Genomic DNA, 72,089 nt, shown 5'->3' with positions numbered 1-72,089 from the left:
CAAATGGTGTAACTGCCCTTGGGAAGAAGAGATATTTTTATGTTTTCCAGTATACTCCTTCTATCCCACTGGGCAAGCAGGGCTTTAAAATATTAAATTTAGAGAAGGTGTTTCCCATTATAGGCACTGGTCTGAAAAGATGCTGAGAAATCACCTGGAACAGGCTCATCCTTCATCATCCAACAAAGGCAGAAAACACTCTTCTTTCTCATACACGCATTGGCTTTGTGGTTAGAACTTAGAGGAGCAAAAAGAGGCCAATCTTTGTTTGTGTCCTGGTAGGAGACAGCTGCTCTCGCTCTGTTCCTCATGCACAGACCTCAGCTCCGACCGGTGCTTCGCAAAGTGAGTCCCCGTCCAGCACCAACAACCCCCCGTCAGCTGAATCACAGTGAGGACAGTGATCTGTGTGGCCTTTTTACTTGGCCCATTTCTATCCTCTTCTGCCCAGCTCGGCAGTAGCCTTGAAAACCAAAAACCTGCTGTTGTGATGAAAGCCAGAAGCCTAGCAGCCGCCAGACAAGGTAGAAGGGGCTGGAGAGCCTCCAGAGTCCTGCTCTGAGAGAATCATAATTAGCCCCTGAAAGACACCACTCAAAAGCTGTCTTTGTTTTATTATATTTTTAGAGGTGGGGCGAGAGAGAGAGAGAGAGAGAGGGAATCTGAAGGGGGCTCCACGCTGGTCGATCTCACAACCCTAAGATCATGACTTGAGCTGAAATTGAGTCAAACAATTAACCAACTGAGCTACCAGATGTCCCCAAAGCGGTCTTTATTCAACCTGAGTTGGAGCTCACCCCTATAGGAACAGCCTGTCTGGCAGGAGTCCTGTCAGAAACAATCAGAAGCAATGGTTTAACGTTCTGGTCCCCTGAGGCAGTAGATAACAGTTGGGAAAAACAGTGGGCTGGCCAAGAAAGCTTAAAAGGAAAAGCTAGGGAATGCAAAGTCCATAGCGCACTTTAATTACTTTTTTTAAGATTTTATTTATTTGTTTGTCAGAGAGAGAGAGAGAGGGAGAGAGAGAACAAGAGAGAGCGCAGCAGACTCTCTCCCAAGCAGGAAGCCAGATGTGGGCCTGATCAGGACCCCAGGATCATGATGCTTCACCCACTGAGCCGCCCGGGCGCTGCCCCATAGGGCACTTTTAAAAGTTCTGTCATATTCCTGAGGATCCAAAAGGCCACAAACTTGCATAGGGCTCTGCGCGTGTCCAGAGCTGAGCAATAGCTCAGGAAAGACCCGAGAAGGCCCTAAACTCTCCACTCTGGCTAAAGAAGAGGCCGTCTCGGCCAGATGCTGCTCTCAGACCGAGCTACACGTGACTTCCCTCTCCAGTTTCCAAAACAGCTCCAGCTGTTCTCTTTCCCCACCAGTGACAAGGAGCAGGGGGAGGTAGGTGTAGCAGACAGGAAATCGAAGTTTAAAAAGCATTTTCCTTTTTAAAACGTATGACCCAAGAATTGCACACATCGTTTATGTTCATAACCCTTTGGCAGAAGTGAATCATGTTCCGGGCCCAGGGTGGGATGAAATTGTGTGACTCCTTATTCGAGCAGGGAAAAAAAGTGCAGTTAAGGGTAGTAAAATCTAAATTGTTTTCTTTTAGTTATCTTAGCATCTATAAAATAGTACAGGAGTGATAATGAATCATAGGCTTACAAATTGCAAAAAAAGTTATGTCACAATTTTATATAAGACAATAAATAAAAAGAGCCTCACTTGAGAAGATGTGCCTGATTCCCTAGGCGAGGGCATTGAAGCTTTCTTGGATGGTTCTCTTTCAGTGGGTGTTTCTGGAAGCTGAGCTGTCTAGGCAAGTTCTAACTAGCGAGAAAAGTCTAGTGCAGGAGCACGGTCCCAGAGGGCATGGGGACACTGGTGACCAGGGTGGGAAAAGAGAGAACTATGTTGAGAAGAGAAGCGGAAGGCCACAAACACAACCCTTCGTGACTGGCTTTGCCAGCCTTGCTTCCCACCTCTGCAGGATCCCTCTGTTCCATATTCAGACCAACTCCTGCACAGCACTGCTGTAAACATGTACCCTGACTTTCTATTTTGGGCTGGGGGGAGAATGTGGAAGATACTGAGGCTTAGTTGAAAGAAATCTATCTGGACCCCAGGGGGAAAGGAGCAGGTCAGGCCCAGCCCCAGTTCAGTGTCTCCTTCCTGTCCCCTCAAGACTTCTCCCCAGCCAAAGAGGAAGTGGCAGGTAGTGAAGGAGAACCCTGAGCCCTCTCTTGCTTGTTGCATTCCCAGCTCAGCTCCTAAGCAAATGCTAGAGCTGCTGTGTGCTGCTCCTTCCCCCACCACTCCCACCACTGAAAACAAAGTGACTTGGCCGGTTGACATGAGCCCACTCTCATCACCTGTTACACCAGACCTGGCATCATTTCATCAGGAAAATGCATATTAATCCCACAATGAGAAACCACTACATACTTACTGGAATGGCTAAAATGAAAAAGACTGACAATACCAAGTGTTGACTAGGATGTGGAGGAACTAGAACTCTCATATACTGCTGGCCAGGGTGCAAAATGGTACAGCCTGTTTGTTTATTTTTGTTTCTTTGTTTGTTTGTTTAAAGACTGTATTTATTCTAGAAAGAAAGAGAGCACACGTGAATGGGGGAGGGGCAGAGGGAGAAGGAGAGAGAATCCCAAGCCGACTCAATGCTGAGTTCAGAGCCCCCTGTGTGGAATTCAATCCCAGGATCCCAAGCTCATGACCTGAACTGAAATCAAGAGTTGGACACTTAACTGACTGAGCTCCCCAGGTGCCCCCCTGTTTATTTCTTAAAAGGTTAAATATACACTTGCTTAAAAAGTCAGCCATTCCACTCCGAGATATTTATCCAAGAGAAGCAAACATTTTATGTCCACACAGAAACTTGTACCTGACTGTTCATGGCAGCTCATTCACAACAGCCCCAACTGGAAACTGAGTAGGGCATGTCCGCATGGACATGGTCAGACATATAAGACTACATACTGCATGAATCCGTTTATATAAAATGCAAACAAATCTGGAGTGAAAGACAGAAAATACGTGGTTGCCATGGGGTGGGGTGGGGCAAAAAACAACTGTCTGTTTTTCTGGTGGTGGCTCTGTGAGCATGCACAATTTTCAGGAGCAATCAAGGTGGACACTTTACATGGATGCAGTTTGTCATGTGTGAAGTACTCATTGGTAAAGTTGGTGAGATAAACCAGCTGCCTTCCACAGGACCTTGGAAGGCAGACTGCATGCTGTCCAAGGCTGAAGTGTTGGGGGCAATGATGGAAAGAATTAAAGTGTGGGCGCCTGGGTGGCTCAGGCAGTGAAGCGTCTGCCTTCGGCTCAGGTCATGATCCTGGGATCCTGCGATCGAGCCCCACATCGGGCTCCCTCCTCAGCAGGGAACCTGCTTTTCCCTCTGCTTCTGCTGCTGGCCCCCAACTCGTGTTCACTCTCGCTCTCTCTCTCTCTCTGTCTCTCTGTCAAATAAATGAATAAAATTTTTAAAAAATTATTAAAAACATGAAGGAATTAAAGTGTGAGGGATGTGTCATGGCCTCTTGCTGCTCTCAGGGAAGCTCCACAAGGGGAAGATGGAGGAGCACTTGGAGGCGGAGCTGGGAAGGAGCACATTTCCCTGAAGAGTGGCGCTCTCTGCCCGAGCTCTGAAATCTTTGTTGACTACGAGCCCAGTAGTGTAGAACCTCTCAGGTAGCTTGGAATCAGCCAGATGGTTAAGACCAACTTAAGAGAGTTTTTGTCCCATCTGAGCACAGTTTTGGCTAGTTGGCCTCGAGATAGCTTATAGTCATGTCAGAACAGGGCACAGGCCAGCAGATACAGACCAGTAAATAAAAGTCTTCAGGCTTAAGAACCAAGTCTAGATTAGCCATTTGGCATGCTGAATTGGCTAGAAGCCCACCAGTCTTCTGAGGGAATTGTACTCCAAAGAAACTTCAAGATGGGCTTCCCAAAGCCAGCAATTGGGCAGACATCAAAGAGATCATCTGGGGGGGTCCCCAAACCTGTACCGACACCACGTAACCTCCAAGAAGGTCATACTCTCCATACTCTGCAGGGGCAGCCCCGGGGGGACAAATGGATAAGGAACGACACCCAGATAGAAAAGCCAGCGACGACACGGGACAACATGGGGTCAAGTAAGTCTTTTCCGGAGAAGAGATCCGAAGGCTGCCTGAAGGGTGGGGGGGCCGTGCTTGTACTGTTTCTGTCCAGAAGGCCTTCATCCTACTGCTGTGGACCCCTTCGGGATGACTTCAAATTACCTTCCGACATCTAGTCTCCCCTCTTCCTTTTGGAAATAAAACCCATTTGAGTCTTACTTGTACACATTACCATCCAGCTCGAGACTTAGGCCCTGTCTCCCTTGTTGCTAGGTGTCATTAGATGTGACCAAGGCTGGCTTCCTAGGTACGCGACCTTTGCGTGGGACCCTGCTGTCAAAGCACTGCCCGGATGCTTGGTGCACTGCTCCACTGTCGGTATCTGAAATTCTTCGTATCTCCTGTTGGCGCTCGTGTTATGTAAGTGGAGCCTTGCAGGACAATGCAGCGCGTGCGTGAGCATAGGAGATCACCTGGGACAAGCACCCAGAGAGAGGACTGGGCCTGGGAATGGACAAGGTGAGTCACTGCATTGTGTAGCAGCTGCTGAAACGGCCACAGAGGAGATGCCATCCAACACGTGGCAGGAAAGAAGGGAGCAGGGGGCGGAGCCTGGGAAAGAGCAGTTGGTTCCTGCCCAGGAGGAGGGGAGGGTGGCGAGGAGACCCCAGGAAGAGGGAATGAGGAAGGACAGCACGGTACGTGGAGGGGCAGGCCACTATGGCCCACGCAGCTCCCCCACAGAAGGAGGGCAGACCACAGCATCTGAGGAGTAGACTGCAGAGAACTTGGCTAAAACCCGGGAAAGAAGGAGGCCCTCGTAGGGCAGCACGGTGGGACCTTCTGCTGTGAAGTGGGCCAGGAGAACGGGGCTACCAGTGCACCTGGAGCACCTGTGTGAAAAATGTACCCGCAGTTTCTGGGCCAGGGTTGAGGGGAATGCCGTGTTCAACCCACAACAGACAGCGGAGTCGGGGAGGAGCCTCTGGCTGGGGCCAGGCCCCAACCCTCCCCCACAGAGACTGTAGGAAGACACTGGCCCAACCCTGCAACCTGAACCGCGACCGAACCCGGAATGACCCACGCACCAGCACTCGAGGGAAAGGTAGACACGTTTTCTAAAGGAAAACACAACGCACGAGGAGTTCTCCGACTTTGCCGCGTATCAGAATCCTTCAGAACCCGTGAAAACAAGGACACTCCCTACAAAGCAGTAGTTAAAAAGAAAATAAATGTGGTATCTCCAGATAAACTAGAATGAGATCTCTAGGACTTGTTGGCCAAGTGCACATGAGGGTCAAACAATGTATTTCTCTATGGAGAGAGATCAGTGAGAGAGGGAGATGGGAGTACACGCACAGAAGGCTCCAGAGCTAGACCGGCCAGGTCTCCTTCCCGCAGAAAGATTGATCCCCAGGTGGCTGCCTGCACCCCAGCACGTCACCACCCCCACCTTCCACACCCAGATGCCCTGGTCTTCCCCCGCCCCAGCCAGACGCTGCTCATCCCTAGCTGATGCGGAATGTCATTGCTTTCCCTCTGCAGCGCGGGCCACCAGCCCAGGGCACAGGGGAGACAGCTTGTTAGCGTACGCTCCTTCCCTGCCTCCTACCCCACATGCCGAAGCCCAGGGGCTAGACTGGAATGGGACCCTGGTGGGAAGGAGGTAGCCTCCCTCCTCCACCCTCCATGGGGGTGGGAAGGCAGCTCTAAGTCCTTTCCTGTTGTGGTGGATGGAGAATCGGCCCCTGATCGCCTGAAGAAGAAGAAGCGATCCAGTCCCCAAGCTCAGGAGAGAGGTGGGAAGGGCCTGGTATGGTCTCCCACGAGGCAGCACCATCCTCTGTGGGCGAGCTGCTCTGTCCGGCAGCTCTCCCTTCCCTCCCGCCTGCCTTCCCCAGAGCCCTGGCTTCGGGCAACCCTGTCTCCGCTGTTTCCTAGGAGAAAACTGTCTGGGCAGGCAGAAAGGTCATGGAACCGGGATGAGGTCCCGAAGTAACGTAGTGGGAAATTTCCCCTGTGCTTCCCCCTACCGATGAACCAAACCCTCCAGACTTACCAAGCTGGATGTCTCCCTAGGCCATGGCCAAAAGCCTTGAGTGTTCTAGAACTTGAGAAGTCTCGGTCTTGTGGTCCTCACTGTGGGATCCAACAGCTGAGATGGCCCTGGCCTGTTTGCTGGAAGCTGTTGAAAACACCTGTTTCTGGCTGATTAGGGGTGTGTGTGTGTGTGTGTGTGTGTGTGTGTGCACGCGCACGTGCGCACGGGCGTAGATATTTAGGGGCTGGAGTGAGGCAAGGAATAGATTAGAAGTAAAAACCTAACCTCTTGATTGGTTCAGGCTAATCCAGACCTAGTCTGCTCTCAGGCCAGCCTGGGAGACCGGGCTCTCTGAGAAAGCTTGGGCCCGCTTTGGGGAAGCAGCAGGAATCGGAAGCAGCCCAGCTTTGCAGGGGTCCGTCAGTGCAAAATGGTCCCAGGCCCCTCCTTCCCAGCCCCTCTTCCTTCCCAGCCCGGCTCTGGGGAAGCAGCGAGGCACAAGGCCCAGAACATAGGAAGTTTTGATTCTTTTAAAATGACCCCAACTGGGCATCCTACCGACAACCTCCAAGGACAGAAGGAGCGTATTGGAAGCCGTGTGTGCTGGGGGAATGGACGGAGAAGCTGAGGAGGAAGGTGGCCTGCTCACTTGGAGCTTTATCGGGTGGCCGGCTGCTCAGGCCAGCAGTTCAAACTCCCTTGTTCTTCCCACCACGCGTTTCTTCCCCGCACCATACTTGGGCTCTCTGGGCACTGAAGGGACCAAGGAATTTTCTCAGCTCTCCCAGAGACTGCCGGGAAGGTGGCCTGGGCTTTTCTCCGAAGGACAACCTTTGAGACACTGGCACTGCCGCTTCCTGAGGTGGAAAGAAAAAAGCCTCCTGAGCCACGATGTACGCTCACTGGCTCCAGGACAACTGTACAGACTTGCTGGGTTCCCACCAGCTGCCAGAGTTTACTGAGCCCTGAGCTAATTTAAAAGGGAAGGAATTAGAATGATCATCATCAATAATCAGGAGATACAAACTAAAACCACAAATCAGGGGTGCCTGAGTGGCTTAGTCGGTGAAATGTCTGCCTTCGGCTCAGGTCATGGTCTCAGGGTCCTGGGATCAAGTCCTGCATCGGGCTCCTTGCTCAGTGCAGAGACTGCTTCTCCCTCTCCCTCTGCCCCTCCTCCACACTCGTGCGCATGTGCTCACACAGTCTCTCTCTCTCTCTCAAAAAGTTAAAAAAAATAAAATCTTTTATTTATTTTTTTAAAAGATTTTATTTATTTATTTGACAGAGAGAGATCACAAGTAGGCAGAGAGGCAGGCAGAGAGAGGGGGAAGCAGGTTCCCCACTGAGCAGAGAGCCCGATGTGGGGCTCGATCCCAGGACCCTGAAACCATGACCTGAGCTGAAGGCAGAGGCTTTAACCCACTGAGCCACCCAGGCGCCCCCCCAAAATAAAATCTTTTCAAAAAAGATAAAACCCCAAATCATTTTTGTTTCATTATATTTGCAAAACTTTCCAAGGTCATGGGGAAACCATGCCAATTGGGATAGCTACCTGACAGGGTCATCTGGAAGAATCCATGACTAGCAAATGATTCCACACCCACTTGGACCCTTGGCACTCTTCTAAACACTGCAGATAAACAGTAACTAACCCGAACAACCTATGACTGAAGTATGCACTATTACTTCCAGCAACAGGTGAGCAAACAGGCACCGAGTGAGTCTGCCGCTTGCCACGGCCGGTCTGTGGGTCACAGTAGCTGCAGGAGTGACTCGGGAAGTCTGGCTCCAGAGCCTTCCCTGCAATGACAGTACTAGAACTCAAAATGCCCATTCCCCCCATGACCCAGCCACTCACTGCCCAGTGTATGGCCCCTGGGGTAACATCGGCTCCTAATGTGTATCATGACACATGCTCAATGAAACATGACAGGAAGAACCGGTCTAAATCGTCGTCAGTAAGGAAGGAGATAAGCACAAAGGAGCAGATCCACGCAGTGGATTAAAATGCGGCGGTGAAAAGAATGAATCAGACTGTGTCAACTAGATCTGGAAAGCATTCTGACGACTCCAGATATTATGTAGGCATAAAAAGAATGAACCACGTATATTATGGGATAATTTCAAGAGGACTTGATGACAGATTTCATAGTGGTCGCCATCCTGATGCTGCTATAAAACTGGTTGTTGAAAACAGGAAGCTGTAAGAACCCGTTTTACGGAAACCATAAAACGTTAAATCTCCGTCGCTTAAGGTGAAATGTTTTAAGAAAAGAAGCAACTTCAAAACACACCCATTATGAAAAAAGAAAAAAGAATGAACCAGAACTATAAAAACTGATTTGGAGAGATGTATATTAGTTACAAAGTGAGGAGAAAAAAAGATATGTACAGTGTGAGCCCGATTTTGTGAAACACAAATGACAAAAATACCTACATTTTTATATAAGTGTATATAGACGCATGTGTGTATTTGGTTACATTGAAGGACGTGAACTAGGTTGCTAACATGGGTTTCCCGGGGCTAGGGTTGGAGGGTGATGTGAGGCAAGGAGGAGCCCAAGCGAAAGAGAAACTGGAAACTGACCTGTACGCCCAGGGTACTCAGTAGGACCCTTCTACTTTTTGTACGCAAATGAAAAATCCCATCACAAGAAAGAATGCAAATCATAGTGCATTTAACCCATCTCTACCAGAAACAGGAAGATCATGACCAAAATATTGGGAACGACGGAGAAAATGCAAACAGCTACCTGAAAAACACACAGAAACCCTGCACTCACTGCGTAGAGAATATGGGGCTCCCAATGATAAAAACTGACCACATACTAGATCACAGAAGTAGTTTCGGCAAATCTCAAAAATCAGCATCCTCTGCACATTTTCTGACCACTATACAGTTATACTTGGAACAATGTTAAAACGATCAAATCAAACACGTATGTTTGGAACCTTAAAATGCACTCCGGAATTATTCGTTGGTAAAAGAGCTGATAATTGTAGACATTGGGAGATATTTAAAACTGAATGGCAGTAAAAGTACTACACATCAAACTCACAGGAGGCAGTGATTATCAGAGAGAAAGTCAAACCTTAAGTACATGTATTTAAGATCATGAAAGAGTGGAAGGGGAATAAGAAAATCACCGATGAAACACGAGAATAATAATGGCTGCCAGCAAGGTCCACCAATGAATGCTAAAATTAGTGACTGGAACTTTAAGGAGGAACCAGATAATTGCATATCCTCAAATATCTCCCCAGACATGTTTATTAATAACTGTGCTGGTTTTTAAAATATGTCCACAAATTCTTCAATACCCCTCACTCCTGGAAATTGAGCTTAGCTTTCCTCCCTTTGAGGGTGGGCTGGACTTAGTTGCTCCCTTCTAAGGATTTGTTGAAAGGGAAAATAGCAACTTGACAGCAAGGAAACCTGGAAGGCACCACCTAAACCAAGTGATCTAAGTGAACTTCACCATTGGCAAGGCATGTTGACCTCATGTTCCCCTGGTGAGATGAGAAGGGCACTTCTCTTCTGTGTTGTTCTTCCCAAAATTCCATAACTCCATCTAACCATGAAAAGAACATCAGGAAAACCCAAATAGAGGGAAATTCTACAAAATGTCTGACTGATGCTCTTCAAAAAATGTCAAGGTCAGTGCACCTGGATGGCTTATTTGGTTAAGCATCTGCCTTCGGCTCAGGTCCTGATCCTGGAGTCCTGGGATTGAGCCCTACATTGGGCTCCCTGCTCAGTGGGGAGTCTGCTTCTCCCTCTCACTTGGTCCCTCTCTTCCTCCTGCCTCCCCACCTCTGTTCATGCTCTCTCTCAAATAAATGAAATCTTTTAAAAATGTCAAGGTCAACAAAACAAGGAAAGATGGAGAAATCATCACAGATCAGAGGAGACTAAGGAGACGTGAAGACTAAATGCAGTGTGATACCCTAGGTTAGATCCTGGAACCGAAAAAAGACATTAGTAGAAAAGCTGGGGACATCTGAATAAAGGCTATGGCTTAGATAATGTACTGACACAATGTTAATTTCTTCATTTTAATAAATGTGCCATGGTTGTGTAAGACACTAATTTTAGAGGATCCTGATTGAAGGCTATAAGGAAATTTTCTGTACTATATTTGAAGCTTTTCTGTAAATCTAAAATTATTTCACAATAAAATAAATTGTGTTAAAGTCAAGAAGCTAGTAAAACATCTACAGAATGAATCTAAAGCAAGTGTAAGAAAAGAAACATAAAGATAAGAACAGATACTAATGAAGTAAGAAACTAAGGGGAAAAAAAGAAAGGGTTTTTAAAATATGATCTTTCTCAAATAAGTGAGTTAGAAATTTTAACAAGACTGCGACAGAGATTGCTAGCCATCATTCAATCTCTATCCCCTTCTTGTTTCATATCTGTCTCATGGCAACCCAGAAAAAGGCAGTATTTCCTGGAATCTCTTTCCACTAGGAGGGGTCGCATGATTAAGTTCTGGTCAATAGGCAGTTAGCAGGGGAGCCTTTTGCAAAACACAAATACTTCATATTCTAGAATACAGCTACTAATGCTTGGTCAGTTTGTGGCTTGCCTTCAATTTGTTTATCTTAATACCCCACTACTGAGCTCCTCAAATCACTATTGATTGGCTGTTGGTCTCTGTCTGAAGGAAAGCCCTCAGTGAGCAGAGACCATAGTTCTTTCCTTCTCCCAGCTGAACTAGAAGTCAGTGCTTTCGGTAAGTGAATACAAGCCAAAGCATTGCTGAAATCAGGCCTGGAATCCCATTTTTGTTTTGTGCTAGAGTTTCCTGAGTACAGATTCTTTGCCTCTTCAGTTAGGTTTATTCCTAGGTATCTCACGGTTTTGGGTGCAATTGTAAATGGGACCGACTCCTTAATTTCTCTTTCTTCTGTCTTGCTGTTGGTGTATAGAAATGCAACTGATTTCTGTGCATTGATTTTACATCCTGACACTTTACCGAATTCCTGTACAAGTTCTAGCACTTTTGGAGTTGAGTCTTTTGGGTTTTCCACATAAAGTATCATGTCATCTGCAAAGAGTGAGAGTTTGACTTCTTTGCCAATTCAGATGCCTTTTATCTCTTTTTGTTGTGTGATTGCTGAGGCTAGGACTTCTAGTACTATGTCGAATAGCAGTGGTGATAATGGACATCCCTGCCGTGTTCTTGACCTTAGGGGGAAAGCTCTCAGTTTTTGCCCATTGAGAATGATATTCGCTGTGGGTTTTTCATAGATGGTTGTGATGATATTGAGGTATGTACCCTCTATCCATACACTGTGAAGAGTTTTGATCAAGAAAGGATGCTGTACTTTGTCAAAGCTTTATCAGCGTCTATTGAGAGTATCATACAGTTCTTGTTCTTTCTTTTATTAATGTATTCTATCACATTCATTGATTTGCAGATGTTGAACCAACCTTATAGCCCAGGAATAAATCCCACTTGGTCGTGGTGAATAATCCTTTTAACGTACTGTTGGATCCTATTGGCTACTATTTTGGTGAGAATTTTCACATCTGTGTTCATCAAGGATATTAGTCTGTAATTCTCTTTTCTGATGGGGTCTTTGTCTGGTTTTGGGATCAGGGTAATGCTCGCCTCATAAAATGAGTTAGGAAGTTTTCCTTCCATTTCTATTTTTTGGAACAGTTTCAGAAGAATAGGTGTTAATTCTTCTTTAAATGTTTGGCAGAGGAGTGCCTGGGTGGCTCAGTGGGTTAAGGCCTCTTCCTTCTGCTAGGGTCGTGGTCCTAAGTTCCTGGGATTGAGCCCCACATGGGGCTCTGCTCAGCGGGGAGTCTGCTTCCTCTTCTCTCTCTGCCTGCCTCTCTGCCTACTTGTGATCTCTGTCAAATAAATAAATAAATAATCTCTTTAAAAAAATGTTCGGGGGGCGCCTGGGGGGCTCAGTGGATTAAGCCGCTGCCTTCGGCTCAGGTCATGATCTCAGGGTCCTGGGATCGAGCCCCGCATCGGGCTCTCTGCTCTGCAGGGAGCCTGCTTCCTCCTCTTTCTCTGCCTGCCTCTCTGCCTACTTGTGGCCTCTCTCTCTGTCAAATAAATAAAAAAAATAAAATCTTTAAAAAAAAAATGTTCGGTAGAATTCCCCTGGAAAGCCATCTGGCCCTGGGCTTTTGCTTATTGGAAGATTCTTGATGGCTGCTTTAATGTCCTGACTGGTTATGAGTCTGTTTGGGTTTTCTATTTCTTTCTATTTCTTCCTGGTTCAGTTTTGGTAGTTTATACATCTCTAGGAATGCATCCATTTCTTCCAGATTGTCAAATTTGCTGACGTATAGTTGTTCATAATATGTTCTTATAATTGTATTTCTTTGGTGTTGGTTGTGATCTCTCCCCTTTCATTCATGTTTGTATTTATTTGGGTCCTTTCTCTTTTCTTTTTGATAAGTCTGGCCAAGGGTCTATCAATCTTATTAATTCTTTCAAAGAACCAGCTCCTAGTTTCATTGATCTGTTCTACTGTTCTTTTGGTTTCTATTTTATTATTTCTCTTCTCCTGCTGGGTTTAGGCTTTCTTTGCTGTTCTTTCTCCAGCTCCTTTAGGTGTAGGGTTAGATTGTGTACTTGAGACCTTTCTTGTTTCTTGAGAAAGGCTTGTATCACTATATACGTTCCTCTCAGGACTGCCTTTGCTGTGTCCCACAGATCTTGAACAGTTGTGTTTTCATTATCCTTTGTTTCCATGAATTTTTTCATTTATCTTTCTTCCACTTACTTTTTCCATGTTTCCTCTCTAGACCATGAGCTCTCAATTCTAGAATGAGCATGTATTAAGTGTTCTTCTATCTCCGCCCAGCGGCAACTGCACCCCTAGTGTCTCTAGGAGATTCTGCAATCAGTTTCAACATGAAGTCGCTGAATGAATGAATAAAGAGAGCAAAAGGTGCTAAGATGTAAGATGACCTTGAGATTAAAGGATGGTGTCTTCCAGATCTGAACATCTATCTCCAGGAAAGAATTTCCACATAGGATGGATGCTGAGCCTGGGTTTTAAAGAGAAGCTAAAGCATCTCCAGGTTCCCTGTAGCTCAGGTTTTTCCACAGTCTTGACTTGTTTTCTCTGCAGTGCACAGGGCGAGACTAATAGGAAGCCCCTCAACTGAGATGCAGACAGAGTTGCCCAGCACTCCTGCCTGTTTTCCTGTTTTTTTCTTTCCTTCAAGTACTTGCTCCTCTGGCCATCTGGATCCTCCCTGTGTCCCCACTGTTGAGTTGGTATGCACATTTTAAATCAGAATGATGCTGCTCAAATATACACTATCATCAACAGCATATGATAGTACCTCTGGACTCACATCCTCAAACTGGCACAAATGGTTTAAATTTTTGCTAGTCTGATGGGCAAAAAATTCATTTTAATCTGTGTTTAAAAGATTATTTGTGAGGTTGAGCATCTTCTCCTGTGTTCATTTCCCTTTGTATTTTTTCTTAAGACCTCTTTGTTCACATTTGTAGCCTAATTTTATATTGAGTTGTTTACTTCGCCTTAAAAAAAATTGATGTCAACATAAAAGACAACCTACTGAATGGGAGATGATATTTGCAAATGACATATCTGATAAAAGCTTAGTATCCAAAATCTATAAAGAACTTACACAACTCAACATCCAAAAAACAAATAATCCAATTTAAAAATGGGCCGAAGACATGAACAGGCATTTCTGCAAAGAAGACATCCAGGGGGCCAATATACACATGAAACAATGCTCAAAATCACTCATCATCAGGGAAATACAAATCAAAAGAACAACGAAATATCACCTCACACCTGTCAGAATGGCTAAGATCAAAACCACAAGAAACAATGTTTTGGGGAGGATGTATTGAAAAAGGAACACTCTTGCACTGCTGGTGGTAATGCAAACTGGTGCAGCTGCCATGGATAACAATATGGAGGTTCCTCAAAAAATTAAAAATAGAACTACAGTATGATCCAGTAATTCCACTACTAGGTATTTACATAAAGAATGCAAAAATGCAGGGCGCCTAGGTGGCTCAGTGGGTTAAATCTCTGACTTCAGCTTGGGTCGAGATCTCAGGGTTCTGGGATCGAGCCCCACATCTCTGCCGAGCAGAGAGCCTGTTTCCCCCTCTCTCTCTCTGCCTGCCTCTCTGCCTGCTTGTGATCTCTCTCTCTGTCAAATAAATAAATAAAATCTTTTTTAAAAAAAGAATGCAAAAATGTTAATTCAAAAAGATACATGTACCTCCATGATTATTGCAACATTATTTATAATAGCCAATCTATGAAAGCAGCCCAATTATCCATGGATAAATGAATGGATAAAGACGATGTGATATACATATCGATATATCTATATATATAGATATATCTATATATATAGATATATCTATATTGTCGATATATATATATATATTTCATCCACAAAAAAGAATGAAATCTTGTCATTTGCAACAACATGGCTGGAGTCAGATATACAAAATAAATCAGAGAAAGACAAATAGCATATGATTTCACTCATATGTAGGATTTAAGAAACAAAGAGCAAAGGGGGAAAAAAAGAGAGGCAAACCAAGAAACAGAGTCTTAACTATGGAGAACACACTGATGGTTATCAGAGGGGAGGAAAGGTTACCAGTGGGGGGAAAGGTTAAATAGGTGACGGGGATTAAGGAGGGCACTTGTGATGAGATATTATATGGTTGCTGGTTAACTTTGAGTAGGTAATTTCCTTATTCTTTAGCTGTTTTTCCATGTCATGACCCTCTCTTCTTGTTTCTCGTGCTGGTGGCCTGGGATGTGACCTGGAGTCAAACAGACCAAGGTCATGAACAGTGCACATGAGCTTGAGCTTCCCATAAGCTGGCCAACATCTGTATTGCCATTCTTCTTGCATTCTCTTTTTTCTGGCCTGTTGGTGGATATTTGAGACAGAGTCCTGGGGATGTTTTATAGCAGGAAGATTTTGAAGTTCTCCCACACTTAGACTGCCACCTATAAATCTGATCATTTGATAGCTGTTGGTAGCCATGTTTGCCGCTATTCAGATAAGAGATGCAGAAGAACTTGTCTGTACAGAAAAAAGAAGAATGAAGCAGATCTGCCGGGATGAGAAATGGAAAGAGAGGGGAAGTCCTAATGATGTTTGAGCCTCTGGTTACAGTTTGCTCCTGAGGCCTGGCCTCAGTGCTGTCCTGGATTTCTGAGAGTTGGCTGACCACCTCCAACTTGATATCCTTATGATAAATTCCTATGGCTTCCTGGGCTGGTTGGAGTTGATTTCTGCTGCTTTTGACCAATGGAACCCTAGCCAGTGCATGTATTTGCTCACCCTTCAGAAAGGGTGCATTAAGAGGGCTCCATCAGACGCTATGTTCCAGTCTCTCAGGCAGGGTGAAGAAAGGTGGAAGAAGTTTAGAGTGTGTGAGGTTCTTTTTTTTTTAAAGATTTTATTTATTTATTTGACAGACAGAGATCACAAGTAGGCAGAGAGGCAGACAGAGAGAGGGGGAAGCCGGCTCCCCACTGAGGAGAGACCCCAATGCAGGGCTCGATCCCAGAACCCCTGGGATCATGACCTGAGCCGAAGGCAGAGGCTTAACCCACTGAGCCACCCAGGCGCCCCTGGAGTGTGTGAGGTTCTTTGCCACCTGATAGATCTGGTTGAACAAGAAGGGTAGTGAGGGAGGTGAGGCTGGAGCCCAAGAGGAAGGCAGCAGTTTCTTCTAGAATCTTGGTGTGGCAGCCTGTCTGCGGGTTGGATATATTTCTCCTCAGAAAGCCACTCGAGGGTAGCGCCTGGTTTCTTCCCTCGCATTGGCAAATGTAATCAATATCCGGTGGGAATAAAGATTCTCATAGGCTTCTTCTTGGCGGGCTGGGCTTCCAGAGGTTCTGCTGGGACCAGATGTGTCTCCTTCCTGCAGCTGCCACATATCCCAACCTTACCTCCAGCCCTGGCCCTTCTCAGTGAGTAGATGTGATTCCCCAAAGAGCTCTTCTGACTCTGTCTTTAAAATACTCTTGTGCCAGGGTGCGTGGGTGGCTCAGTGGGTTAAAGTCTCTGCCTTCAGCTCAGGTCATGATCCCAGAGTCCTGGGATCAAGTCCCACGTCAGGGTCTCTGCTCAGCAGGGAGCCTACTTTCCCCCTCTTTCTCTCTGCCTGCCTCTCTGCCTACTTGTGATCTCTCTCTCTCTCTCTCTCTCTGTCAAATAAATAAATAAAATATTTTTAAAAAATACTCTTCTGCCCTCTGCACAAGAACTACTAAGTGAGCATCTCAAAACAATGATGCTCCATGCAGTAGATTGACTGACGTCCTCCCAGAATTCACGTCCATCTGGAACCTATGGCAGGCCAAGGAAGCGAGTACAGTCTTCAAGTTGATGGTGGTCTACAAAACGTTCCTGGTCTGTGATGAGTACAGAAATCAGGTGTATAGGCAGACAAAGTGAGTTTATGTCTGTTGAATCCAATAATAAAAAAATGTGTTTGTACTTAGTAAGTCTGTTTTTCAGTTAATTTCACTAACAAATTCTACTGTGTTTTACACAAGTATCAATCCATTATAGACTGGAAATATTATTTTAGGAGAAAAAAAAAAAGAAAGGTCCTTCACCAAAAAAGAGTTGAGAAGCCCTACACTACTCTCGGCTCTTCAGTTTCCCGTAAAAGGCTGCTGCCATCTGCGGCTGAGCCCTCTCTGCTTTATAATTTGCCTTTCACCTGTCATGTCAGGAGACATCTGGATCAAGAATTCTGTGCCTTCAAGTTACTATATTGCCCCAAACTTCTAATTGTTTTTGTGTTTCGTTGTGTCAAAGTTAAACCATCTTTATTAATTATTCTGATAAGAAGTAATAGAATTTCCAGACTTGGGGAAAGTGGCAGCGGCAGCAATAATATCATGTTTGAGTCTTCACAACCCTCCCCAACACCCCCTCCCACAGAAAAAGAGAAAGAGACAGAGAATAAAGTCGCAAAACCAAAATTCCAAGGCAACATCTCCAGCAAAGCTGGGTGATGAGGGATTCCCCACCAATTCTAAAATGTGGACTAGCTGAGACCAAAGCTACCTACTTTCGGATGATCCCAAGCATGGAATCCTTTGTGCTTGCCCAAATACAAGGTGAGAAAATATAGAGAATCCATCCATCCGTAGTTCCCCCTCTCGGAACAGTACGAGACTGCTGAGGAAAAAGCACTCAACCAATATGGTTGAAGCGATACGGTTCACAACACTCTAACCAAATACAGGCATAGTTCCATGGAGAAGAGCCCTTGTGTCCCAGCTGAGGGGGCAAAATTGTGTCGTTTCCTTGTGGTCCCACGCAGGCATGGGGCCCACAAGCAGCGCGGCAAAGAAGGGGGCTGGACTTCGCTCCGGGGAGCATACGTGTTCGCTCAGAAACTGACAGAACTCTGAGGCCCCTGACCAGGAATGCATTCTTGCGTCCTTAGCACCACAATTTCTGAGAAATTTAAACCCAAATTTTAACACTTGAGTTGAGAATTTGGAGGAGTAAAGAAAGGGCAGAATTCTGAACCAACTGAGAGATCCTACAAGAGTCCCAGCAGGTGAGGAAGCCAAGCACGACGTGTGCGCTGCTGAGGGTTAGCTGCCTGTGCTTGCTAATGCGCTCTAGTCCCTCCCGGTCTGGACTTGGAACAAGCCCCCGGAGGAAGGTCTCGGGTGTGCAGAGCCGATTCTCATCTCCGGTGTTACTGTCTCCCACCCGGCTGTGTGGAAAGAGAGGAGAAAGAGACCACATCTCTCACACTCAGAGCCTTCATCAAATTTGCCACCCGAAGAAATGTTGATCGATGCCTGTGGCATCTTCTTCCTTGAGGAAACCACGGAAGAAAAGAATTGCTCCCCCAACGACACACACACCTGACATTTCACAGGTGTCTTTAATCTAAAGCTACTCTAACAGTAAAAGCCCAACCTACAATATATCCCAGATACAAACCTGTAATGAATTACCTGGGAAGGCTAGACAGTTCTAAACTGTCCTTGCAAGTTTAAAGACATTAGAGAAAACCCCAAAAGCTAAAACTGGAGGAAACTGAAGTCCCAAGTCATGCTCCAGGGGAGAGGTTCCGGACAATTGCTGGAGAATTCTATTCACTCAGGGCTCTAGCAGTGGGGTTATTTCAGGGCCGACTCCCCCAGGATTTTCCCTTTCATAGAGTATAAATGGGTAAGAGAACGCATACAAATGTCCACCCCTGGCCAAATTTGGAAGTCCAGCCGATGCCCAGTGCCAGCAGAATCATGCTCCCAGAATTTGATGCTGTGTTGCCCCCAACCCTATCAGACACTGTAGTATCTAAATGGAAAGAGATACAGAAGATGTGAATAGTTCTGAGTACTTAGGACTCCTTCGAGGTGCCTTTCTTTCCCAGTGTTCGACTGAAGTTTTAAATTTCTTTACTTTCCATCCCTCCCTGGGTAATCCTGGTGCCACAGCAGGTGAAAGAGCAGGTGCCATCAGCCCTGGGCCACAGTGCTGGGTCCACCGGCCCTGCCAAAGATTCTTCATAGCCTTGACCTCCTCTAGCTCCAGGTTAGTCTCTCTCTTGGGCTCCCACTAATTTCTGCTGAGCTGGCTCAGCTCAGGAATCCTCAGTGACTCTGTTTTCCAGGTCCTTCTCTTTCCCTTTACAACACATAGAGGGCAAGATCATGTCAAGGAGTTGTTCCCAAAGCTTATTACATGGCCTTCGTCTCCATTAGAAAGCAGAAGAGCTCTTGTATTAGAAACTGTGGCCAAGGGCACCTGGGTGGCTCAGTGGGTTAAAGCCTCTGCCTTCGGCTCAGGTCATGATCCCAGGATCCTGGGATCGAGCCCCACATCGGGCTCTCTGCTTGACAAGGAGCCTGCTTCCTCCTCTCTCTCTGCCTGCCTCTCTGACTACTTGTGATCTGTCTGTCAAATAAATAAATAAAATCTTTAAAAAAAAAAAAGAAAGTGTGGCCAAGAGGAGTGAAGAAACAGAGAGGAGGAAGAGGAGGGTGGAGCGGACAGGATCATGGGCAGAAACCACTGGGACGATTGGGGAGGGTCAATTTAAAGCATAAACAAGGCTTCATGGGGGTCCTGTTTCCTCTCTCTAGGTGTGGCAAAATGCTGGAGAGAGGGCCTTCTCCTTGCTGCTGCCCAGAACCCAGCACCGTGCTGGCTCTCTAAGGAATGGAAGATTCTGAGACATGGCAATGGCTTTGGCCCGGGTCCTGGTATTCCTAAAAGGAGCAGTGATGATAAGGAGACTTTTCAGAGCAATTCTGTGGCCAATGGAAGTGAACAGAAGGCAGAGCTGTGGTCAGCCACCCAGAGCAACTGCAGCACATAGACGGCTGGGTGAATGCAGCTGAAGCCTTAGCACGACCCCAGAGGGCAACTGGGTCCGGCTTTGCTAAGATGCAGACCGTGACACAGGTTGGACGTTGGGCGGGCGATCTGCACCCTGAGAATGGGGAGACAGAGGTATCAGACAGAAGGTCAAGTCAGCAGAGTAGCAGTGTTCTCGAGAGCTCACACTTGTAGCTCGTTCAGGTAAGCGAGGCTGACAACACAGGACAACCCGGACCATACTACTCCCCGGAGCATACCCCTCTGTAGTCAGTGCAAAGAATCACAGATTCCCAGCGTTGTGTATTGGGGGCTTTGAAAGTCGCCAATCCTGGGCTCCATTGCCCACTCTGTGTTCCTCCCTAGCAAGGCTTGCTCGCCAGATGCCAATCCAGCAAACCTCTCAAAGCAGCCCAAGGCCCACTCAATCTGTTGGGTGCACTTTCAGCAGATCAGAGTTAAATAACCTTGTCAAGACCTACACTGCACTTTTTTTTTTTTTTTTTTTTTGGCAAAGAAAACAGAAGTCACTGGGCTGGAGTTTGGGTTTAGGTTCAGCTCTATGACCTGGGGAAGGCACGTCCCTTGGTGGGGGACCACAGGGACAGCCTCCTTCCTGACCTGTCCTCTAGGACTTGCAGAGTCCTGCCGTCACGACTATTTAACTCAAGGGACGGAACATGCCAGCTCCTCTGAAGACAATGCCTTCCTAACAGCCATCAGGCCGTGCTTCCCAGACCTTGCTCCCTGTGGTCCAGACACACAGGAAAGTCCCATCCCGGGCTCTGGGAAGCTGTGCTGCCGGGTCCAGGCCACCTGTCCCTGCCCCTGCTCCCCCGAAGAAGGGCTGTCCCTCCTCCTCAAGTTTCCTCCCTGACAGCGGGCAATAACAGAAGAATGTCAGACGGGGCTTCTCCGGGATTCCCATTCCCCATGCCGGTCCGCCCCCCCAGGTAACAGTGGGGTGTTCGGGGGGCGCGGGGAGAGAGTGGGGAGGCCAGAGCAGCTGGAGCGCAGGCGGCCGCGGGGGGCTCAGCGCGGGGCGCTGCTCTGCACCCCGGAGGCGATAAGAAGGCTAGAAGGCAAGAAGGCTTGAACGTGGAAGTAATAAAAGACTCATTGAATGATCATTTATTTTCTGTTTTACTTACTTTTGTTTGTAGATTATATTTGTTATTGTGTGTTCTTATTATTCAAATACAATTAGTTACAGTACCTATCAAGCAGTGGTTTAAAGGAAGGAAGGAAGCCAGCAGGCACGGCCACAAGCTTCTCCCGGACGGAGCATTCGGTGAGAGCCGCGCGGGCCTCCCTGCGTGCGCTGTCATCGCGTCCGAGCTCGTCACTGAGCGAGCGTGGCAGGTGTTTACGTCCCGATGTGTGTGAGTGTGTGAGAGTGTGTGTTGATGGCTGCGTGCCTGACTGTGTATGAGGGGTGTGTGTGCGTGTGCAGGTGAGTGTGTGCGTGTGTGGCGATGCTTGATTTGTACCTGTGTGTGTACACACCTGCGAGTGAGTGTGTGTGTGCCACTGTGTGTGACTGTGTGTGACAGATGTGTGCTTATTCACACAGGACAAAGCAGGACAGGGACTGAGCCTCGCAGGGAAAGCGGGAGTAGGACGGAAGGAACAGAAACTTTGACGTTAACTTTCAGATCTCGCCGCTGAAGTCTTAGCACCATGTGGGACTTTCGCTTTCATTTGTGTGTTCTTCAGTCTTATCGAGGTTTAAGGCCCAAACAAACGCACCCCCATATTTGCACAGCAGGGCCACGAGGGAAAGGAGGAGAAGTGGTTTGGTGCGGCCCAGCTAAAGCCAAGGGTGGGAGCCCGAGGAAAACGCGGCTCTGGAGAGCGCGCTCCCAGCCAGAGACGGTTACCCAGGGACAGGCAGGCCCCGGGGAGGCTGAGAGCAGACGCGGCCACGCTGGCTGCTCCGCCAGGACGGGGCGGCAGGCGGGGCCTTCCCAGGGCTGCTAGTGGGGCTGACGGCCAGGGCGGGAGCAGGGCACGGCTCAGCAGCTGAAAGACCTCAGCACCATGTGCTCCGAAGTGAGGGGTGGGCAAGCTGCCCTCTGGGGATCCATCCAGCCCTAAGAATCCAAGTACCAATTAGGTTAATAAAAACCAAAATAATAGGGGCGCCTGGGTGGCTCAGTGGATTAAGCTGCTGCCTTCGGCTCAGGTCATGATCTCAGGGTCCTGGGATCGAGCCCCGCATCGGGCTCTCTGCTCCGCGGGGAGTCTGCTTCCTCCTCTCTCTCTGCCTGCCTCTCTGCCTACTTGTGATCTCTCTTTCTCTGTCAAATAAATAAATAAAATCTAAAAAAAAAAAAAAACCAAAATAATAGTGCAACACGCAAGTGATTGGAAAACTGGAATTGCAACGACGGTCTAGGCCAAGCCAAACTGTCATCAGAATGGGTTTTCCGGGGCGCCAGGGTGGCTCGGCAGTTAAGCATCTGACTCTTGATTCCGGCTCGGGTCATGATGTCGGGGTCTCGGGATCGAGCCCTGTGTTGGGCTCTGCGCTCAGCAGGGAGTCTGCTTGAGTTCTCTCTCTCCCTCTCCCTCTGCTCCTCCCCCCCAGTCGTACTCTCCCTCCAGCTAAAGTAAAGAAATCAGTCTTTAAAAGAAAATGGCTTTTCCGGTTTCACTGAACCCACTTTGAGTCTCAGTGGCCCCCATACAAATGGTGTGTGCCTCAGCAAGCTCTGTCCCTTAGGGGACAACCCCCTCCAATGGACCCTTAATTCGTGTTGAGTTCAGCTTTGTTACAGCTCTAGAATCCGGACACAGACCAGGCAAAGCCATTGTCCACCAGGCACTCAAACCCCCACTGTCTTTGGCCTTGTCCTTCTGACTCCAACTCTTTGCGAGCTCCTTGGGACCTGGCTCACGCTTCGCCCTTTGCTCCCCTCACCTGACACCCTCCCTGCATGAGCACGACCTCAGCCATCCCCAGTCCCTCACGCAACAGTTTGTTCAAGCCTATGTTAGGCGCGTCCTCAGGGCTAACTGTAGAGGATGGAGAAACGTGCAACAGGCGTTTATTCAAGTCATTGATAATCCCAGTACGTGTCAGCCAATATTTGAGAGGCTGAATAAGACGTCATTCTCGCTATCATGGAACTCACAGGCTACTGGGTTACACAGACAAATTTTTTTAAAAAAACCACAGGAGTCCGTGGTAAATAATATGGTTGGGGAAGCCCAGAGTGCTGTGGGAACCTGAGGGAGGGACTAAGTCAGTCCAGGGGCCGGAGTACGTATCCGGAAGGAAGGCACTGAGGACCCCCAGAACAGGAGAGGCAGCAGCTGCTGCAGGTTCTACGCCTCCCTCTCCGGGGGCCCCCGACATGCATAGACTTTACTCACCCCCACCGCATTTTTTATAACAACTCCACAGGTGGCATAAAGTGGCGTCACAGTGAACAGTTCATTCTCAGTGAACAGAGGGCAGAATTCGAAAAGGTAATAGAATGAACACAAGGGCCCTCGGGTCTTCCACGACTTGGAGAACTGCTTGAAAACTGCCTTTTCCAGCCTAGGAGTTCTGCGGAGGAGAATGTAGGATGGGCCTGTTGCCGAAAAACCACACCTTAAACTCTGAGTTTATTATCCTGGGCTTCGGGGACCTGGCCAGGCTGCAAATCTTCTTCTTTGGACTCTTTCTAGCCATGCATCTTGTCACCCTGGCAGGACATACAACCATTGTGCTCATCACCCTCATCGACTCCTGCCTCCAGACCCCCATGTACTTCTTCCTTCGCAATCTGTCCACCATTGAAATTGGCTATATATTGGTGATCGTCCCCAACATGCTGGCCAATTTCCGATCCCGGAGCCAGCGGATGCCCTTCCTGGGCTGTGCCTTGCAAATGCACCTCTTTATCGCCCTGGGTGGGGCGGAGTGCTTCCTCCTGGCCGTGATGGCCTACGACCGCTTCGTGGCCATCTGCAACCCCCTGCGCTACGCAGTCATCGTCACCAGGGCCCTCTGTCTGCAGATGCTGACTCTGGCCTGCATCAGTGGCTTTGCACTCTCCCTCATCCTCACCACACTGATATTCCTCCTGCCCTTCTGTCAGTCCCACGAGATCAACCATTTCTTCTGTGACATCCCTGCTGTGCTCTTTCTGGCCTGCTCAGACACGAGAGCCAACGAGATTGCGGTATTCCTCGTCTGCTTGCTCATCCTGCTGGTTCCCTTCCTGCTGATTCTGCTGTCCTATGCGTTCATTATTGCCGCCATCCTCAGAATCCACTCAGCCGAGGGAAGGAGCAAAGCCTTTTCCACCTGCGCTGGGCACCTGCTGGTCTCCGTTCTGCACTATGGCTGCGCCATTTTCATCTACATTCGCCCCAAGTCGTGCTACACCCCGGAGCAGGGCAAAATTGTGTCCTTAATCCACACCAATGTCACCCCCATGCTCTACCCTATGATCTACAGTCTGAGGAACAAAGAAGTCAAGGGCGCGCTCGGGAGACTTCTCAATAGCTATAGCCAGATGAGGCAGCGACCCGTTGCTGGGCGAAGGGAAAGACGGGGTCCACCAGAACCGCCCTAGCCCCTTTTCGCGAATCCGGCTGGCCACCCCACTCCTCGCTCTGAGGGCTGCTCCATGGTCCTGTGCGCCGCGATCTTCCAGCTCCCTTTCCTGTGGTCAGAGAGAGAGAACGAATCCGACAGCTTCCCCAGATGCGGCAGTTCTCGGGTGTGTGTGGGTGTCTCACTGTCCCTTCATGGAGTTACATCTGCCATCCGGAGCACCGCCAGACAAAGACACTGATGGGGACAAGGTCACGGGCTGACCAAACATGACAGTAAGGCGACCGCTTCTCTGGCCAAAGAGCCAGCAGGAACAGAAATACAAGGTGTTCCTAAGTCAAAACCAGACAAAGTGCAAAGGCAGAGCCAAGTGCGAGACTGAATCGCACATCATCAGAAAATAACCTGGAGATCACCTGAGACACAGCGATGCCTCCTGAATCAGCACCGCGTCCTGCTCTACCCCCTCGCGGCCCCCCTGCTCAGAAGATATTCCCCAGTCTCCCCACTTCCGGCCTCTGGGCCGGCTGACCCCTCCTCGTCCTGTAGCGCCCCCTGTTCCTGAGGGCCCGCTCGCATCTCCTCTGATCCGGGCTGCCAGGCTTGGGGAGCCGCCCCTCCTCTGAGGCCCTGTGTGCTTACTCGTCACCTAGGCCTGAAGAGGTGGAGAGTCCTTGAAGGCAAGAATGATCAGGAATATCCGTCGTCCGGCACGTGCTAGATATTCGTAAGAAGTGATCGGACTGTGAATCCCCATGAGCTTTGGCGCAGGAAGATCTTCAGAGCCCAAGTGCTCACAGAGAAAACCTTCACCGCTCGGCTGAGCCGAGGCCTCTGCGCTTCAGGGACTCAGGTCAGGTGTAACGATCCCAAGACATGTTTGCTGTCTCTACTTCCAGCCGGCTGGGATGAATGATAAATGCCGTGGGTCCCTGTGTTCCCCGGCATCATAGCACTCAGCAGGAAGAACTCTTAAATGAGTGAATGGGTGAATGAATGAATGAATGAATGAGCACCTTGTGTGTACCAAGCACTGGACATGGGACTTGGGATACAGAAACCCATAAGACATCGTGTCTGCCCTCAAGGAGCTCACGAATTAGCCTGGGCAGGGGGCAGTTAGACACCAAGATAACTTATTTTATGTTTTTAAAGATTTTATTTATTTCTTTGTCAGACTGAGAGCACAAGCAGAGGGAGAAGCAGGCTCCCGGCTGAGGGAGCCAGACATGGGCCTGTATCCCAGGAACCAGGGATCATAACCCGAGCCAAAGGCGGACACTTAAGCCACTGAGCCACGCAGGTGTCCCAAGACAATTCATTCTAATGCAATGGTCACAGACTATTCATTCACAGAAAGGAGTAACCAGCACCATAACTACGAACACCCACATGCTGTTAGAAGTGTCAGGAAGGAAGGGGTCTAGGACCTTGACAACGCCTCACTGGACAGCTAAACCAACACCGTGAGCGCCTCCCTCTAGACTCCGCGTTCCGTCAGCAACATTGCCCTAGGCTCGAAGTGCCTGCCCTTGAGTGATGCACCGAAAAACGGCACGAGCATCAGTTGTCTCCGACCTGGCCTGCTCGCTTCGGTTCACGGCTCTTACTGTCTTGCTTATCGTGCCAGGCGATGACCTCACTTTCCACCACAAAGAGGCCCTCGGAGCCACCGGATGGGGCACCCCACAATGGGAGCAGCAGATCTTGGGGAGAAGGAACCATGCGGGTCACTTTCCTAGTGCTCTTTTGTCAGTGTGACTGCAAGTCGCTGAGAGAACGTGGTGACAACAGAAAAGAGCCGGCTGGAGTCTCGGCCCCAGAAATTCCTGGTGGCGGTCCAGAGCTAAAAAGGTCTGCTGAAAGCTACGCGCACCGCCTAGAAAGTGACCCTGGCCTGGCGCCCGGCTCGCACAGTGCTGAATGCACAGCCGCAGGGGTTAGCCACAGCCCGGGGCAGGCCGGGCCCTCCACCCTGCCACATGGCCCAGCCAAATCCGTTTGTTGCTGGTGCCACCCGCTGTGCTTCAGAACCACGCGATGCCCTTATACAAGGGTGCGTGGGCGCGCCTGCACTTGGACAACCTTATCTGGGTGCCTCTTCTTTTACCACTTCCAGAAACGTACCGCGCGGCTCTCTCCCCTAAATCCTTTCGTGTTTTCAAAGTAAGCCACTGAAATGTTGACAAGTGCTGAAGCTGGGTGAAGGGGGGGTGGGGGTTTCCCATCCTATTCTCTCTCCTGTGTGTACACGTATAATTGCCATAATAAAGAGTTTCAAGAGGTGAAGGTACTGATGAGCCTCCTTTTTGTTTAAAGAGAGAGAAAGAAGGAGTAGGAGGAGGGGCAGAGGGAGACAGAGAAGCAGGCTCCCCTCCGAGGGGGGAACCCAATGCGGGGCTGGATCCCAGGGTCCTGGGATCATGACCGGAGCCGAAGGCAGGCGCTCAACCGACTGAGCCCCTTTAGCCAAGTAACGCGCTTGCTCAGAACGCTCTGTGGCATCTGTGGCCGTAGCTGTAACCTCCACTCTTCCTTTAAGGCCCAACTCAAGGAGCATTCAGTCCGTGACCCCTTTTTGATCACTGCCTCGCTCGCGTTCTCACTGAAGTCACCTCCGATGAAAACGTCGCAGGCAGAAGCATGGCCTCGGCTTCCCATCCAGCGTGGCCTTGCTCTCTGTGAGAGGAGGAAGTGGCAGCACTAACCCAGACGGCCCGTGCACACACACATACACACCCACGCGCTTCCGGCCTGGGACGGGGCGGGGCAAGGACAGGAAGTCCCCCCGCTCCAGGCAGCACAGAGTACCCCGGGCAGGAGGGAGAGCTCCGGAGATCGCGGGGCCCCTGCAGGGCTATGGGGCAGGGAATGGTCAGAGGCAAAATGGTGAGAGCCCGCTACCCTCCTCAGCAGTCTGGGGTGGGGCACGTTCCCAGAGGGAAGGAGCCAAGGAATCTGTAATGTGAGAGAAAATGTCAACGTGGCCTAGGGTGGCCTAGGAAGGATGGCTGGGCCATGTTTGAGGGGATTCACTGGATGGGAGATGACATCAGAACATGAGCGGCTGTGGAATAGCTGTCATCAAGACAGGACTAGGAGAGGGAAGCATTTGGGGAGTGGGGGAAATATAGTGAGGTCAGTGGGGGCTGGTTGGTTTCTGGGATCCTACAGGATGTCCTGGTTTGGGTGGCTAGCTGACTCAGAACTCAGGAATTCAAGAAAAATATTGAATATCTGGCAACTGGCAGAGATCCACGGTGATTTAACCGTCACCTTTTCACCATAGTCATTACAGACCAGGCCTCACGTATTTCTAATACATTTACTACCAAAAAAGTGGGCACCTGGATGCCTCAGTCTGCTGAGCGTCTGCCTTCGGCTCAGGTCATGCTTCCAGGGTTCTGGGATGGAGCCCCACATCGGGCTCCCTGCTCAGCGGAAGCCTGCGTCTCTCTCTGCCTCTCTCTCTCTCTCTATTCGTGTCAAGTAAATAAAATCATAAATAAATAGATAGATAGATAGATTAATTTACTAGATTCCAAGCAAGTTTTTCCGACTGCTACACAGCCTGGCGCGGGCACTACGGAGAAGAGGGCTGCGGGGTGGCGAGCCCTCCTGAGTGTCTTGCTGCCTGTGTTTTCTGTGTCCACACACATACGTGCAGGTGTGCAGAGTACTTGGAAGAGGAAGAAAAGCAAAAGTTTTCTTCATGTAACATTGATGAGATGCTGATGAAGCAAACTACCTTTTGTCCTCTGGAGGAATAACTTTTCAGGAAGGATGAACATTACGTGTGCAATTTATTTTTTTTAAAGATTTTATCTATTTATTTGACAGACAGATTACAATTAGGCAGAGAGGCAGGCAGAGAGAGGAGGGGAAGCAGGTTCCCTGCAGAGCAGGGAGCCCGATGCGGGGCTCGATCCCAGGACCCTGGGATCACGACCTGAGCCGAAGGCAGAGGCTTTAACCCACTGAGCCACCCAGGTGCCCCACGTGTGCAATTTAGAAAGGGTCGTTTTTTGGAAGCAGCTCAATATTTGGAAGGCAGACAAGGCTGTGCCACACTGTCCCCAAGGTGGTTCGCCTGGGGCTGGGGTTTGGCAAAGACTTCAGGGACCTCATCACAACTCCTAACCGTATCAAGAGAAGGGGCCAATTAGAAGCACTTTCAAAGGAAAGATTGGCCTCTGATGAATTGAACAAAACTATTAAAACTTCAGCAATGTAGTTCACTTGGGAACTAATTAGAAGTTTTTCTGAACAACAGTTGGGGAATAACTTTTTAGTTTGTGTTCTGCTTACAAAGGTGATTGATGCTCACTGTCAAAAATAAAGAAAATAGGGACGCCTGGGTGGCTCTGTCAGTTGAGCCACTGCCTTCGGCTCGGGTCATGATCCCAGGGTCCTGGGATCAAGCCCCGCATCGGGCTCCTTGCTCAGCAGGGAGTCTGCTTCTCTCTCCGCCTCTGCCTGCTTGCATGTGCTCTCTCTCTCTCTCTGACAAATAAATAAAATCTTTAAAATTAAAAAAATTTTTAAATAAAGAAAATATGGGCCAGTTTGGAAAAGAAAACAAAGATCAGTCATCTTACTTACTAAAGACAACTGCAGTAAGATGCTGGTGTCTCAGGAGATGAGCTCACTCACAGTCAGCACGTAGAGCACCAACTGGAACAATGGTAATCGCCCAATAAATGTGACTGGTTATTATTATTCCATTGTTGGTAGGCTTAGAAAAGGCTTTTCCATTCAAAAATCAAATAAAGTATTTCACATTGATTTATTGTGTATATGTAAGCACACACATGCTTGAGCATTATGAGCGATCTGTGTGATGCAGAAATACTTCCCTCCCATGCCTCCCTACAACGGGGAGCAACCGTGGAACACATCAGTGCTTACTGGCACCCCAGTTCACGGCAGTCATTCAAACAGCGCCCGACCCTCTGAGGGATCCCTCCAAAGCCTAAGAAGAGAAGCAGGCTTTTATTCAGGGACTCTTGGCTGCCTCCACGGGGAGCTCTGCCCGGGAGAGCAAACGCCCCGCCCTTCCAAGCCCACCTGGCACTCCGGCTGAATGACAGAGAAAAACTGAGCCATCCAGGGAGCCGGATGGGAGCCCCAGAGCCAGGTGCAGAGGGGCCACCTGCAGGGCCAAAAAGTGTCTAAGGTGTGAAAAAATGTCTATGGAAACAAAGGGCACAGAAATTAGCAGGCTGCACGTCACAGTGACCAGAAAGAGATTCCACGGGTACGCAGAAAGCACCAGGAATAGCTTTTCGTTTGTCAGTCCGTCCACTCTGTTTCTTCCCTGATGGACTGGAGCAGGAGCAGCTCCAAAGCCGGCACAGGTCAGCGACAGACAGAGGGGAGAGGCAGGGAGCGGGACAGCAGCGGGGGGGACAGGTCTCACACCCCCGACAGCACGTCACTCCGCAGAGAGGCCGAGTCTGGTAGTCGGGGCTAGACCCCGCCGGCCAGAGAGCAACACGGGCCCCCGTGACTTCTGCCCCCTGTCCACACTGAGCAGAGCAGGACACGCAGGGAAGGGAGAGCCACAGCCTGGGTGCCCCCCCTCCCCCAACCAGGGCCGTCACAAGGGAGTGAGGGAGAGAGAGAAAGCGGGGCAGGGGCAGTCGGCGATGACCCGACACACAGGCAAGGGGCAGCGGCTGCCTGGGCTTCTCCCCACCTCAGGAGGGAGGAGGTGTGGGGGGAAGGACGCTCCGGGCATGGGCGGGGGAGTCTGGAGGGACAGGGAGGACCATCCAAGCACGGGTGGAGGAATTTGGAGGTGGGGAGGGGGACAATCCAGGCCTGGGCGGGGGAGTCTGGAGGGGCAGGGAGGTCGATCCAGGCCTGGGCGGGGGAGTTTGGAGGTATGGGGGAAGGACGCTCCGGGCATGGGCGGGGGAGTCTGGAGGGCAAGGAGGACGGTCCAGGCATGGGCGGGAATGGAGCAGTCTGGATTCAAGAACCTGCCACGTGCTCTGACCCCCTCCCGCTGCAGCGGTGGTCCTTGGCAGAGCCCGCCCTTCTCTCCCCCGTGCCCCACCACGGCCGTGCGGCCCCCAGCCCGGCCGTCACCCCCAGCCCTGCGGGCCTCCGGCCGTACCTTTCCTGTGGACTTGACCCCCTTCCAGACGCAGAAGTAGACGAGCACCCAGCAGGCCAGCAGACACAGGGTCACCTCCCAGTTGAGGGCCCCTGGCACCTCCAGCCCCCGGGAGAGCCGCCAGACTTTGCTCCTGGGGGAGGGAGAGCCCGTGAGTGCTGGGCCAGCAGAGGGTAAAGTGACCGGAGCTGCCCCAGGGGTGGCGCTCCCCGCCCTGCCGCCCTCGGGTCCGGGTGGGGCCCTCCTGGGCGCTGGCGCACGCGGACTCGGGCCACCTGGGAAGCCCAGAGAGAGGACCAGGCGGGCAGCGGCTCAGAGGTGTCGGGCCGCCTCCCAGGACTCCGTGACAGGGGACACATGGCCAGTGGGTTGGTCACTCCTGGGCCAGGCTAGGGCATTCGCAGACACAGACTTGGGGGCGAGGTAGGTTTGGCAGGAAACAGTCACGTGCCAGCGGGCTCGCAAGAGGAGTCTCTCGGGAATGGTACCAGGGGTGCTTTATGCAGGTGCGCGAGGGAGCCCAGGTGACATCACCCGCTAAGGGGCAGAGCTTCCGAGGGAGCCTCATTCACTCTGTGGCTCAGGGAGGGCTTGGAAGCCAGAAGTATAACCTGAGGAACCATGCAGGCCACAGACCAAGGCACAGGCGGTGTGACCAGCACAGCTAAAGGTCAGGATTGCCTGGGTGACTCTAGCGGTCTAGATGGCCCTGAAGGCCATGAGGGCCCCCATGGAAGTGGTGAGGGAGAGGCAAGTGCTACAGCCAGGGGAGACCCACAGGTCACGTAGGTGCCTCAAGCTCCTGGCCCTGGGCGGAGAGGCCACACCAGGACCTGGAGGACATGCGGTACCATGGCCAGGGGACATGCGGGGTGTCACGCTGTGCACATGCTGCATCAGGGCTGGGTGTGCCTGTCAGAGGGCCAGGAAGCCAGGTGCTCGTGCTGTATCCTGTTTGAGGCGTGGCTGGCTGGCGGGGGGAATGGATCTAGGGGAGGCAATGGGACAGTGAGGAAAGGAGGTCAGTCTGGGGGCACAGAGGAAGGAAGGTCCAGGGAGGAGCCGGAGCAAAGGGGCCAGTGGTGGCCAGGGGAGATGGTGGGGAGAGATGGTCTGAGGGACCAGGAAGGAGGGGAGCAGACCTGGGGGGACTGTGAGGGGTGAGAGTGGCCAGAGGGGGAGCAGGCCTTGGAATGATAAGGAAGCCGAGGCACAGACAAGACTGGTGTTTGGTGATGCCGTAATAGACTCTCCACCAGCTCTCTCACTGTACCTTTGCCATCAGCCACGTAGAGAGAGGTGGCCCTCCAGTACCTGTCTCCAAATGGCCAATCCTACAAGGGACAATTCAAAAGGAGCTCATGGTATCTGGCAATATCCTAGCTATGTTAGCTCTAAAAGGAGCCCAGGCTGGGGGTGGTGGGAGGTGGCTGAGGTCAATCACTATTCTAATGGTCAATTGGAATTACCCACAGGTAAGATCTAAAGAGGTACATGTGGCATACGGGGCCTGTCACTATCTGCGGAGGCAGAGAGAGATGGGGCAGAATTATCACATTAATTTTATTTTCTTTTTCCCTCACTTTTAGCTGACTAATTGCTGAAGACCCTGGCCAACTCCACATTTCCATCACCTCCAGTCTTGACCAGTTTTCCCTGTTGGTTCAGCCCATGCAGCCCTTTGTGCCCCCCTTTCCTGCTAAGCCCAGGCCAGGGAAAGGTGTCTAAGACCGACCTAGTGGCCCCCCTGGGCAGTGCATCTTTCCCTAGGGCATTGGTTCCACTTTACCATGAGTGTTTAATTAGTTGTACTGGACTTTGGGCACTCTTGGCTTTATTGATTCTCTATTGTTGTGGGGGAGGGATTTTTTTTTTTTTAAGAGAGCGATGCAGGGAGGGGAAGGGGGATTGGGAGAGAGAGATTATTAAGCAGTCTCCATGCACTGTACAGATCCCCAACACAGGGCTCAATCTCACAATCCTGGAATCATGACCTGAGCTGAAATCAAGAGCCAGGCACTAAACGCACTGAGCCACCCAGACTTAGTTGGCACGAGATCAAACAACCCAGAAACACTGGAATTGGAATTTTGTGGCTTATTGACCTTGTTTCAGATCTGTAAAGAAAACTGTTGAGACAATTAGTTAAGTGGGCATGAAAAGGAGTTAGCTCTCTGTACTGTATCTGGTTTCCTACAACGTTTTTAAAATTGCCCATAGTTTTAGTAGCTTTTCTGTGGATTACATCAGCTTTTTCCACAGATGATCAGGTTGTCTACAAATAAGGGAGTTTTACTTTCTTCTTTCCAATCTGGATGCCTATTTCTGGTTAATTTCTCACCTCACATTAGGATTGCATTTTCCTGCTTCTTCACCTGCCTTGTAATTTTAGATTGGATGCCAGACATCATGAAATTTTGCCTTGGTATTTGTGTTTCCAAACATATTCTTGGGCTTTGTTCTGGGATTCTGTTATTACTTGAAAACAGTTTGATCCTTTCAAGTCTTGCTTTTAGGATTTGCTCAGTGACACCAGAACAGATTTTTAGTGGAGGATTAATTTAACTAGTTAGCAACCTCCAATGTTAGACAAGGCTGTGGTTAGAAACAAGGACTCTTATCAGTTGAAGAAGTAGTAAAATGCATGTGGACATTTATTTGGCACTTTCTGTTAATATTTAAGATGTTCACTCCCTTTGACCCACCTTTGGGAAACTATCATAGAGAATGCATGTGCAAATAAGGCAGAATAAAGCAGGATGTTAGTTATAACATAATGTAAAAAATTGGATGAATGTAACTGTACATTGAGTAAAGACTCAAGAAGTCGGGGCTTCTGGGGGGTTCAGTCGGTTGGACACCTGCCTTCGGCTTGGATCATGATCCGAGGGTCCTGAGATTGAGCCCTGCATCAGGCTCCCTGCTCGGTGGGGGGCCTGCTTCTCCCTCTCCCACTCCCTCTGCTTGTGCTCCCTCTCTCGCTGTCTCTCTCTGTCAAATAAATAAATAGAATCTTTTTTTTTTAAAGATTTTATTTATTTATTTATTTGACAGCGAGAGAGAGAGATCACAAGTAAGCAGAGAGGCAGGCAGAGAGAGAGAGAGAGAGAGAGAGAGGGAAGCAGGCTCCCCGCCGAGCAGAGAGCCCGATGCGGGACTCGATCCCAGGACCCTGAGATCATGACAAATAGAATCTTTTTAAAAATAATTTTTAAAAAGGAATCAAGTGGGGGGAAAGTAAAAGCATACAATTAAATTAAAAAATATGAAACCATTAAAATAAAAGGAGAAAGTCCTGATGAAAAAGTGTATGCATGACAAAACCCAGGAGCCATGCATGAATAAATATGAATCCACGTCGGGGCGCCTGGGTGGCTCAGTGGGTTAAGCCTCTGCCTTTGGCTCAGGTCATGATCTCAGGGTCCTGGGATCGAGCCCCGCATCGGGCTCTCTGCTCCGCAGGGAGCCTGCTTCCTCCTCTCTCTCTGCCTGCCTCCCTGCCTACTTGTGATCTCTCTATGTCAAATAAATAAATAAAATCTTTTTAAAAATGAATCTGTCTAAATACAAGGAAATGTCAAGTTATTTGTGGTAGAGAACACCATAAAAGCATCAGATGGAACTCAACTGAGAAAGTTATTTATAAGTCAAATAGTGAACAAAGCAGGATGTGAAATCCAAAGCAAAAATCAAAAAAACAAAAAACAAAAGAAACAACAACAACAACAAAAACCAAACACCAATGTCTAATTACACAAAGATGTTAGGCTCTCTTATGGAAGAAAACATCATAAATAAAATGAAGGGGCGCCTGGGTGGCTCAGTGGGTTAGGGCCTCTGCCTCTGACTCAGGTCGTGATCCCAGGGTCCTGGGATCGGATCGAGCCCCGTGTCAGGCTCTCTGCTCAGTGGGGAGCCTGCTACCTCCTCTCTCTCTGCCTGCCTCTCTGCCTACTTGTGATCTCTGTCAAATAAATAAAATCTTTAAAAATAAATAAATAAATAAATAAAATGAAAAGACAAGTTAGGAAAACATTAGTAACCCAAATGGTAAACTAAAGCTAATATTTTTAAAATGCAAATAACTCTAAGAAATAAATACATAAAAAACAAACATCGCAGTAGGGGGCCCTTGGGTGGCTCAGTGGGTTAAGCCTCTGCCTTTGGGTCATGGTCTCAGGGTCCTGGGATCGAGCCCCACATCAGGCCCCCTGATCAGCGGGGGAGTGCTTCTCTCTCTCTCTATGCCCCTCCCCCGATTCTTGGGCTCACTCACTCTGTCTCAAATAAATAAATAAAATCTTAAAAAAAAAAGTCAAACAACCCAGTAGAAAAACTGTACAAATGACAAGAACATAGAGTTCATGGGAACAAGGATTGTAAACAGACCATTTGGTACATGGTATTGTTACCAGCAGCAAAGGCTTTTGGATCCCCCACCAAAGAGTTAAGTGAGGATCCGCGCTCAAATAAAGACAGCCGGAAGGAAGGTAGCAAGCACAAAGCAGTTTATTAAGGACAGTACATTCTCAAGTTGGGAGAGTGGACAGGCCCAGATGTGGCAACTGCACCGGGACTAGCCGGGGGTGTCATTTCTCTTTGTTTATATAGGTTATGGGTCATAGCTAGCAGGGGGAGGTTGTTTCCAATCATCTAAGGGACTCCTACCAGTTGGGAAGGGGAGTTTTGGGGCCCTACGAGATAATTGCCAGAACTGTCAGGGTGGGGGGACATGAGGGGTTGAGACCACAATGTAAATGTATTATAATGAAGCTATGGGTTACCCTGGGGCTGAGGTGGAAGAGGAGGGCACAGGGCCTGCACCTGCGGCTCTTGGTCTGGCAACCCCCCCCCTTTGAAATCCTCAGGCCAAAATGTTAAAAGCCACAATCGGGAGCGTTGTGTCCTCAGGCTTCTAACCTGTCACCTCTTTATCACCACCTCTGCCTCCAGCTCATGTCTAACTAACTGCCCACAGCAGCAGACACCCTTGCGTATTTCCTGCCTCAGCAGAAGAGGGTTCTGCCCTCCTATCCGGGGCTAATTTATCCAACTTCCCTGGCTGCTCTCTTCATTGTGCCAGCCCTGCCTGGCAATCTTTTTACATGTAAATGTACTAAATGCCACTGATGGTTTATGTTATATTATGCCAATTTTACCTCAATGAAAAAGAAAGCAAAAATAAAGACTTTTTCAGACCCACAATAGCTGAGATAATTTGTTGTCAGCAGAAAGCCTGCACTATAAGAAATGCTAAAAACAATTCTCCACAAGGAAGGGTGACACCAGATGGGAACTTGGATCTACGTGAAGTCATGAAGAGTTCCAGCACTGTGTGTTCTGTGCAACTAATGAATCGTTGAACACTACATCAAAAGCTAATGATGTACTATATGTCAGCTAATAGAACATAATTTTTTAAAAAAGTGTTCCAGAAATGTAAAGTATGTAAGTAAATATAAAAATATTTTTCTCATTTTAAAATTTCTTTCTATCATAGCAAACCATTTAAAGCAAAAATATGAACAACATAGCATGGAGTTTATAACCACTATAGGAAATAAAATATATAAAAGAGCACAAAGGAGATGAAGGGGTAACTGTAATGTCCTTACATTAAATGTGAAATGATCTGAAATTACTTGAAGGTAGTCTATAATAACATAAAATACTTACTAGAAACCCTAGAACCCTAGACATAAAATATATACACACATAGCGAAATTCCAGAAATTAGTCAAACTGAAAGAAGTCATAAAAATATGAAAAGGGGAACACAGAACACATGGGGCAAATAGAAAATAAACAGCAAGATGGTAGATTTAAACTCGACCATAACATTACTTACAATTTTTGTAAATGGTCTAAACAGTGCAGCTAAAAAGCAGAGATTGCCACAGTGGATAAAAAGGCAAAACAAAACTATGCATAAGAAAACTAAGCATAAGAAAATCTACCTCAAGGGCACCTGGGCGACTCAGTGAGTTAAGCCTCTGCCTTTAGCTCGAGTCATGATCTTGGGGTCCTGGGATCGAGCCCCGCATCGGGCTTTCTTCTTGGCGGGGTCTGCTTCCCCCTCTCTCTCTGCCTGCCTCTCCGTCTGCTTGTGCTCTCTCTCTCTCTCTCTCTCTCTGTCAAATAAATAAATAAAATCTTAAATTAAAAAAAAGAAATAAAAAAAAGAAATCCACCTCAAATATGAAGACGTGAAGATATGGTAAAAGTAAAAAGATGGATAAAGATATACCACACAAACTCTAATCCTAAGAAAGTTTGAGTGCCTATATCAATAGGCAGAGTAGACTTCAGGACAAGGAAGGTGATGGAATGGAGGACTTTTGCTAATGATAAAGGGGTCACTTCATGAAGAGGACCTAAAACTCTAAATATGTATGTGCTACAAATAAAGGGGCTTCAAAATACATGAAAAGAAACTCACAGAACAGGGAAAAACAGAGTGGGAAATCATTAGAGAGGGAGACGAACCACAAGAGACTCTTAACTCTAGGAAACAAACTAAGGGTTGCTGGAGGGGAGGTGGGGGGATAGGGTAGCTGGATGATGGACATTAGGGAGGGCACATAGTGAGATGAACTCTAGGTGATATATGCAACAATTAATTACTGAACAGTGCATCTGAAACTAATGATGTATTATAAGTTGGCTAATTGAATTTAAATTTTAAAAAACTCACAGAAAAGAAAGGAGAAATAGATAAATCTGCAATCAGAGGTAAACATTTTAATACTCCTCTTTTAGTAATTGATAGAACAATATTGCAAAAAATCAGACATAGAAGAGCAAACTAAAATCTCAACACATGGTAAGAAAGAAATAATGAAGATAAGAGCAGATATGAATAAAATGTTAAATGCACAAACAATAGAGAAAAATCCATGAAGCTGAAAGCTTTAAAAAAATAACAAGAAAACTGATTTTTTAAAAAAGTGTAACCAGGGAATATCAGGAACATTATTTGTGAATAAGGAATTACCAAAACTGACTCCAGAAGAAATATAAAACATGAATATCCCCAAATCTATTAAAGAAATGGAACAGAAAACTCCAGGCCCACATGGCTTTACTAGTGAATACTGCCATGTATTTAAAAAACAAATATTATCAATCCTATACAAATTCTTTCAGAAAGCAGAGGAGGGAAAACACTTCCCAAATCATTTTATGAGGCCAGCATTACACAATATCAAAACCAGATGAAGACATTGCCAGAAGAGAAAACCATAGAGCAATATCCTTCACGAAGTTACACAGAAAAAACTTCATTAAATATTAGCAAATTCAGTTGAGCGACTTATAAAGAGGATGATACAATCATGACCAAGTGGGATTTATCCTAAGAATGAAAGACTGGTTTTCATTTAAAAAAAAAAAATCAATCCGGGGCACCTGGGTGGCTCAGTTGGTTGCGCGACTGCCTTCGGCTCAAGTCATGATCCCAGAGTTCCAGGATCGAGTCCCGCATCAAGCTCCCAGCTCTGTGGGGAGTCTGCTTCTCCCTCTGGTCTTCTCCCCTCTCATGCTCTCTCTCTCTCTCAAATAAATAAATAAAATCTTTTTAAAAAATCAATCCATGTCATTCATCACAACCCCAACACCACCCCGCCCAAAGTTTGACAAACAAGGTATGGATGTTCACTACTTCTAGTCAACATTGTCCTGGAAATCCTAGGCCATACAATAGGCAAGAAAGAGAAATAAAAGTGATACAGATTGGAAAAAAAGGAATAGAATTATCTTCATTCAGAGATAACATATTTGTGTATGTAGCAAATCCTAAGTAAGCTACAAGAAAAGAGAGGTGAAATTAAAAAAATGATCGCTATCATTTATAATAGTATCCCAAACGCGAAGCACTTAGTGACACATTTAGTAACGTATGTGCAAAACCTTTACCATGAAAACTAAAAGCTATCGGTAAGAAAAATTAAAGAAAACCTACATAAGTGGAGAAATAGATCATGTGCATGGATCAGAAGACCACGTATTCTTTTTTTTCTTAAAGATTTTATTTATTTATTTGATGGAAAGAGAGAGCACATGCACACAAGTAGGCAGAGCAGCAGACAGAGGGAGAGGAGAAGCAGGCTTCCAGCAGAGCAGAGAGCCTGACCTGGGGCTTGATCCTAGGACCCTGGGATCATGACCTGAGCCAAAGGCAGAGGCTTAACCAACCAGCCGGGTGGCCCAAGACCCAGTATTCTTAAAAGGTACATTCTCGCCACACCAATCTATAAATTCAATGCAAACCCGATAAAAGTCCTGACTTTGCAGAAATTGACAAGCTGACTTCAAAGTGTATATAGAAGTGCAAAGAACCTAGAATAGGCAAATCAGATTTTGAAAAGGAGGAATAAAGTTGAAAGACGTAAGGAAGACGGAAAGAGGATATAGATGGAATGGAAATCTCATACATCACTGGTGGGAGTATAAATTGGTAGAATCATACTGGAAAACAGTTCTTCAGTTTCTTGTAAAGGTAAACTTAAACTTGCCACAGGAAAGAATATCCAATGGGGGGATAAAAAGACAGTCTCTTCAACAAACGGTGTTGGGAAAATTGGACAGCCACATGCAGAAGAATGAAACTGGACCACTGTCTTACACCACACACAAAATTAGACTTATAATAGGTGAAAGACCTCAATGTGAGACAGGAATCCATCAAAATCCTTGAGGAGAACACAAGCAGCAACCTCTTCCACCTCAGCCACAGCAACTTCTTCCTAGAAACATCGCCAAAGGCAAGGGAAGCAAGGGCAAAAATGAACTCTTGGAACTTTGTCAAGATAAAAGCTTTTGCACAGCAAAGGAAACAGTCAACAAAACCAAAAGACAACTGACAGAATGGGAGAAGATGTTCGTAAATGACATATCAGATAAAGGGCTCCTATCCAAAATCTATAAAGAACTTATCAAACTCAACACCCAAAGAACAAATAATCCAATCAAGAAAGGGGCAGAGGATGTGAACAGACATTTCTGCAAAGAAGACACCCAGATGGCCAACAGACACAGGAAAAAGTGCTCCACATCACTGGGCATCAGGGAAATACAAATCAAAACTACAATGAGATACCACCTCACACCAGTCAGAATGGCTAAAATTAACAGGTCAGGAAATGACAGATGCTGGCGAGGATGCAGAGAAAGGGGAACCCTCCTACACTGTTGGTGGGAGTGCAAGCTGGTGCAGACACACAATGGAAGTTTCTCAAAAATTTGAAAATAGAGCTACCCTATGACCCAGCAATTGCACTACTGGGTATTTACCCTAATGATACAAATGTAGTGATCCGAAGGGGCACCTGCACCCAAATGTTTATAGTAGCAATGTCCACAATAGCCAAACTATGGAAAGAACCTAGATGTCCATCCACAGATGAATGGATAGAGAAGATGTGGTGTATATATACAATGGAATACTATGCAGCCATCAAAAGAAATGAAATCTTGCCATTTGTGATGACATGGATGGAACTAGAGGGTATTATGCTGAGCAAAATAAGTCAGTCATAGAAAAACAATCATCATATGATCTCATTCATGTGGAATTTAAGAAACAAAACAGAAGATCATAGGGGGAGGGAGGGAAAAATTAAACAAGATGAAATCAGAGAAGAAGACAAACCATGAGAGACTCTTAATCATAGGAAACAGATTGAAGGTTGTTGGAGGGGAGGAGGGTGGGGGGATGGTGATGTAATGAGCACTGGGTATTATATAAGACTGATGAATCACTGAACTCTACCTCTGAAACTAATAACACACTAAATGTTAATTAATTGAATTTAAATTAAAAAATAAACTTACACTTTCCATATGACCCAGAACTCTCACTTCTATTATGCAAGAGAATTAAAAATATATGTCCTTAAATATATATATATATATATATATATATATATATATATATATATCTCCTTACAAACACTTGTACATGAATTTTCATGTCAACTTTATTAGTAATAATCCCAATTTGGAAACAAGCCAAATGTCCATCATCAGGTGAATGGTTAAATAAATTATGGTACATCCATGCAATAGAATGCCAGCCGGTAACAAAGAGGGATGAACTACTGATACACCCAACAACTTAGATGAATCCCCAAACCATTAGGCTGAGTAGGCAAATCTAAGCTATATTTGTTGTCTGGGGGCAGAATGTAGAAGGGGAGAGTGTCTGTACAGAAGCACAGGGGGAATTGTGAGAGTGATGAGAATGAATCTTGACTTTTGCTGTGTACACCTTTGTCCTAACTCATAAAACTGTATACTTTTCCATGTGTGCATTTCACCTCAAATAAATTGAACAAAAACAAAGAGAAGGGACAAACAAAAAATGAATAGCGAAATGGCAGACTTAAATCCCACCATGTCAGTAGTTATACTAAACGTGAATTTGCCAAACAATCCAACTTGAAAGGAGACATTGTTAGATTTTGTAAAAGACCAAAGTATGTGCTGTCTACATGAATCACATAATTAAAATATAAAGACACTGGTAGGTTGGAAGTAAGAGATTGGGAAAGGACTTACAAATAAAGAGTGAAGAAGGCTAACATGGTTGTATGCATAGTAGATAAATCAGATTCAAGGAAAACTGTGCATTTCATAATAGTAAAAGTAGCAAATACTCCATCTGGAAGAGAAAATGATCATAGATATGTTTGTGCCAATAACATACGTTCAAAATCCATGATGCAAGAACTGATAGGATTCATAGGTAAAAGGGACCAGTCCAAAGTTACATATAGAGATTTTCACACGCGTTCTCAGCAGGTGAGAGAATGATCCAACGCAGCTGGTCAAGACACAGAACAGGGATTGGGAAGCTACAACCTCCTGGCCAATGCCAGCTCCGTGTCTCTTACGTGAAGAGCTTATTGGCTCCGACCCAGACCATCTGGTGAATAGTGCCAGCTTCCTTGGCTGACATTGTTGGAACTCTCAGTTCGAAATCTCAATTTCAGATGTGTGTCTACTGCACATTGTTTTCTAGTACAAATATGTCTTGTATGCATTTGCTAGGCCCAAACCCAATTCTCTATGAATTGAAATTTTAAGGATTGAACTTTAACTGAGTGTGCCTCTGCCCAGCCATGCCTTGTTCTTGACTTTAGAGTAAAAACTTTCAACTTTGCACCGTTAAGTATGACGGTAGCTGCAGGGTTTGTCATCTGCGGCCTTTATTGTATTATAAATTATTATTTATTTTTTTTAATATTTTTATTTTATTTATTTGCCAGAGAGAGATCACAAGTAGATAGAGAGGCAGGCAGAGAGAGAGAGAGAGAGGGAAGCAGGCTCCCTGCTGAGCAGAGAGCCCGATGCGGGACTCGATCCCAGGACCCTGAGATCATGACCTGAGCCGAAGGCAGCGGCCCAACCCACTGAGCCACCCAGGCGCCCCTAAATTATTATTTATTATTCTATGCCGAATTTATTGAAGGTTTTTATGATGAAAACACGTTGTATTTTGTCAAGTGCATTTTCTGCATCTATAGACAAGATCCTGTGACTTTTTTTTAAGATTTTTTTTTTAATTTATTTGACAGAGTGAGATCACAGGTAGGCAAGATCCTGTGACTTTTACCTCTCATCATAGCAATGTGGTGTTTCATGTTTACAGAAACACCCTTCTTCTCTAGCTTCAGGTCAACCCACCACATGCCTCAGAGATTAAAGCTGCCTGTCCAGGGGTGCCTGGGGGGCTCTGTCAGTGAAGCGTCTGCCTTCGGCTCAGGTCATGATCTCGGGGTCCTGGGATTGAGCCCCATGTCGGGCTCCCTGTCAGCTGGAAGCCTGCTTCTCCCTCTCCCTCTGCCTGCCCATCCTCCTGCTTGTGCGCTCTCTCTCTCTCTCTCTCTCCTTCTCTGTCAAATAAATAAATAAAATCTAAAAAAAAAGCTGTCTACCCAGTAGAAAGTAAGAAAGAACAGGACTGACAGAGAGAGTTAAGTTCCAGGCTGGGGCTCTCTTTGGTGACATTGCTCAATGAAATGCTCCCTCAAGCCAGAAGCTATTGTAGACACTGGTCACCCTCTTGCTTTGACAACTTCTTCACAGACAAGACAGGTTTTCCTTTGTTTTCCCAGCTTCTTCTGGAAGACCTAGTTATAGACACCCAGGCAGGTACAAGTTCATGTAGTCCCAGCGTTCTACACAGCTGAGTCTGTCTCTGCAGTGTGGACTGTCCCCCAGACAATGCTTTGTTCCTCCTCTCTCCATCCCAGAGACTCACCTCTCGCACTGGGGCCTTGGCCATTCCCCTCTGAGGCCACTCTGGTGCTTTGTAAGCAGCCCCACTGTGGTGTTACATGAGGGCATCTTTAACGGGAAGGCAGAGAATGATCTACTTCCTCTCCTCCCCTCGAGGGGGACCACTTCCCCTTTTGTTTTCCTCAAGGACCCTTGTCATGACTTTCGGGAAGAAAGCAGCAGCATAATGAACTGGAGGAACACTCTGGGGACAGATGATGCAAGAGAGCCGCACAAAGGAAGGAGCTCTGCGAATCCCAGGGAGTCCCCCGCGGGGATTGAGGCCTCAGACGACAGGTGAGTACAGATTGTGGCGTGGGGCCCACTCAACCTGCTGTCCCAGAGCTTTTCTTCACAGATCTGAATCAAGGCCAAGAAGCCACAAACTCTTACTCGGCACTGTGGTGTTCTAGAGGAATACATAAGTTCAACTGTAAAATAAGGCAATAGTCCCACATGCTGACAGTCGTTCATATCAAATAACAGGACACAATAATTTCTCCCATTTCCTAAATGTCTTCAATTGCCTTATATTACTTGAATCTCTGAATCCAGAGCCTCTCCTCCAACATGAGAACAAAGGCAATCTTAGGAGGTGGGGAAGCTAAAATTAAACTCAGACACAGAATAGCAGGTGTTTTATTTTGTGAATTTATTGAACATATAATTACCAAAGAAAACATCTGGATCCCAGGCGTCCAAGGACCAAAATAGGCAAAAGATTAGGCCCCAATAATAAAGGAGCAGAAATCAGTGGCCCAGCCAGGGCTGCCGAGGAAGGGATGCGCAGTTCGGTTCAGCCCCCTTTATCCTGCTGCGGCTTCGAGAAAAAGGGAGGCATAATGCGCCGCATGGTCCGAATCACCAGGGAAATCTGGTCAAGACAGGAGATGATGGAAATCTGGAGTTGGCCAGGGTCTTCAGCAGTCAGTCGGCTAACAGGGAAGATAAAATAAAATTCAGGTGAGAGGGTCGGAGGGGTACATCGCCCATCTGTCCCTTCACACAGCAACAATCCTTCCTTAGACTTACCCCTTCTCTGTTCCCATTACAGCTCCTCCCGAACTCGCACTGTCCCCAGCCACTCGCCATCAACCTCCCCCGGACCGCTGTAAAACTAACACAGTCAGGATGCTTCCGTTTAAGTTAAGCTCCTTCCGAACTGGCCCTTGAAGTTCAGCGTTTGGAGTCAGGAAACGGTGGGCAATCTCCGCCTCCATGGGCGATGGGAAGGGCACAGTGAGGACGCTGGGGAGCTATGGTTAAGGCACCATCCATAGCATCCATTTCGCCTCTGCCACAGGCCTTCTCCTCCTCCATGAGGCCTCTTGTCTGGCCAGGCTGACCCTCAGGCTGTCCGCCCCCTCCCCCCGTACAAACACGGGCCACCCTGGACGGTGCTGCCACTACCGCCGCATTCCCCCCAAGCTGGTCTTCCCCACCTCCACCACCATCCTCCGCCAGCAGGGGCCAAACCCCAGCCGATACCCTCCAGATGTCCAGAGTTCTGGCTCCCCTTTCAAACCCGCTTGCCTGTGCCCCCCATCAAACCACCTTCAGCCCCTCCCCATGCCGTCCAGCCCACAGGGGTCCATGGAGAGGATACAACTGAAGCGGCTGGTTCCCGGGATCTCCAGCCGCAGGTGCTGCGTCTCCATCGGGCCCCGGTGCGCGGGGTGCTTTCTCCATCTGAGGAGCGCCGGCACACGCAGCGCCTGCTTCTCCCTCAATGCCGGGACTTCCGGGATTACTCCGGCTTCCGGCTTCCGCGGTGGCTGGGGTCACCGGGGTCCCCGGCGTCACGGGGTCATGGGGACCATCTGCACCACCAGGGGCTCTAGGGTCATGGAGCTCACCAGGACCACCTAGCGCACCTGCCACAATGCCCGCAGTGCCCGTCCCTTCGTGCACTGCTCTCCTGGCCCCTCCACCGCCCGCCTCAGACCCCATCTTCACTCCGCCTCACTCCTCACGAGGCCGGGAAGGACAAGGGCCTTGCTCACCAAGCTTCACCCCCTAGTGCCCACGGCAAGGCGGGATACACAGAGCGCCTGCGCAAACACGCCCCCTGTACTGCCCCCTGGCTGGTGATTGGCTCCCACCAAGCAGCCCTAGAGACCCCGTACATGCCCTCTGCACCCAGTCGGTGCCTGGCGGGCTTATGACGGTCCACTACCCACCTGTTGCGTATCCTTAGCGCCGCTGCCCGAGCAGGCGCCCTCGTGGCCCGTTCCTCTGCTGCTCGCACTACCTACTCACTCCCGACTTCCTGCCCACCCTGCTCCTCCTGTAATGCCTGGCGCCCTTCAAAACTTGTGCTTCTGTCAGCCTGGCCAAGCACGCAGGACCGGCTGGCTGACTGCATGTCCCCACATCAAGTCCTTCGCTCATGGCTTATTTAAAAAGAGGCCCTGAAATATTATGCAGCCATCAAAAAAGAAATGAAGTCTTATCATTTGCAATGACATGGATAGAACTGGAGGGTATTATGCTGAGTGAAATGAGTCAGGCAGAGAAAGACAATTATCGTATGATCTCCCTGATATGAGCAATTTGAGAGGCAGTGTGGGAGTCACTGCAGTTAGGGAGGGGATAGGAGGGGAAAACTGAAACCAGATGGGACCCGGGACAGAGACAAACTATTAGACACTCTTAATCTCAAGAAGCAAACTGAGGGTTGCTGGGGACTAGGGTAGGGATAGAGTGGCTAGGGGATGGACGCTGGGGAGGGCATGTGCTATGGTGAATGCTGTGAATTGTATAAGCCTGATGACTCACAGACCTGCACCCCTGGGGCTAATAATATATTATATGTTTATTTAAAAGTAATAAAATAAAAAATAAAAATAAAAAACAAGCCCTGAGCTGGATTTGGCCATGAAGCTGTAGTTTGCCAATTCCTGTTCTATGTCTTAACAGACTGTGTTGACCGCTTCTCTCATTTCCAAAGATTAAGGATCTCTTATGGTCTGTCTCCCTCTCTGGTTTCATCTTGTTTCTTTTTTTCCTCTCTTCCCCTATGATCCTCTGTCTTTTTTTCTCCAAGTCCACATATCAGGGAGATCATATGACAATTGTCTTTCTCTGATTGACTTATTTTGCTTAGCATAATGCCCTCTAATTCCAGCCACACCATTGAAAATGGCAAGATTTCAATTTTCTGATGGCTGCGTAGTATTCCATTGTGTGTGTGTGTGTGTGTTTATGCCACTGCTTCTTTATCCATTGATGTGTTGATGAACATCTGGATCTGGGCTCTTTCGATAGTTTGGCTATTGTGGACATTGCTGCTATAAACACTGGGGTGCATGTGCCCCTTTGCATCACTACATTTGTATCTTTATGGTAAATACCCAATAGTGTGATTGCTGGGTCATAGGGTAGCTCTATTTTCAACTTTTTGAGGAGCCCCCATGCTGTTTTCCAGAGTATCTGCACCAGTTTGCATTCCCACCAACAGTGTAGGGGGTTCCTCTTTCTCTGCATCCTCGCCAGCAGGATGTCGTTCCCTGACTGGTTAGTTTTAGCCATTCTGACTGGTGTGAGGTGGTATCTCACTGTAGTTTTGATCTGTGTTTCCCTGATGCCCAGTGATGTGGAGCACTTTTTCATGTGTCTGTTGGCCATTTGGAGAAATGTCTGTTCATGTCTTCTGCCCACTTCTTGATTGGATTATTTGTTGTTGGGTGTTGAGTTTGGTAAGTTCTTTATAGATTTTGGATACGAGCCCTTTATCTGATATGTCATTTGTGAATATCTTCTCCCATTCTGTCAGTTGTCCTTTGGTTTTGTCAACTATTTCCTTTGCTGTGCAAAAGCTTTTATCTTGATGAAATCCCAGTAGTTCCTTTTTCCCTTTGTTTCCTTTGCCTTTGTTTCCCTTGCCTTTGGAGATGTGTCTATCCAGAAGTTGCTATGGCCAAGATCAAAGAGGTTGCTTCCTGTGTTCTTCTTTTTTTTTTAAGATTTTATTTATTTATTTGACAGACAAAGATCACAAGTAGGCAGAGAAGCAGGCAGAGAGAGAGGGGGGAAGCAGGCTCCCCGCCAAGCAGAGAGCCCGATGTGGGGCTCGATCCCAGGACCCTGAGACCATGACCTGAGCTGAAGGCAGAGGCTTTAACCACTGAGCCACCCAGGCACCCCTGCCTGTGTTCTTCTTTAGAATATTGGTGGATTCCTATCTCACATTGAGGTCTTTCATCCACTCTGAGTCCAATTTTGTGTGTGGTGTAAGAAGGTGGTACAATTTCATTCCTCTGCATGTGTCTGTCCAGTTTCCCAACACCATTTGTTGAAGAGACTGTCTTTTTTCTATTCCCTATTCTTTCCTGCTTTGTCAAAGATTGGTTGACCATAGAGTTGAGGGTCCATTTCTGGACTCTCTGTTTTGCTCCATTGATCTATGTGTCTGCTTTTGTGCCAGTATGGTACTGCTTGTTGATTACAGCTTATTGATTACAGCTTGTAATAGAGCTTGAAGTCTGGCATTGTGATATCACCAGCTGCAGTTTTCTTTTTCAACATTCCCTTGGTATGTGGGGTCTTTTCTGATTCCATACAAATTTTAGGAATGTTCTAGTTCTGTGGAAAAAAAAAGTTGATGGTATTTTAGTAGGGATTGTATTGAATGTGTAGATTGCTCTAGGTAGCATAGACACTTTGACAATATTTGTTCTTCCAATCCATGAGTGTACAATGTTTTTCCATTTCTTTGTGTCTTCCTCAAGTTCTTTCATGAATGTTCTATAATTTTCTGAGTAAAGTTCCTTTGCTTCGTTGGATAGTTTTACTCCTTTGAATTTCCTTTTTTAACTTTAAAAGATATGAAATTAGTAATGGGGGAGTTAGCTCCTTTAAAGAAAAAAATCTCTATTAAAACCACCTTTTTGGGGATGCCTGGGTGGCTCAGTGGATTAAGCTGCTGCCTTTGGCTCAGGTCATGATCTCAGGGTCCTGGGATCGAGCCCCGCATCGGGCTCTCTGCTCCGCAGGGAGCCTGCTTCCTCCTCTCTCCCTGCCTGCCTCTCTGCCTACTTGTGATCTCTCTCTCTGTCAAATAAATAAATAAAATCTTTTTAAAAAAAACACCTTTTGGGGGGCACCTGGGTGGTTCAGTAGGTTAAGCCTCTGCCTTCGGCTCAGGTCATGACCCCAGGGTCCTGGGATGAGTCCCGAATCAGGCTCTCTACTCAGCGGGAAGCCTGCTCCCCCCTTCCGCCTGCCTCTCTGCCTGCTTGTGATCTCTCTCTCTCTCTGTCAAATAAATAAATAAATAAAATCTTTTTTAAAAAACACCTTTTTCAACAAAATAATCGTCATTGCCATCCTTACCTTCACACTTCTTGTTATTTTCTTACCATCTTTGTCTTCTTTCTGTTCCACTTTTTCTTGCTTTTCCAGCCTTTACAGGTCCATTTTCTGTCCTTACCTCAGGTCTCTGTTAGCCACATAGTTGATAATACCCATTCTGTATTTTTCTCCATTTGAACAACTTTATTATCCGCTCATTTCTTCCAGTTTCTTCGTGGCATCTCCCATGGAAAGGGCGGGATGCTCCCCATGACTAGATTGTGATGCTCAGAACAAAATAAGGAAATGGACAAAGGGCTCTTGAATACATTTGGATCGTTAGGTTGTTTCCTTTCCTATTTAGGGGAGAATGAGCTGTGCCTGCATCTACCATGTCTTGCCCTTTGCAGAGCATTTGCTGTATGAGACTGAAGCAGGTGAGGCTTCTGATGCTCATCCTGGCACCATCTGCACTCTCAATCCTATCCCTTTGGTCTATATGTCTATCCTGAGGCCAGCACCATGATGTTTTGATTACTGCAGTTTCGTAATAAGTTTTGGAATCAGGAAGTGTGGGTCCTATAACTTTGTTCCTTTTTTTCAAAATTCTTTTGGTTAATCATGCCCCCTTGCAATTCCACATGAATATAAAGATTGACATTTCTATTTCTGAAAAAAAAAGAAAGTTGGAATTTTTATGGGTATTGCCTTGAATCTTTAGATCACTTTGGGTGGTATTGCCACCTTCACAAAATTGAATCTTTCAATCCAGAGAGTCCAGAAATAAACCCATACATCCACGACCATTTGATTTTTAACAGAAGTGCCAAGACCATCTGCAGTGGAGAAAGAATAGTCTCTTCAACAAATGGTGTTAGGACAACTGATATCCACATGCAAAAGAGTAAAGTTGGACCCTTACCAAATTCCATATACAAAAATTGACTCAAAATGGATCAACAACCTAAATGGAATGTCTTTCCATTTATTTAGGTCTTCTTTAATTTCTTTCAGCAATGTTTTGTAGTTTTCATGCTTAATTCTTACACCTTTTTGGTTAAATTCATTTCTAAGTATTTTATTCTTTTGATACTATTGTAAGTGGAATTGTCTTGATTTCATATTCATAGTTCTCACTACTGATGTACAGAAAAACAACTGATTTTTGCATGTTGATCTTGTAACCTGAAGCTTTGCATAATTCATTTTTTAGCTCTAGCAGTGTTTTGTGGATTCCTTGGGGGTTTCTATATATAGGATCATATCCTCTGCAAATACAGGTAGTTTTACTTTTTCCTTTCCATTGTGGATGTCTTTTATCTCTTTTTCTTGCTTGACTGCTCTAGATGGAACTTCTAGTACAATGTCGAAAATCAGTTTTGAAAGTGGGCATCTTTTCTCCTGATGTTAGAGGGAAAGTCTTCAGTCTTTCACTGTTGAGTATGATGTTGGCTCTGGATTTTCATAAATTCCTTTTATCATGTCTAGGAAGTTCCCTTATATTCTTGGGGTTTTTAAATAATTTATCATGAAAGAGTGCTGGATTTTGTCAAAGATTTTATCTGTACCAGTTGAGATGATTGGGTTTTTTTTTTTTCCTTTGTTTTATTGAGTCACTGGTAGGTTTCACATATGGAACCACCCTTGCATTCCTAGAACAAATCCCATTTGGTGACTCTGTGTGTGATTTTTTTTTTTAAGATTTTATTTATTTATTTGACAGAGAGAGAGATCACAAGTAGTCAGAGAGGCAGGCAGAGAGAGATGGGGAAGCAAGCTCCCTGCTGAGCAGAGAGCCCGGTGTGGGGCTTGATCCCAGGACCCTGAGACCATGACCCGAGCCAACGGCAGCGGCTTAACACACTGAGCCACCCAGGCGCCCCTGTGTGTGATTTTTTTTTAAAAGATTTATTATTTTTTAAAAGATTTTATTTATTTATTTGAGAGAGAGAGCTTGAGAGAGAGCATGAGACAGGGACAGCACAGCAGGAGGGAGGCATAGAGGGAGAAACAGACTCTTCACTGAGCAGGGAGCCCAATGTGGTATTCAGTCCCAGGACCCCGGGATCATGGCCTGAGCCAAAGGCAGATGCTTAACTGACTGAGCCACCCAGGCACCCTATTTGTTTATTTTAGAGAAAGAGAGAGCACACACGAGTCAAGGGAGAGGGAGAATCCTTGAGCAGGCTCACCACAGAGCAGGGAGCCCACCATGGGGGGCTCTATCTCGGGACCCTGAGATCATGACCTGGGCTGAAAGCAAGAGTCAACCACTTAACTGACTGAGCCACCCAGGTGCCCCTGTGTGTAATTTTTAAATTTGTTCCTGGATTCAGTTTGCTAGTATTGTGTTGAGGATTTTTGCCTCTATGTTCATAAGGGATATTGATCTGTAGTTTTCTTGTGATATTTATTTGGCTTTGGTATCAGGGTACTGTTAGCCTCACAAAATGAGTGATCTGTTCCCTCCTCTTCTGTTTTTTGAGTTTGAGAAGGATCAGTGTTAATTCTCCTTTAAATGTTCAGTAGAATTCTCCAGTGAGGCCATCTGGTCATGTATTTTCCTTCGATGGGGAATTTTTTTATTGTTGATTTAATCTCCTTACTTATTATAGATATGTTTATATCTTATTACCCAAATATCCATGTAGCTTGCTCCTTCATTTCTTTCAAGTTTTTCCTCAAATGCTTACTTCTCAACAAGGTTTTCCCTGGCCATTATACCTAAAACGAATCCCCACCCACATCTCCTATCTCTCTTCCATGCTCTTTTTCCCTTCGTAATCATTGCCATATAACACACTATTTATTTACCTTATTTATTGTTGGCTGCCCCGCAGGAATGTAAGCTCCATGAGCAGCAGTGTCTGCCTGGATTGTTCACTGCAGGCCTAGTGACTGGCAACAGCAGATATTCAGTTACTATTTGTGGAATAAACGCATGGATAAATCAACTTATCTGGAACTCAGTGAGAGAACAGTTCCTAGACGAAGCCGACTGAGCCACGCAGGGGTCCCTCAATGATTATTATTTCAAGGCAGAATTATTTCAGGTACTTTATTACACACATCAGATCATTAAAACAACACTCTCAGGATGCCTGGGTGGCTCAGTTGGTTAAGCATCTGCTTGGGCTTGGGTCGTGATCCCAGGGTCCTGGGATCAAGTCCCACATGGGGCTCCCTGCTCAGAAGGGAGTCTGCTTCTCCCTCTGCCCCTCACCCCCCATGGTTTCTCTCTCACTCACTCTCTATCTGAAATAAATAAATATTTTTTAAAAGAAAAAGAAAAGCTGATAAATTATAAAAATCCTATTTTTAGGGGCATGGAACTACGGAAGCAATAAGAACTAAAGGGGCTGAAATTCCAGAGAGGGAAGTACTATATAATGAACATTTATATCCACCTCAAAATTTATATGTTGAAACCTAATTCCCAGTGTGATAATATTTGGAGGTGGGGCCTTTGGGAGGTCATCAAGTCAGAAGGGTAACTCTCATGAATGGGATTAGTGCCCTTATAAATGCAACCATACAGAGCTCCCTCACTCCCTCCACTGTGTGAGGACACAGCAAGAAGATGGCCATCTGTGAACCAGGAAGCAGGCTCTCACCAGATGCCAAACCTGCCAGCACTTCGATCTTGGATTCCCAGCCTCCAAACGATGAGAAATAAATACCTGTTATTAGAAATCACCTGTCTGTTATAGCGGCCCGAATGGACTAAGACAGAAATTAGTACTAAGAAGTGCTCCTGTAACAAATCTCTCAAAATGTGGAAGCAGCTTTGGAACTGGGTAATGGATAGAGGCTGGAAGAGTTTCAAAGTGCCTGTATTGATGTGAACAGACCACCAATGACAATTCTGGAGAGCTGTAGAGAAAGCCACAATCTTCTTAGAGATGACCTATGTAATCACGAACAGGATATTGGTAGAATGTAGATAATAAAGGTCATTCTGATATGGTCTCTGACAGAAATGAGCAACACATTATTGGACACTGGAGGAAAGGCCATCCTTGTTAAAAAGTGGCAAAGAACTTGGCTGAATCATGTTTGTGTCATAGTGGTTTGTGGAAGACAGAATTCACAAGCCATGAAATTGGATGTTTAGCTGAAGAAATTTCTTTTTTTTTAAGATTTTATTTATTTATTTGACAGAGATCACAAGTAGGTAGAGAGGCAGGCAGAGAGAGAGGGGGAAGCAGGCTCCCTGTTGAGCAGATAGCCCGGTGCGGGGCTCCATCCCAGGACTCTGGGATCATGACCTGAGCCAAAGCCAGAGGATTAACCCATTGAGCCACCCAGGTGCCCCTAGCTGAAGAAATTTCTAAGCAAATTGTTGAGGGTGCAGCTTGGCCCTTCCAGATTGCTTATAGTAAAACTTGAAAAGAATTGATTTGAAGACAGAATTGTTAAGCAAAAAAGAATGCATAACTTAAAGTTTTGGAAAATCCTGGCCTATCCATATTGCAAAAAACTGACAACACTAAGAATGTGGCCAAGTGACCTGTTGGGGTCCGTTATCAAAGGAACAAGACTGAGACAAAGTGAAAGTTATGTGAAGCTTTATTCTGTCAAGCATTAGAAGTCAGAATGACCGGCCAGGGCCTCCTCCGAAGAAACCGACCCCCTCCCAATCTCACAGGCTGGTTTTATAGGGCATAGACCCAAGGTACGTGGCTTCTATTGTTAAGGCGTTTACTCCTGGAATCGATACCCGGAACCATACCAGGAACTACAGGGGCATTTATTCCCGGAATGAAGTCCGTGGATGTAAACAACAATATGGCTACCCAGGCAGTATGGAGCTGCTCTGGCTAAGCAGGCCCTAGTAGTTAAACAGGTTTTAACATTAAATTGGCCCTAACATTCCCCCCTTTTCTTTGGAGATTAGTCAATTCTTTGACTTTGCAGCCAGTTCTTGAGGGTGAAAGCAGGCTGACCTGAGGTGTCGTTAACCTTGAGTGTTGTTCCATCTGCTCTTTTCCTAATTTTCTATTGGGCTGTTTTAGGCCAATGAGGTGTGCCCTGGCTGCTGCTGAGTAGGAACAGGGTTAAAAGTGACCAAGTTATGAAACCCTTTTGAGTCTTAATTTTAGTCCACAGTTAGTGGGGTCCACTGGCAGTGGCTCCCATTTCTGGGGATGTCCTTGCTTTCAGCTCGTTTGACGTGACACACGTGAATCCAGGCCCTGATGCCTTCTACTTTCATTGCTGTGGGGGTGGTCAGGATGACAGTAAATGGTTCCTTTCAGCAAGGCTCCAAGTTTTCCATTCGCTGGCGACGTATCCAAACCAAGTCTCTGGGTTGGTAAGGATACGGTTTTATTTCTGTCTCCATCTCAGTGTAGGCAGTTTAGATCCCTGCATGGGCTCTTTTTAAGACAGACTGTAGCACCTGTAGTGACTGGAGTACAGACTGATCAGTCATTTCTGTTAGGGCAACCTCTTGTAGCCGTGGGCAGAGTAGAGGGGGTCTCCCAAACATTATTTTAAATGGGGAAACCTTGTTTAAGTAGGGGGTACACCGCACCCTAAAGAGGGTGAAGGGAAGGAGATCTACCCATCCACTGCCAGTCTCCAGAATTAACTTTGTCAAGGTCTCTTTAAGAGTCTGGTTCATTCTCTCTACTAGTCCGGAGTTCTGGGGCCGGTAGGCACAGTGTAGTTTTTAATTATTGCCCATGGCATTGGCCAATGTCTGTGAGACTGAATTCACAAATGCAGGGCCATTGTCTGACCCAATCACGAGAGGAAGCCCAAACCCAGGAATTATTTCTTCTAGTAGATTTTTGGCTACCATTCCTGCCATCTCATGTTTGGTGGGAAAAGTCTTTACCCAGCCTGAAAAGGTATCCATAAAAACTAACATATATTTGTGTCTAATGGGTTCTGTTATTATCCCTACAGAATATTAGGCAAGTTCATCTAAATGAACTATTGTGTAACTTCTCTGAAGTTTAACTCAAGTTGTTTAGCTTAGGTAAACAAACATTTAAAAACAACAAAATCTTGGGGCACCTGGGTGGCTCAGTGGGTTAAAGCCTCTGCCTTCAGCTCAGGTAATGATCCCAGCATCCTGGGATCGAGCCCCGCATCAGGCTCTCTGCTCAGCAGGGAGCCTGCTTCCTCCTCTCTCTCTCTGCCTGCCTCTCTGCCTGCTTGTAATTTCTGTCTTTCAAATAAATAAATAAAATCTTAAAAAAAAAGACAACAAAATCTAGAATTTAATATCCACAAAGGTGTGTTACTGAAACATAATTTTTCTCTCTAAAATAACCCTCATTTCCAGAGGTAGCCAAATCAGGACTAATTTATTTGAAAAACAAGTCCAGTTTTAACAAACTTGGCCTAATTATTTACATAAGCTCAGCAAGAACAGTGAGTGTGATCATATAGATCTTTTAGAATCTGCTTTGCTGGAACTTTTTATAAGAAATCTCTAGGTTGAACTTGTAATAGTCTCTCCAGGCCAGAAGCCAAGCCAAGTACTTGCCATCAGATATGCCTGCAATACCTGTCGAATTGGGTGAATTCCTCTCCCTGAGGTCCCCAATGTATCCTGAGGTTCCTGCACCTGCCAGGAAGTGACATTCTTTACTCACCTGGTGAGGCTCCTGAGAACTCTGTAAGCAAGGTATCAGGCCAACAGTTTTAAGGGGCTTTATGGCTCCAGGTTTTATAAAGTCAAACTTAGTTCCTTTAAGCTGTCTGGTCATATCTGAGTCTTTTTTAAATACAACATTCCAGTCAAAGCCTTGGTAAAATAACCAGTGTTTCCAATGGTGTCCTGTTACAAGGAGAACAGATTCTTATTGAACTTATGCAAATGACTGACTGCCATGGAAGAAAGGATACTTGCTGAGACCTTTTGAGTTTCAGAGGGTTCAGACAGAAAAGTTGAATGCCTTGATTTGTTTATAAGTGAATATTTTTACATTTCTGTAAGTCACAGACATCTTAAGAAAAAAAGTATTCTTAGTCTGGAAAAGTAAACATTAGAGAACCAGCAATGTTTAAAATAACAGATACAACATTAAGAGACATAACATTACAATCTTTTAGTTCATCTAGTCCTATGTTACTAATTCTGGTTTAGTTTGAATGTAGCTCTTACTTCTGGAAATTTTTACCCATTTCTGTTCCAGGATTTCAACATATCAAAGACCTGTATTTGTCCTGAAAGTCTCCCATAAAAATTTCTTTTAAGGCAGAATTCATTTTACAAGAGAATTAAACAATTACAAATGACAAACACTCAGAATAGATATGGTTAAATATCAAGTGATGACCTGTATCAAAACATTAAAACTTTAGGAAATGCATAGAATCTCTATAATAGTTATAGCATTTCCCAAATGTAACCCAAGTTTTATCATCGGTTTAGCAGTACTTCCTGAGTAACTTAGCATACCAAGGAAAAGCCTTATGAGTCAAAGAGATCTCATTTATAATTTAAATCTTGTTGACAGTTGTTAAAATCTAAGTTTTTGGTTTTATTTTAAAGATTTTATTTATTTATTTGACATACAGAGATTACAGGTAGGCAGAGAGGCAGGCAGAGAGAGGGGAGGAAGCAGGCTCCCTGCTGAGCAGAGAGCCCGATGTGGGGCTTGATCCCAGGACCCTGAGATCATGACCTGAGCCGAAGGCAGAGGCTTTAACCCACTGAGCCACCCAGGCGCCCCTAAAATCTAAGTTTTAAGGCACATGCTTATATAGGATTATGGATGCTTAAGATCTGATAAAACAAAACATAGAAACTGGTTTCTCTGGGCAGGCAAAAAGAAAACAATTTACATTCTCTTTTTAACAGCAAGTCAATTAATACATAATAGTTAACATTTACTTGAGTGGATCATCAATCTAGATTTGTCATGACAGAGGGCTTTAGTCTTCCTTGCTTAAATACTATGCCTCATTTAAACAGAAGCATTTTACAATTAAAACAATAAAAAAGATTTATTAGTCTTTTCCCTTTTTGTGAATAAATCCATCAAAACTGATCTAATATGGTCAAATTTTCAACATATTTCATTGTTTCCTTTCAAACCTACAAACCAAGGCAAATAAGTCACTTTCCCCAAGTCTTCTACAACTTACTACATACCCTCAAGTTTAGCTTTTATTATCTCCTTTTATGTTCTGGTGCAACCAGATATTTTTACTTTAAGACAAACCTGTTTACTCTCTTAGGCCCTCTTTTTTGTGTGTACAGTTTTTTTTTTTTAACTTACTATCAGTCAACTGCCTTTCCTCTGTTTTTTTTTAGACAACATTAAAACTTTTAATAAAAACCTTATGGCATTTTTGGGGGGTTTTTTGTTTTTGTTTTTGTTTTTGTTTTTTGATAGTCCGTCCTGACCATACCTAAATTTTTTTTTCCTGAAGATTTCCCTTCATAAACCTTTTACAACTTTTTTTTGCATCCAGGTTTTGTCCCAAGCCATTTCCTTTCAAACAACCATTTCAGTTAGGACAAAATTACCTTTTATCTTTAACAAAATGTATTCCCATTCCTTATCTTTCTTACGTATCTCCTACTTTTTTTACATATAGGGTTATTTCCCTTACTTCCATCAGTCTTAGTTACAGTTAGCAGAATTTTCTACTCTAAGAAACACTTCAGTCTCTAGTGATGGTTAAGTAGTAGCCAATTGTGAACACTTACAACAGAAGTCTGTAGATGGCAAATTTATGAATCAGTTAAGCACAAAACATGTTTACCAGCAGATTTAAATATTCTTAGTTTCTTTGCAGTAAGAAGTCAAAAGCACAACCTACATCAAGTACTCAATGCTTTAGCATTTTATCCCATTTGGTTAAGACCTAGATGTTCAACAAATTTAATTCCATTTGTCATCCAACCAAAACTTTAAAGTTTCAGGTTACCAAAGACTTTGAAAGTTACTTTAACAATTACCCATTAAAACTTTGAGACAGACAATTAACCATCAGTTCAGTTATTTCTTTGCTAACAGATTTTAACAAATAGCATGAGCTTATTTGACCTTCGGTAAAATTTGATTGAAGTTTAATTAAACTGACAAACTTAACTTAGTTCAAATACTGATTTATGTTTCACCTAGACCCACTCCACTTTTAATGTTTACCTGAGACACGGGTGGGAAGATCTGAAGTTGGGGGTTTTAGGTCCAGGGGCTTCTCTTCTTGCTCCTTGACAGTGAAGAGGGAAGGAGCCATGGTGCAGGAAGCACCGAGGATGGTCTAGCGGCCAGTTATGCAGGCCACACCCAGTTGGTGCAGAAACAGAAGGGGAAGTGCTGCCAGAAGGCAGAGAAAGGATTCCCAGTTTTAGAGAGTTTCCTGGGTAAACCTTGTCACCCAACTGGGTGGTTTTACCTTGAAAATCCTTGAAATGCTGGAGAACAAGACTTAGGGGTGTCATAGGTCCCTTACTCTCTGCTTGCCCCATTTCTTCAAACACAACAAACAACACAACAGACAACAAAAAGACAAGACAAAGATAACCGCAGACCAGACCCAGCAGCCCTTCCTCAACCAGATATCAAGTCTAAGGGTGTACAAGATATAATCCCAACTCAAAAATACAACCTGCCGGGGCACCTGGGTGGCTCAGTGGGTTAAAGCCTCTGCCTTCAGCTCAGGTCATGATCACAGGGTCCTGGGATCGAGCCCCGCATCGGGTTCTCTGCTCAGCAGGGAGCCTGCTTCCTCTTCTTTCTCTCTGCCTGCCTCTCTGCCTACTTGAAATCTCTGTCTGTCAAATAAATAAATAAAATCTTTAAAAAAAAATACAACCTGCCGCTTGTGGGGATTTTCTTGGTCCCCTGACTGCCTAGGAGGATTTGAAACCCCTGGCGATCTACCAGTGGAGGGATGGGGCGTCCCTGCATCCATTCCAGCCCTGGGGAGCAATGCTGCATCCAGCTTCTCCCTGGTGGGCTACACCCTGGAGCTCCGCAACCAGGCAGACAGACCAGATCCTGCAGAATAAAATCTCGAGATCTTACCTCTGGAGCCTTTTCCCCAAAATTCTAATGCTGACTCAGTTCTCATTGTTTGATCGCAGATGAGCCCCCAGAATGTTGGGGTCCATTATCAAAGGAACGAGACTGAGACAAAGTGAAAGTTATGCAAAGCCTTATTCTGTGCCAAGCATTAGAAGTTAGACTGACCAGCCAGGGGAAGAAGACTGAGATAAAGTGAAAGTTATGTGAAGCTTTATTCTATGCCAAACATTAGAAGTCAGACTGACCAGCCAGGGCTGCCTCCGAAGAGATCTACCCCCTCCCGATCTCACAGGCTGGTTTTATAGGGCAGAACCACAGACCCAAGGTACGTAGCTTCTATTGTTAAGGCGTTTACTCCTGCAATCGATACCTGGAACCATACCAGGAACTACTTTTTAGTAGTTCATTCCTGGAATGAAGTCAGTGGATGTAAACAACAATATTGTAAACAACAATATGGCTACCTAGGCAATATGGAGTTGCTCTGGCTAAGCAGGCCCTAATAGTTAAACAGGTTTTAACATTAAATTGACCCTAACACTGACCACTTGATTGGGAGATTAGTATGGATTTGCTATCTTGACAGAAGCCAGGTACTATTCTTTAAGACAATGGAAGGATGACCTCAAAGGTGATTCAGAAATCATCAGGGCTGACACTCTCATCCCAAGCCCAGAGTACATGGGGTTTGAGGGGCATGGCTGCCTCCGCCTAGGTTTTAAAAGACAAGGTTACACAGCACAGCATCAGGCATGCAATCCCAGCCCAGGAGAGCTTCAGAGCCCCAGCAAAGAGCAGCTTCAGGCAATCCCACCAAGCCATGTGGTAACATTGCCACCCCAGTGGGCCCAGAAGACAGAGCATTGAGCCAAAGAAGATTATTCTTGAGGCTTAAGGTCTACTGGAATTTGCCCCACTAGATTTTGGACTTACTTAGGACCTGTCCCTCTTTTCTTCTTTCCTATTTAACCCGTTTGGAATGGGAAGGTCTATCCTATGCCTATCCCACCATTTTATTTTGGAAGCACACAACATGTATGTTTCACAGGTTCACAGATGTAAAGGAATTTGCCTCAGCTCATACTTTGAGTCATATCCACATCTGATTAGGTGATATCTACGTGAGACTTGGCTTAGACTTCAGAGTCCATGCTGTAACTGGTTAAGACTTTGGGGGCTCCTTCAATACAATGAATGCATTTTGTGTGCAAGAAGGACATGAATTTTGACAAGTTAGGGTAGAATGTTATGGTCTGAATGTTTGTGTCCTCCAAGAACCCACATATTGAACCCTAACTCTCAGTGTGACAGCATTAGGAGGTGAAGCCTCTGAGAGGTGATTAGGTCATGAGGGAGGAGCCCTCATGCATGGGATTAGTGCCCTTATGAAAGGGATCTCAGAGAGCACCCTTGTCCCAGCTGCCAGGCGAGGACACAAGGAGAGGGTGGTGATCTATGAATAAGGAACTGGGCCCTCACCAGACACTGAAATCTGCCCTTGATCTTGGACTTCCAGCCTCCAGAACTGTGAGAAATACATGTGTTGTTTACAAGGCACCCAGTCTGTGGTATTTTTATTATAGTTGCGTGAACAAACTAAGACAGGGAGAAACTTTTAGACATGAGCTGAGGAACTGCGGCTGCTTTTTGTTTAAAGGAACATGTTGGCTATAGTTGAAGGATAGATGCTGAATCTGAACTTAACCCATACAGAAAGCTACTGCTAAGGTTCAGAAACAACATGACAGATTTTAACAGTTATGTGGGGCTGTAGTGACAAAACTGAAGACGTCAGGGTCCTCAAACCAACAGGTGCTCTCTGCCAAGACATGTGCAGAGTTCTGAAGCTGTACAGGGTCAGAGGCCATAGACCTAAGCTGAGCAGTGGTAGCCACTTTCTGTAGTCTCACCGTGCTTGGGAAACACAGACCTGCTAAAGGAGAGAGGCCCTGAAAACACAACAAACAAAATTGAAAGCCCTGGAAGGAGTGATAAATTTATGCTGACCAGCTGCAACCACTTTTCCCCTGGAAATTACTTCAGCTCTCAATGCAGATAGAGGCAGAGGGTTGCTGTTAGGGGGCAGAGAAATCAGCAGAACTTTAAGTGGTCAAGTGGAACCGAAGTGACAAAATTAAAGACTGGGGGGATATACTACTTTGCTAAGGTGGTCGTTAAAAAGTACAACAAACTTACTGTCTTTAAACAATAGAAAGTGATTCTCTCACATTTCACAAGACCAGAAGCCTAAAATCAAGATGTTGGCAGCCATACTGTCTGTAAAAGCTCTTGGAAACAATCTGTTACACACCTCTCACCTAGTTTCAGCTGGTCGCCAGCAATCCTTGACATTCCCTGGCTTATAGGTGACTCACTTCAATCTCTGCTTCCATATTCACATGGCATTCTTATTTCTGTGACACTGCCTATGTCTCTTCAGGCCTTTTTTAAAAAGATGTGTTTATTTATTTGAGAGAGAGCATACGCAGGGAAGGGGCAGAGGGAGAGAGAGAATCCTAAGCAGACTCGCTGCTGTGTGCAGAGCCTGAAGTGGGGGTTAAATCTCATAACACCAAGATCACAACCTGAGCTGAAATCAAGAGTGGGATGCTCAACCAGCTGTGCCACCCAGGTGTCCCTCTTCTTCTAATGACATCAGTCGTATTGGATTTAGGGCCACCCCCACACTAGTATGAGCTCATCTTTACTTGATTACATCTGCAAAGACCCTATTTCCAAATAAGGTTATATTCACAGGTACCAGGGGTTAGAACTTGAACATATCTTTCGGGGGTCACAATTCAGTTCACAATAGGGGACCTCAAACACTCAGTTAGTCTTTAGCTCAACACATATTTACTACATAGTAATTGAATGGAGAATAGAAATCACATGATGATCTCAATAAACACAGAAAAGGCATTTGACAAAATCCAACACCCTTCATGATAAAAATATTCACCAAGCTAAAAATAGAGATGTTTGGCTGGCTCTGCATGTGGAGCATGTGACTTTTGATCTCAGGGTCATGAGTTCACATCCCACATTATGTGTAGAGATTACTTTAAAATAAAATGCTTAGGGGCACCTGGGTGGCTCAGTCTGTTAAGTATCTGCCTTCAGCTCACGTCATAATCCCAGGGTCCTGGGATTCAGCCCCACATTGGGCTCCTTGCTCAGGAAGAAGTCTAATTCTCCCTCTCCCTCTGCCCCGCCCCTCCTACTCATGTCTTCTCTCTATATAATAAATGAATAAAATCTTTTTTTAAAAGTTCAAGCAAGGGCAACTCGGTGGTTCAGTGAGTTAAGCCTCTGCCTTCGGCTCAGGCTATGATCTCAGGGTCTTGGGATGGAGGTCTGCATCGGGCTCTCTGCTCGGAAGGGAGACTGCTTCTTCCTCTCTCTATCTCTCTCTCTGCCACTTGTGATCTCTCTCTCTGTCAAATAAATAAACAAAATCTTTTTTTTTTTTTTAGTTCAAGCAAGACAAATACAAAAAATGTGTTATCTAGGCACACTGTAGTAAGACTGCTAAAATATAAAGACAAAGAGAAAATCTTAATTGCTAAAATACAAAGAGAAAAAATCTTTTTTAAAAGATTTTATTTATTTTGACAGAGAGAGATCACAAGCAGGCAGAAAGACAGGCGGGGGTTGGGGGGGAGCAGATTTCCTGCTGAGCAGAGAGCCCGATGCGGGACTCGATCCCAGGACCCTGAGACCATGACCCGAGCTGAAAGTAGAGGCTTTAACCCACTGAGCCACCCAGGCACCCCAAGAGAAAAAATCTTAATAGCCAGAGGAAAAAGGAGGAGAAATAACACTAAAATGAACAGCTGAATTCTGCACAGAAACAGCAGAAGCAGAAAACAAGAAAATCATAGAAAGTGCTGAAAAAAAATAATTTCCAACCCAGAATTCTACAGATCCAGTAAAAATATCCTTCAAAAATAAAGGTGATATATGTGGCATTCCCAGCATGATAAAGAGGTTGACAAATCTTATCCACAAAAAAGTCAAATACAAAACTTGACAAGTTATTGTTGACCATTTCAGTGTTCTGGAAAGTAACCAAAGGTAGACAACAAACTTTTACAACTTCAGTTAAGGGCAGCAGGAGTCTGCAGTCTTCTTGCCCAGGGCACTCACCCTCCGCACCACCAGCTTCCACCTGATAATCACCCCACATTTGGGGGCCCCCATCTCATCAAGAGAAACACCACACTCCCAACCCACACACAGATCAATCTGTAAATAGTGAAAAGAGTTTTGGGCTCAAGGAGTTTCAGCACAATCTCTACCAAAATCACTGGCTTAAGCACTAAGTTATGCAGACACTAGGAAGCCAGGTTAAAACATAAAAATAAGGGACGCCTGGGTGGCTCAGTTGGTTAAGCTCCTACCTTCACCTCAGGTCATGTTCCCAGGGTCCTGGGATTCAGCCCTGCATCGGGCTCCACATTTGGTGGGGAAACTGCTTCTCCCTCTCCCTCTGACTGTAGCTCCCCCAGCTTGTGGTTGCGCTTGCTCTCTCTCGCTCTCTCTCTCTCTCTGTCACATAAATAAATAGAAATCTTTTAAATAAGTAAAAATAAGAATTTTTCTAATCTGAAAAGAAAAAACAGCAGCTGTACTCCATGAGACAGACAGATTGTAGTGGGAGTGATACATTTCACAGTTTAGGTCCAGGAAAGTTATTAAAACAGAGCAAAGCAAAACAAAAAACAAATACTCAGAAATTACCCATTTTTTCAACAACAACAAAAGCAAACATGCAAAGCATAGGGGCATGGTAATTTTGTGTGGCACCCTGATGATCTTGCACATCTCCACATAGGATACATAGGCGAGAACTGACTACATCTGACCTCTGTCTTGGCAGAATACCCTGTGATTCTCCTGGAGCAAGGGGAGAAAAGACTGGTATGGAGCTTCGGTGAGGCATTTTCCGATCCCTATCTTTTTGTTTGTCTGTTTGTTTGTTTTAAAGATTTTGGTTTTTTATTTGACAGAGAGAATTCACAAGTAGGCAGAGAGGCAGGCAGAGAGGGGGCGGGAAGCAGGATCATGACCTGAGCCAAAGGCAGAGGCTTTAATCCACTGAGCCATCCAGGCACCCCTTTTGATCCATATCTTTTTTTTTAAGATTTATTTATTTGACAGACAGAGATCACAAGTAGACAGAGAGGCCTATAGAGAGAGAGGGAGAAGCAGACTCCCCACTGAGCAGAGAGCCTGATGCGGGGCTCGGTCCCAGGATCCCAGGATCATGACCTGAGCCGAAGGCAGAGGCTTTAACCCACTGAGTCACCCAGACGCCCCTCCCTTCTGATCCATATCTTAAGGGAAACTTCAGCAAAGCCATTTTTCATGTATCTCCCCAGTTGCAGTTGGGCACAGAACTTTCTACCTTGTCTCCACTCAGCTTACAGCTTCATAATTCTATACAAGTCTACAAACCTGCTTGGCTGTAATTTTAGAGATGACTCCTCAATGGCAGAGTGTTCTACTGCCTGTGTCACCTGTCATCCGGTCCCTCTGCTTTGGTGTCATCTTGTGAGACCAGAGACATGATCTGACACTGCACTGATCTTGCTTTTGTTAACCGTGTAAGTAACATACTATCTGAATCCATTTGGGCTCATTTTTGCCTTACCAGCTGAATCTATGGAAATACTGAAACCTAGAAGCCACAGTGCTGCTACTCAGGACCCACTTGACAACTTGACACAAAGAAAATGGTAAGTTTGACCCACAAGTGAGAGCAGTCAAGAGAATCTGACTTTGAGAGATCTAGATATTCAATTTAGTACTCAAAAGTTTCAAAGCACCTACTAGGAATATGTTCAAAGAATTATAGGAAACTATGTTCAAATGATTAGAGGAAAATATGACAATTCATCAAACACAGAGTTTCAATGAAGAAGCAGAAACTACATAAAATAACCAAATGGGAATTCCTAAGTTTAAAGATTAAAAAACTGACATGAAAACTTCACTACATGGGGCAGCTGGGTGGCTCAGTTGTTAAGCATCTGGGCTCAATAGCAGATGAAAATAATATTTGAAAAAATAGATGAAAGAGGAAAGAATCAGCAAACTCAAAGATAAAGCAATATAAAGTACCAAATCCAAATAATAGAAAGGAAAACTGAAGAAAAATTAACATAGCTGTATGTACTGGGAGATGCCATCAAGTGTGATAACTTAAGTGTAATGAGACTCCCAGAAAGATAAGAGTTAAAGAAGTAAGAAGAAAAAATAATGACTGAAATATTCCCATATTTGATGAAAAATATTAATATACAGAACCAGGAAGCTCAACAAACTCCAAACAGGACAGACAGACAATGACCCATACCTACATACACCCTAGTCAAACTGTTCAAAGCTACAGACCAAAAAATCTTGAAGGCAACAAGAGAAAAGCAACTTGGTCATGTACAAGGGAACAACAATTCACTTAATGGCTGACACGTCATTAGACTCAATGGAAGCCAGAAAGCAATGGATGACATTTTCAAAGTGTTGAAAGAAAAAAAAACTGTCACCCAGTAATTCTGTTTCCAGAAAAACTAGACTTGAAAATAAAATTAAAATAAAGACATTCTTACATGTATTTACTTCTTAGTTTCCTTGAACATTGGTGTACTTTAAAAAACTTTGAGGCTAGAGTAAGAAAAATGAAAATGAATGTTCCAAGAAAAGAAGCACATCCATATGGAGATCTGGAGGACATTTTGATTAAGAATTTCTTTCTTTTTAGAATATACTGTGTTCATGTTGCAGATACTTCTACACTATGATATTTTAAAGAATCATTGAGTTTCTGGGGCACTCCCAAGGTTGGGGGTGGGTGGTAAAGGGAATGTAACTCTATGCATTGTGAATATATTTATTTTCAAGTTGAAAAAAAAAACAAAGACATTCTCGGATAAGGAGTGAGAGAATTTGTTCCTAGTGGGCCCAACTTAACAAGAAATACTAATGGAAAACTTTCAGGCTAGAATAAAATAACAAATCCACAAGAAGAAACAAAGAATTAAGGGAAATCAAAATACAAAAATGGATTTCAATACTCCACTTTAATTTTTTTTAAGAGAGAGAGAGAAAGCACGGGGGCAGGGAGGGGCAGAGGGACAGGGAAAGAGAGAGAATTGTAAGCAGGCTCCACACCCAGCATGGAGTCCCATGTGGGTCCAATCTCACAACCTTAAGAAATCAGGAGAAATCAGGAGTCAGATGCTTGACCAAGACACCCAGGCACTCCTCAGTACTCCACTTTAAACAATGGATAATCATCTAGATATAAAATCAGTAAGGAAACATGGGATTTGAACTATACTTCAGACCAAACGGGCCTAACAGACATATACAGAACATTCTATCCAACAGCAGCAAAATACACATTCCTCACAAGCACACATGGAACATTCTCAAGGATAGATCATGTTAGATACAAAATAAGTCTTAGCAAATTTAAGAAGATTGAAATTATATCAATATCTTTTCCAACCACAATGGTATAAAACTAGAAACCAGTAACAGGAAGAAATTTGGAAATTTTATATATTCATATTGGAAATTAAGGATCACATTCCTGAACAACCAATGGGTCAAAGAAGAAATCAAAAATCTCTTGAAAGGATGCCTGACAGGCTCATTCAGTACAGCATGCCACTCTTGATCTTGGGATTGTAAGTTCAAACCCCACATTTGGTGTAGAGAGTACTTAAAAATAAAAAAATTTTAAATACCTTGAGGGGCACCTGGGTGGTGCAGTCAGTTAAGGGTCCAACTCTTGGTTTTGGTTCAGGTTGTGGATTCATGGTTGTGGGATTATGCCTCACATCAAGCTCTATGCTCAGTGCAGAGTCTGTTTGAGACTCTCCCTCTCCATCTGCCCCTCCCATTCATGCTCACCCTCTCTCTCTCACTCTCTCTCTCAAATAAATAAATCTCTAAAAAAATATCTTGAGGGGTGCCTGGGTGGCTCAGTTGGTTAAAGGACTGCCTTTGGCTCAGATCATGATCCCAGGGTCCTGAGATCAAGCCCTCTATCAGGCTCCCTGATCAGCAGGAAGCCACTTCTTACTCTCCCTCTCCCCCGGCTTGTATCCCCTCTCTCACTGCCTCTCTCTGTCAAATAAATAAATAAAATCTTTTTTAAAATCTTGATACACATAAAAGTGGAACCACAACTTAAAAAAAAACTTACTGGGTACAACAAAAGCAGTTCTAAGAAGGAGGCTTTTAGCAATAAATACCTACATTTAAGAAAAAGGAAAGATTTCAAATAAACAACCTAACTCTATACTTCAAGGTCTTATAAAAAGAACTAAGTCCAGGGGCACCTGGGTGGCTCAGTCAGTTAAGCATCTGCCTTTGGCTTGGGTCATAATCCCAGGGTCCTGGGATTTAGCCCCGCATCAGGCTGTATGGTCAACAGGGAGCCTGCTTATCCCTCTCCCTCTGCCTGCCGCTCCCCCTGCTTGAGCTTGCTCTCTCTCTCTCTGTCAAATAAATAAAATCTTTTAAGAAAAAAAAAGAACCAAGTCCAAAGTTAGCAGCAGGAAGGAAGTAATAAATATTAGGACAGAAATAAATGAAAAGAAGAAGAGGGGCACCTGGGTGGCTCAGTCAGTTAAGCACCTGCCTTTGACTCGGGTCATGATCTCAGGGTCCTGCTCCATGGGGAGACTGCTTCTCCCTTTCCCTCTCTCCCTCTGCTGCTCCGCCTCCTTGTGCACTCTCACTCACTCACGCTCTCTCAGATAAACAAATAAAATCTTAAAAAAAGAAACCAAGACTAGAAAAAACAGAGAAAAGATCAACAAAACTGTTTTTTTAAAAAAGATAAGTGAAAGTGACAAACATTTAGCTAAGACTCAGGAAAAAAACAGAGAAGACTCAAAAAATAAAATCAGAAATGAAAGAGGGGACATTACAACCAATATCACAGAAATACAAAGGATCATTAAGGGACTACTATGAACAATTATATATCAACAAATTGGATAACCTAGAAGAAACAGGAAATTCCTAGAAACACACAACCTAACAAGACTGAATCAGAAAGAAAAAGAAATTCTGAACAGATCAATAATGAGTAAGGAGATTGAATCTGGGGCACCTGCATGGCTCGGTGGGTTAAAGCCTCTGCCTTCGGCTCAGGTCATGATCCTGGGGTCCTGGGATTGAGCCCCACATCGGGCTCTCTGCTCAGCTGGAAGCCTGCTTCCTCCTCTCTCTCTGCCTGCCTCTCTGCCTACTTGTGATCTCTGTCTGTCAAATAAATAAATAAAATCTTTAAAAAAAAAAGGAGATTGAATCTGTAATCACAACCCCCACACACAGAAAAGCCCTGAACCAGATAGTTTCACTGGTGAATTTTACCAAACATTTGAAATATTAATGTCAAGCCTACTTAAATTCTTCCAAAAATTGAATAGGAATGAATGACCCCAAACTGTTTTAGGAAGTAAGCATTCTCCTGACACCAAAGCCAGGTAAGAACACAACAAAAAAAAAAAAGAAAGAAAGAAAGAAAAAGAAAATTACAGGCCAATATCAGAAATGAGCATAGATGCAAAAATCCTCAACAAAATACTAGCAAACTGAATTCACATTAAGAAGATCATACACCATGATCAAATGGGATATTTCCCTGAGATGCAAGGATAGTTCAATATCTGCAAATCAATCAATGTGATACACCACACCCACAGAATAAAGGATTAAAATCAGGATAATCTCATAGATGTATAAAAAGCATTTGAAAAAAGTTCAACATCCTTTTATGATTTAAAAAAACTCAACAGGGGCACCTGGGTGGCTCAGTGGGTTAAAGCCTCTGCCTTCGGCTCAGGTCATGATCCCAGGGTCCTGGGATCGAGCCCCACATTGGGCTCTCCGCTCAGCGGGGAGCCTGCTTCCCCCCTCTCTCTGCCTGCCTCTCTGCCTGCTTGTCATCTCTGTCAAATAAATAAATAAAATCTTTAAAAAAATACATTTTAAAAAAACTCAACAAATTATGTTACAGGAATGTACCTCAACATAATGAAGATGATCTATGACAAGCCCACAGTTAGTATCATGCTCAGTGGTGAAACGTTGAAAGATTTCCTCTAAGATCAGAAACCAAAACCAAAACAAAACAAAAAGACAAAGGTGCCCACTCTTACCATTTTTTTAAAGATTTTATTTATTTATTTGAGAGAGATTGAGCACACACAAGCAGGAAGCGGCACAGAGGGAGAGGGAGAAAGAGAAGGTAACTCCCTGCTGAGTGCAAGGCCCAATGTGAGGTTCAATCCCAGGCCCTGAGCTGAAGTCAGACACTTAAATGACTGGGCTACCCAGGCACCCCCCATACCCCCACCATTTCTATTCAACATATTACTGAAAGTCCAGAGTAATTAGGTAAGAAAAAGAAATAAAAGGCATCCAAATAATAAAGGAAATGGTAAATTATCCCCTAAAGAATCTACCAAAAACTGTTAGAACTAATAAATGCATTCAGTGATGTTGCAGGATATAAAATCAACACTAAAAAATCTGCCGTTTCTAAACACTAGCAATATACTATTCAAAAAGAAATTAAGTAAATGATCCCACTTACAATCATATCAAAACAATAAAATATCTAGGATTAAATTTAACTAAGAAGGTGAAAGATCTGTACAGTGAAAACTATAAAACATTAATGAAAGAAATTGAAGATGACACAAATAAATGGAAATATAACCCATATTCATGGATTGGAAGAATTAATATTGTTAAAATGTTCACACTACCCAAAACAATCTCTATCAGAATTCTAATGGCATTTTTCACAGAATTAGAAAAAACACTCCTAAAATTCATATGGAACCACAAAAGACCCCAGATAGCCAAAGCAATCTTGAGCAAGAAGAACAAAACTGGAGGCATCAGGCTTCCTGATTTTAAATTGTATTACAAAGCTATAGCAATCAGGAGTCCCTGGCAAGGGAAGAGTGTCAGAGGCAGAAGCAACAAAGTTCCCGGAGCTTCTTCAAGGCTGCTGTCCGGGTTGCCTCTTTGGCCACCCCCTCCCTGCCTGGCAAAGGCAATGGCTTCCAAACTCCTGCACGCCATCGTCCTATGGCTTCCAGTATCTCTCCAGCAGCCACTTCTTCTGCAGGAACATCAAAGCCAACACCCAAGTGGTGAAAGGGCAAAGCAGTACAGGGAGAAAGGTCTTGTGGTTCCAGGTCATGTGATCACCTGCCTAATGATGCCAGAGCTGGAGAATGGGCCTGGCCGCGCTGGCTGCTAGACAGTTTTCCTACGACATTAGTCCAGGCTGAAGCCATGGACAAAAGCTGTGAGCTGGATGGAGCATGGTGATCACTTTGAACGTTGTGCTGGAGACACTCAAAGATCGTCTCCGCTGACGTTGGAGTCACCTCCTAGTTAACCTGGATTTCAATCCACCTGCTGGGCACGGGATTGATGATGTCATGGGGGAACGATTAGTCCAGCAGGTAGATGATGACCCCGAACCCGCGGCAAAGCCAGTCATGAATTATACAAGAGCCAAGGAGCGCTTCGCCAATTTTCTGCAATGGAGACTAACAGAATCTGGGCCTATGTTTACACACTTTTCTCGAACATGATCACACCTATTCAGTCCAAAGCAGCAGCAGAACCAGGAAAATGTCATTCATTCGGTTGTGTGCGTGGTATTGGTGCGGTGTCCAAGTTCGAAGCTGGTAGGCAGAGCTCACAGAGGCTTTCCTAGCCTAGATGGTGAGCTGACATGAAAATGAATGAGTAGAAAGCCTTCCTGAAGAGGCTCCTCTCTGCCTTTTTCACAAGAAGGGTCCCCTACACATGTCTCAGATGCCTCTGCGCATCTCAAGCCCTTCACAGGAAAGCAAGTACAGGTTGGATTTCAAAGGGCATCTAACCGAAACCCTAGCTGATTTCTGACCATCCTGTTGCTGTCTTAGCAGTCTTTTCACATGTGACAGCGTTGGCCTCTGGTTCCCCCGCCCCCCAAAGGCTGCTGAACCACAACACCGGAAGGCCTTGTCCCAAGTTCTCTGGCACACACCTTCCTTACTGCTTTTATCCCTCCCAGATCCCTTTCTAAGAGCTCAGAGTGAGGGGAGGGTGTCAGATCGCTTCCTGCACCAGGAACTGAGTTCAGCAGGTCTACTTACGTGGCTGGGCTGACCCTCATGGGCTGACATTGCTCTTTCCTTTTACTGTGAAAAAACAAAATCCTCAGGGTGCCTGGGTGGCTCAGTTGGTTAAGCAACTGCCTTTGACTCGGGTTGTGGTCTCAGGGTCCTGGGATCGAGCCCCGAGTTGGGCTCCCTGCTCAGCCGGGAATCTGCTTCTCTCCCACTGCTCCCTGTCCCCCAGCTCATGGTCTCTCATGCTCGCTCTCTGTATCTCAAAAGAACAAATAAAATCTGTTCTAAAAATAAAAATAAAATAGGGGCGCCTGTGTGGCTCAGAGGGTTAAGCCTCTGCCTTCAGCTCAGGTCATGGTCTCAGGGTCCTGGGATCGAGTCCCACATCGGGTTCCCTGCTCAGCGGGGAGCCTGCTTCCCCCCCCCTCTGCCTGCCTCTCTGCCTGCTTGTGATCACTCTCTCTCTCTCTTTCTCTCTCTCTCTCTCTGTGTCAAATAAATAAGTAAAATCTTTAAAAAATAAATAAAAATAAAAATAAAATCCTCAAAGTCTTTGGGAGTCTTCAAAAAAAAAATGGGAGAGACTTACCTACATAAATGTGAAAGGATTATATCTGGTGTATAGAAGTAATAAGACCATATGAAATTACTGCACTAAAAGAATAGTTTAACTTTTTATTCAAGACCAAAAAATGCATTTTTGAAACGCTGCTGAATATTGACACTGACACTGGGAAATGTTGCCCAAACTGAGCATAAAGCTACGGGAAAACAAAGTCTTCAAACTTTTTTCTATTCCAAAGATGCCTTCTATGGGGTGGCCATTGAGTGTAGAAATATAGATAATACAATTTTGTCATTAATATCAATAAACCATTTATTAAAGAAAAAATGCTACATGAATCAAAATAGTATGTCATTCTGACATAAAAATAAACACATAGATTAATGCAACAGAATAGTCCAGAAATAAACTCACTTATATATGGTCAATTAATCTTTGATGAGGGTGCCAAGAAACACAATAGTGTTTGTAATGCTGTTGGGAACTAGAGAGCTACAATCAAAAGAACGAAACGGACCCCTATTGGACCCACCATACACAAAAATCAACTCAAAATGGATTAAAGACTTAGTCAAAAAACCTGAAACCATAAAACTACGAGGAGGAAACATAGTGAGAATGCTCCTTGACACTGGTCTTGGCAACAACTTTTTAGATGTGACACCAAAAGCACAGGCAACAAAAGCAGAAATAGACAAGTGGGACCACATCAAACTAAAACACTTCTGCACAGGGAAGGAAATAATCACCCAAATGAAAAGGCAACCTAGAGAATGGGAGAAAATATTTGCAAACCATGTATCTGATAAAGGGTTAATATCCAAAATACGTAAGGAACTCATACAACTCAACAACAAATAATTAAACCAACTTTAAAATTGGCAAAGGACCTGAATACACATTTCTCCAAAGAAGACATACAGATGGCCAATAGGTACATGAAAAGGTGCTCAATGTCACTAATTATCGGGGAAATACAAATCAAAACCATGATGAGATACCACCTCACACCTGTTAGGATGCCTGTTACTTGGTGAGAATGTAAGTTGGTACAGTCAGTATGGGAAAAATTATGAGATTCCTCAAAATATTAAAAATAGAACCACCATATGATCTAGGAATCCTACTCATAGTTATTTATCCAAAGGAATTGAAACCAGAATCCCAAAGAGAGATCTGCACTCCCCAGCTCACTGCAGTGATATTCACAATAGCCAAGACACAGAAATAACCGGACGTCCATCAACAGATGAATGGATGAAGAGAATATGGTCTCTACATACAATAGAACATCATTCAGCCTTGAAAAAGGTGGAAATCAGGGCACCTGGGTGGCTCAGTGGGTTAAGACCTCTGCCTTTGGCTCAGGTCATGGTCCCAGGGTCCTGGGATCAAGCCCCGCATTGGGCTCTCTGCTCCACAGGGAGCCTGCTTCCTCCTCTCTCTCTCTCTGCCTGCCTCTCTGCCTTGTTGTGATCTCTCTGTGTCAAATAAATAAATAAAATATTTTTTAAAAAAAAAGGTGGAAATCTCGCCATGGGCAACAACACGGGTGGGCCTGGAGGACGTGATGCTAAGGGAAATAAGCTG

General features: G+C 45.6%; 1 protein-coding gene and 1 pseudogene across 1 annotated transcript; both read left to right on the top strand.

Annotated features, from left to right (window-relative positions):
* The first annotated feature begins 23,103 nt into the window (after positions 1–23,103).
* On the top strand, positions 23,104–24,099 carry LOC123934784 (olfactory receptor 10V1-like). The gene has a single exon (XM_045994847.1). The coding sequence runs from the start codon at positions 23,104–23,106 to the stop codon at positions 24,097–24,099; it is 996 nt and encodes a 331-aa protein (XP_045850803.1).
* Positions 24,100–42,667: 18,568 nt separating this feature from the next.
* On the top strand, positions 42,668–69,805 carry LOC123934783 (annotated as a pseudogene).
* The last annotated feature ends 2,284 nt before the right edge of the window (positions 69,806–72,089 follow it).

This window comes from Meles meles, chromosome X (genome assembly GCF_922984935.1).
Source record: "Meles meles chromosome X, mMelMel3.1 paternal haplotype, whole genome shotgun sequence".
In the NCBI taxonomy this organism is placed as follows: domain Eukaryota; kingdom Metazoa; phylum Chordata; class Mammalia; order Carnivora; family Mustelidae; genus Meles; species Meles meles.
This window is presented reverse-complemented; position numbering and strand designations above follow the sequence as displayed.

What these genes read in the sequence shown, in the direction of transcription:
- LOC123934784 (XM_045994847.1), top strand. Translation starts at nt 23,104, where the DNA reads ATGGGCCTGTTGCCGAAAAACCACACCTTAAACTCTGAGTTTATTATC.